The sequence below is a fragment of the Carya illinoinensis genome, chromosome 7, assembly GCF_018687715.1.
Source record: "Carya illinoinensis cultivar Pawnee chromosome 7, C.illinoinensisPawnee_v1, whole genome shotgun sequence".
Taxonomy (NCBI): domain Eukaryota; kingdom Viridiplantae; phylum Streptophyta; class Magnoliopsida; order Fagales; family Juglandaceae; genus Carya; species Carya illinoinensis.
The window spans coordinates 33,405,193-33,473,417 of record NC_056758.1 but is presented as its reverse complement, the minus strand read 5'-3'; the positions used below and the strand labels follow the sequence as shown (position 1 = coordinate 33,473,417).

Sequence of the window (68,225 nt, the reverse complement as noted above, 5' to 3'; positions counted from 1 at the left end):
CATGAAAAAATATGGGTGATGAATCGGAAAAAAAAAAAATAAAGAAAAATGTTAAAGCTCTCGAATTCGGAAGCTTTTATTTTTTTACTGAAATTTTTTTATTTAGTAATTAAGTAAAATTTTTTTAAATATAAAAAAAATTAAAAAAAAAAAAAAAAAACTTTATTCCGATGACTTTTTCGGACTACTTTCGGTAGTGTAGCCTTTAAACAAAGGAAATAGGCTCCGGTCTAATGAGCAGATGCGCTGTAATTATCAGCAAGAGCAATCGTGTATGTCCCCTTTATTCTTTCCTTCACGACATGAGTCAATGATGAGGATAAACGTCACGGTCTTCTCAACTTTTCATGAATGAATGAGAATGTCACTGTAATAAATAAATTAAATAAAAATAAGTTTTTAAATTAATATAATTTTATATTTTCTTATACTAAGTTAAATTATATCAGTTTATTAATTTATTTTTATATAATTTTTTATAATTAAAATACTTTCTCTTTATTGCTAACTTTTATTTATTCTAAATTGACTCAAAATACCCAATATCGTTATGAAAATGATTTGTGCGAAGATTTTAAAAAGATATATGAATATATGAAAATATTAAAAAACATAAATGAAAATATTAAAACCATATTCAAACATGAAGAAAATGTGATAAAAAAAAAAAACTATATTAAAACATATTCTTTGAAGCGTTACTAATGCGGTACTTAGATTCAATATTATTTAATAAATATATCTGACAAGAGCGACAAGAATTTAATATTCATATATCTTCATTCCAACTGTTAATACTTCAAATTATAGATCTGGTTTGGATAATAAGTTAATATCAGATAAATTGAGATAAAAATTAAAATTTAATAAAATATAAATAAAATATTATTTTTTTAATATTATTATTATTTTAAAATTTAAAAATATTAAATTATTTATTATATTTTTAGATGAGAGTTTAAAAAATTTATAATTATGAGATTGTATCCAAACGGAGCCAAAACTCTCAACCATCGGATCAGAAAATGAGAGGCTGAGGGTGATTCTTACAAAAATTTTGCTATATATAAATACAATCGCGTACTAATCTATATATCAATACTGATTTATTCATACTTAAAATTTAAATTAATATTATTTTTAATAAAATTTACTTTTTAACTAATCACATCATATTAATATATAAATTAATACACAATTATGCTTACAACTATATTTTTCCTTCTTACAAAATTGGAAGGCGACAGATACTGCTTGAGCAAGTGCTAACATATTCTCACGTGCAGTGCACGCTATCAAAGAATCGCTGAAACAGTGGAAATTCTCGCTAACGAATCTTACGAACGGCGGGTACCTCTCGGCCCAAAATTGTTGTTGCCATGTCAACCATGGTAGCGGAGTAGGGTGCGTCTCTTTTCCGAGAAAATTCCTATCTTTTATTTTGTCCCACGTGAAGCTCGACATCTGTTTGTCCTTCTGTTCCTATCCTTCTGGCCGCTTTTTCCTTCTACTCTTAACAGTGTTTAATACATGACTCTCATGTCGTTAATCCGAACATAACTCATATTTCTTTGCAGAGGGTGAGGTTGGTGATTGGTCCTCCGTTTATTCTTCTCAGGTAAGATTGTTTATCTGGGTCTTTATTTTCACCTCTATCGTTCTTCTTCCTTTTATTTTTCTGGGGATTATGCCTTGGTACTTGGCTCAATGGGTATTTTTTTTTTTTTCCAGTAATTTATTGGTTTTAGGCCTTGGTTCCAGGACGAGAATCCGATTCTTTCTTTTTTTCTTTTTTAAATAATAAGATGCTAGCTTTCTTTTATTGCTTGTTGTTTTTTTTTTTTTTTTCGTTGTATTGATTGGTGATGGAACTGAAGAAACGGGAATTTATAAGGGTCAGTTTGGTTCTAAATTTCAGATGGAAGCTAAATGAAAAGCCTTTGCCACCTAACCACGTATCAATGTAGCGCCTAGTTGAGTTGAGGTGTTTTGGGTCCCTAACGAGGATAGATATTATATTTAAAAAGAATTTAACATCGTTTTCCCCCTGCTGACTCCCGGAAAATCCATTTAAGCATCAATGTTGAATTAGCTAGCTAAGTTTTATTTGTTTTACTATATTCTGACTATATTCTGTCAGGACTGAGGTTTTGGTCTCTGGGTCTTTAATATGGTTTCTGCACACGTATGTTTTCTTTCTCAGATGGGAATCAATTATTTTGAGCCCTGATGGGTGATTCTTTGTTCTCAATTATGCACAACTCTGTGGCGGAAATTCTGCTTAAGATTGATCTTTGGGCAGTTGAAGAAAATTATCGTGCTTGATCAAAATGAATCTTATTTGGTTTATTTTGTCACTGTTTATCTATTCCGGGCTCCCATCTAGTTTTAGTAAGAATGTTTCTTCAAGACCAGCTATTGTGAATATTGGAGCTCTTTTTACATTTAACTCTACAATTGGAAGAGTCGCCAAGATTGCCATAGAGGAAGCTGTGAAAGATGTCAACTCTAATTCCAGCATTCTCCATGGCACAAAACTCGTTGTAACCATGCACGATTCCAATTGCAGTGGGTTTCTGGGCATGGTAGAAGGTACTTTATCTTACCTAGTTTCTTGCTTTATTTTTTTCTATTTTTATTATATGCACGTATTCAATTCTGAGAATAATCTAATAATCCTAATCAGATGTCCTGACTATTATGTTTGAATTACAGCTTTGCAATTTATGGAGACTGATATAGTGGCCATCATAGGCCCACAATCTTCTGTAGTTGCCCATATTATATCCCACATTACAAATGAACTCCGAGTTCCTCTATTATCATTTGGTGCCACAGATCCCACTCTTTCTTCCCTTCAGTTCCCCTTTTTCGTCAGAACAACACAGAGCGATTTGTACCAAATGACAGCAGTGGCTGAGGTTGTTAATCATTATGGCTGGAAGGACGTAATTGCCATTTTCATTGATGATGACTACGGACGGAGTGGGGTGTCAGCATTAGATGATAAATTAGCGGAGAGGCGCTGTAAAATCTCCTACAAGGCGGGAATTAGCCCTGTGTATGGAGTTAATCGGGGTGACATTATGGATCTTCTGATCAAGGTTGCATTAATGGAATCTCGGATTATTGTTCTGCATGTAAATCCTGATGCAGGATTCATGGTTTTGTCTGTAGCACAATATCTTGGCATGATGGGAAATGGTTATGTATGGATAGCTACGGACTGGCTCTCATCTGTTCTAGATTCTGCCGCTCCCCTTCCGTCAGATACCATGGATTCAATGCAAGGAGTTCTTGTCTTGCGCCAACATACAGCAGATTCAGATAGAAAAAAAGCCTTCTTGTCTAGGTGGAGAAAGTTAACTGGTGGTTCTTTGGGGTTGCATTCGTATGGGCTTTATGCTTATGATTCAGTTTGGCTGGTTGCTCATGCTATTGATGCATTTTTTAACAAGGGAGGGGTTATTTCATTTTCTAATGATTCTAGGCTGCAGTCTATGGGAAGTGATAATCTCCACCTTGATGCAATGAGCATTTTTGATGATGGAGCTCTCCTGTTGCAGAACATCTTGCAGAGTAACCTTGTTGGTTTGACAGGTCCTATTAAGTTTAACACAGATGGGTCTCTTATTCTTCCTGCATATGACATCATAAATGTGGTAGGATCTGGGTTTCGAAGGGTTGGTTACTGGTCAAACTATTCTGGCTTATCAGTTGTGCCTCCTGAGATGCTCTATGCAAGGCCTCCTAATCGTTCAATTGCAAACCAGCAACTATACAGTGTTATCTGGCCAGGAGAGACATCATTGAAGCCCCGTGGGTGGGTTTTTCCTAATAATGGGAAGCAACTGAGAATTGGTGTACCTAATCGAGTTAGTTTCCGGGAGTTTGTATCAGAAGTGCGAGGGACTGATATCTTCCAGGGTTTCTGCATAGATGTATTTATAGCTGCTGTAAACTTGTTACCATATGCTGTTCCATATCGATTTATCTCTTTTGGAGATGGCCATGAAAACCCAAGCTACACAAAGCTTGTAAATTTGATCACAACTGGTGTGAGTATGATGTTACAAATATGAAATTATATAAACTTATTTTTTTCTTGCCCTGGCTGAATCTCATTTCCCCATTGCAGGATTTTGATGCTGCTGTTGGTGACATTACAATTGTCACAAATCGGACAAAGATTGTGGATTTTACACAGCCATTTGCTTCAACTGGACTTGTTGTTGTCGCCCCATTCAAAAAAAGGAACACTGGTGCGTGGGCTTTCCTGCGGCCATTTGGTCGAAATATGTGGCTTGTCACCGCTTGTTTCTTCCTTTTCATTGGCATTGTTGTGTGGATTCTGGAGCATAGAATAAATGATGATTTCAGGGGCCCTCCTAGAAAACAACTTATAACCATTCTATGGTAAGTTATTTTCAGTGCTATATTAATTAGATGTCCATAGAGATATATATAAATATATGTATATATTATTATATATACGTACATGCATAATTGCATATGCACATAAAAATACTAATTAATTAGGACAGTACAGCTCTTAATAGTGGTATATTGGGGGGAATAGTTGGTCATAAATATTTTATTTTTTTTTATCAGTAAACAAATTTTTATTGATCAAAAGGAGGCAAATGCCCAAGTATTGGCCGTAAATGTTATTTTAATGTTGCGCAATGCCATAACGACATCTATTCGGCATATCTGCTAGATAATACGTAGACATAAGACATCAATTGGGTGGATGGTCTGGGTGGCCACATTCTGCGGACACTGATTGTGCATTCACCTTACTAGATGTTAAAAGCTTCCTTTGCTATTTATTATATATAAATAAAAAATAAAAAAGAAGAAGAAGAAAAAACCTTGTCTGGCCATGTATATTGTGAATTTGTGAAAAATTGGTCTGTTTTCTGTAGATGTAGAGAAATGGGGAAGCTGAATTGTTCATTAGACGGAGAACTTTCAATTTCTGATACATAAAAAAGGCTCCAGTATAATGGAATTTCTTGTAGATGTCTTTGATGTTGGGAAGTGGGGTTTAGTGGATTTCTTTTCTTTACCCAGCCTCCTGCTGTACAGCTAAATTGCTAATCTTTTTCTCTCTTAATACCATTGAGGTGTATTAAGGGCCCTCTAAATTATGTCACACGATTTTATAGAATGTTTTAGATTAGTCACCTTCTAAAACCATAGAACATCATTGTAATCTAAATAATTTTTTCTGATCAATTTCTTGTTTACTAAACTTGCAGGTTTAGCCTCTCAACCCTGTTTTTTGCCCATAGTAAGTAGAAGTCAGGTCCTTGATTCTTTTCATAAACTTAGTGCACTGTTTTTATTGTATAATCTCTCTCTATCCCTTTTGCAGGAGAGAACACTGTGAGCACCCTTGGTCGAGGGGTGCTAATCATTTGGCTTTTTGTGGTTTTGATTATCAACTCAAGCTATACAGCTAGTCTGACATCAATCCTCACAGTGCAGCAGCTGTCTTCTCCTATTAAAGGGCTTGAAAGCTTGAAGAAGAGTAATGAGCCAATTGGGTTCCAAGTGGGTTCCTTTGCTGAACATTATTTGGAGGAACTTGGCATAGACAAATCTAGGCTTGTTGCCCTTGGATCACCTGAAGCATTTGCTTCAGCCCTTTTGCATGGTCCTAAGAAAGGTGGTGTTGCAGCAATTGTTGATGAACGTCCTTATGTAGAACTATTCCTCTCTAGCCAGTGCAAATTCAGGGTTGTAGGTCAAGAGTACACAAAAAGCGGCTGGGGTTTTGTGAGTATCTGTTCTGCAGAAGCATTCTATAAAAAGTTCAATAAATTTTCAATTAAAATAGTAACAGATATGTTGAAAAATGTTATTTACTTGTCTTTCTCGTAACAGGCATTTCCACGGGACTCTCCCTTAGCAATTGACATGTCAACTGCAATTCTACAACTGTCTGAGAATGGTGATCTCCAGCGTATACATGATAAGTGGCTGATGCGAAGCACTTGCAGTTTAGAGACTACTGAAATTGAATCAGACCAGCTTCAGCTTAAGAGCTTCTGGGGCCTCTTTCTTATTTGTGGAATAGCTTGTTTCTTTGCTCTATTAATCTATTTCTTGCAGATGATACAGCAGTTATGCCGAACTGCTCCCTCTGATTCCATTTCAGCTGGTTCAAGTAACTCAGTTTCTCGGCGTGTCCGGAGATTGTTATCGTTGATGGACGAGAAGGAAGACCCCTCAAATAGTGTAAGTAAAAGGAGGAAAGTGGAAATTAGATCAGTCCCCGCCAATGATAAGGGCACTGAGCTGGGAGGCAGTCTCAGGAGGCAAACAGAAATGACTGCTGGGACCAATATAAATAGCTCGAGGGATTGACTTTGTTTTTCATTACATGAGAGTGACTAAATTATTATTGTTTATGATCATGTGGTTGTATAACTTCTTTTTTTCTAGCACCAAAAAGGGTGCTTTACTTCATAGGAATATATATGTGCTGGAATCATTTTGCGTGCCACGATTTGGGTTCGAGGAATTTCGATATGCCAATGTAGAGCCGATTATAAAATACACTCCAGATTTCCAACTGTCGGTACTTCTGATCGATCTAAAGATACGTTACATTATTATAATGTCTTGCTAGGGTTCATAATGATTCATGAGCCATAGAACTATATATATATATGTATGTAAGTTGGAGTCAGCTGGCTTTAATTTCTTCGCGCGCGTTTCGATCGGGAAAAATTAGACATCCATCCTGTTTTGTTAACTTCTAAATAGCTGACCGACCGTTCGTTTAAGAACAGGCCTAGCTAGACTTGTAGATGTGAACAAGAACAAACAGATTCCAATCCGTAAAAAGAGCCACATCTTTTTCAAACAGAAAAGCCTTTGATTGTGGAGACATTTTTCCTCAACTTTAACCATGCGAATGATCCTTCTTTCTCTTCTCCCAATGAAAAGACTTTTTGATTAGCAGTACCCCATTCTTTTGTTTTTAGTTTTGACAAACAAACCAAACCAAATATTCAAAATCCCCCACAAGAAAGCGTATGTAGTCCGATTCTTTTGAAGTTTGGTAGTGATCACTAAATCAAGGCAATTGATATTCCTGCTGATCATTTAACATATTTCACATCTTTAACTGATAGTACCAGCAATCAAACAATAACAAAAGCTGTCAACCACATTAACACCTGTGTTATTCCTTGGCCTTTGAATCACTGTTGAGGATACCGGCATGTTCCATAACCTAACCATTGACAATAAAACAAACCGAAAGACAGTCAGTACATAATTAATCAGAATTAATATTTAAATGAAAATAAGAAAATGCTTTGTTTATTCATCTATAATGGCATAGCAGAAGAAAGTAGAACTGCAAGAAGCAGAAATATATTACTAATGTCGGATCTGGGTTGGGTTGGATCGATGATAAAAAATCTTGTGGTGGAACTAACTAAAAATAGACAAAAAAAAAAGTGATCATAAAAAGAAAATGTAGCTCGATCGATCTCATGTACTTACTTGGATCACTAAAGGTTACAAGCCCAGTGCCCTTGAAGTCACAGTTCCAGTAGTTCCTTCCATGCATCTGATAATAATTGTTCATGGCATATGACGCATGTGCAAGAAGCTTGTTAGGCTCAAAGCAATCTCCACTCTCATAAATCTCCCTGCAGTCCACACCACCAGGCCCACAGCAAAAATCCAGCACAGCTTGAAGTACCTTCTCATCAGCATGCGGCTTGGCAATGCACCAGACCGATGGACCTCTGGCTCCTCCACCAGAAACTTTCTCACCAAACCCAAATGTCCCTCCGTTGCTACAAAACTGGCAGCTCAGGTCCACTTCGTATACCTTAGATCCATCCCCATTAAAGATCCCAAAATTTCTCTCACTCACACTCCCTTCTTTTTTGTTCTCATTGAACAAAGCAAACACAAAGATCTCAATCTTGTCTTTAGGCTTCATGGGTGTCCCTCTATAAGATTGGGCACGTTCTATCAACCTAGTGTTGTAAGTCTTTGCATTTTGTGGTGTGGCCGCTATATCGCCGTGGTCACCCTTAGACGGCCACCCGGATTCCGATACCGTAATCTCAATCGTCCGGTTTCCAAACCCTAAAGCAGTGATGGCTGACCTAATAGCATCAATTTGTGCATCCAGCATGTTTCCGTAAACATAACCTTTAGGGTCACGGACGCCGTGGGTTGCGTTTCCTAGCAATGCATACTCCAAACTGATCGTTCCAGGGTTGTCCCGGTACGCGAAATATGGGTAAGCATTGACCATAAAGGGTGCACCCGTGTCAGCTAGGAAGCCAACTATGGAGGTCATCGTTGGCATGAGATTCAAGGCAAAAGTAGAACCAGAGGGAGGAAACGAAGAAGCAAGAACAGCCATGCTATGTGGGGTAGTGACCTTGATTTTGCGGTCCAGCCCCCTCGCCACTAGCACTGCATGCACGTTCTGCATGGCTTGGAACAACTTCTTAGGTTCGAGCTTCTCATCGTCCGTGGTTAAGTACTCGTTACCAACGCAAATGGCGACTATGGAAGTAGCCGGGATGAAGGGCACGACACGGGAGGCAAGCCACTCGTCTGCGGTGGACACGTCGGAGCTGATGTTAGCCACGTGGTAGTTCTCGACAGCAACGATGAGGTCGATGCCTGTGTTTGAAAAGGCTTGGAGGATCTCAGGGTTGGTGTCATAGATTTTGACCTTGTCAATGAGGGTAGATTGGAGGAGCTGGGCTACTTTCTTGGGTGAGGGGAGGTTGTTTCCGAGGGTACCGTAGTTTATACCGACACCATAAACGGTTATCAAAGGGTTGAGAAGGATCAGGAGGAAGAGGAAGAGAGGAAGCTGGAGGAGGAGGTACTGGGCTGCGGCCATGGCTTAGTTTGAGCAAGTGGTACTTGGCAGTAGTTTGGAATTTGGTTTGGGAAGGTCAGATATATCCTCTTAGGACACACGAGAAATTCTGATAATTACATATCTATAATATATATATATATATATATATAAATATCGATGATTCTTTTAAAAAAAAAAATCATTTATCTCATATGTTTTTGCTTGAATTCACACAGAATATAGTGGGAAAATTACATACATGTAACCTTTTTACTCACAATATTATTAAATTTTTTTTTCTTGTCTTGTACGATGATTAATTAATATTCAAGTCTATCCGTTAAAATTGTGGTACGTACTACGTGACAGGTTTTTGTCAATTTTAATAGAGATATATTTTATGATCCGTAGTTGTCAGTTAAAAAAACATAAAGAATTAAGGATGCATGAATTCACTCCCATGCACCGATCTCTCTCTCTCTCTCTCTCTCTCTAATTGTATTCTAATCTCGTATGAAATTGTAATTAATTAAAACATGGTACCCGGAACATGATGTACGTCCACTTTATACCAATTTCATATTGCTGGTTTTTATTATCCTGGCCCTGTTTTCTGGGCTATATTTTTAGGGAACAAAATGATGATAAAAGAGGGATGGATAGCCCTACATGACCTCTGCTTTGGCAGTGAGGTCACAGTAATTGAAAATTTTAATAATAATGTGGCATAATTAATAGGAAAGGACCCTACAGGTAAAGACTTCAAAGGAGAAACAGTGCGTGTCTAGCTCTGTCAGAGAAGGCACACTACTAAAATTCAAAGTCGAGATCAAAGGCAATCAATTTTACAGTGTAAATGATGCGGATGATCATGATGATGATTGCCTATATATTCTGTCTATCACTAAAAAGAGGACAAAAAATATATAAAAAAAATGCCATTTTTTGCAGCACTCTAATCCATCGCCAGCCTCCTTTTCTAAAGTTCCTGAAAACGCGTTTTCAGATTGTTCTGCATGTATGTGTAAGTTCTCGTAGCTATAATCCACCTACAATAACCTATATTTTAAATATTTTATTAAAAAAATAACACAAAAAGTATATCAAAATATATCACATTAATCGACTAAAAATAATAATAAAAAAAAAACTAAAATGCCATAGTATTTGAAGTTGGAGAGAGTCATGAGAAAAAAAAGGGAAGTAGGATTAACAGAAACAGTCAAAAGGAGGTACATTATATATGTCAGGAATCTTTTTGAGAACATAGCCTCTCCACTCCAAGTGCATGAGCCTTGACTGCTTCCCAATGTGTTTTGGTACACATTCATTGTTTTACTTCTATTGTTCATAGCATTTTACTCAATAAATCGTATAAATTATTTTAAAATTTTGAAATGATCATAAGATTTTAGTAAAAAAACAAACATTACTCTATATTTTTTACTTTCTTTATACCTGCCTTCAATTAATGCAGGCATAATTATTGAAAATATGGAAAGAAAGGTTTAGTAGATTTGAAAATAAATATACGTTTTGGGTCCTACCAAGCAAAAGTATGTCTGGAAATTTGAAGGGATTACAGTTCACATGCCACTGTCAGCTACTACCACTTGCCCTTTCGGTTCAAACTGCCAGCATTGAGCCATTGACAATCTGCACCCAATTCAGATGGAGAGGTTGCACTTAAATACCAAATAAATGTGTTATATATTCTTCTCCATACTACGTAATTATTTATATAAATATTCATTTTAAAAAATAATGTTACATACAATTTTAAAATGGCTAAATCTCATATACTCTATTTGAAAAAAAGTAAGATCAACCATGATTTTTTCATATAAATCTTAAATTTATCCACTTTTTTTAAAATATATATATATATATATACTTACACACTTTAAAACTATATTTAACATTTATTCTGCGAATAATATGATATCTTTAGTATCATAAGATGAGAGTAGCATGCGTATGTACATAATAAATGATAAATTTCTTTCAGTATTTTCTTTGATTTTAAGCAGGCGCCCGTTAAGCAATCAATGGAATGGAAATTCAAACAGATTCTACAGCATTTAAAGCTTCAACACCCCAAACAATGCAAAATTACAAAGGTGTGAGATATGATCGTATTTTATATTCACGACTGAGGAAAGTTGAAATCTAAACAATACAACAGATGAGGAAGGAACAACAGGCCATGGAGCAGTAGCAATTAAACTAAATAGCCATTGTACATTATATATTACATTCTGTTACATACAGTAATTTAAACTCTGTTTAGATTTTTAAACTCTATTTAAATTAGATTGCCGTTTATATATTTTCGAAAGAATTCCTCCTCTTTACAGTACCTGTACATCACATTATGAACCTCAATTAAGAGCCTTGGGAATCGGCTTGAAAAATAACTATCGAACCCTTGAGGTACTGGCCCCAAAATTTCCTGAATTTCTTGAGGAAGCTCCCTGTAATGATTTAATTTGTTCCTTATGACGCGCAATAAGTCGCGAACACTGTCATACTTGTATCGCCTGTAGCGCCCAATGTTATTGACAAATGCAGTTTCCATCTTTTCATCCCATTTCCCTTTCAATGCCGCTGCTGCAGTGCTTTCTAATGCATTCAAAAGCTCGGATTCATTCTCCCTGTCTTCCAATTCAACACGATCGCTAACATCTCGAAGAAAAGAGAGTCGCATCTCAGAATCCCAAAAGAAGGGATGATACAATACGTCCATAGCCCTTGGCCTACAAAATATTGCAGCCACAACATCATAAGCGGATTGAAAAATACCCTATTTCACGTTCCAATGACATCAATGATATTTTTGCGATTAGCAATTGGAACTATGCTACTAGTAGGTATTCAACCATTTCTACATCCATAATACAGACAGCATATCTGGGATCCCACAGTCATTGGTTCAATAAACTACCAAGATATTTCCTGCTGGTAAAAGATATGTACAAGTGAAATGCTTACATGAAGGCCTGCAGATAACATTGCTTTTTAGATTTCTCAGGTTAATGGCTAACGATAGCTCTCTCTAAAACTCCTGAATTTGGAAGTGTGAAGATAAAAGCCTTACCTCATATCTGGGATGGGATGCAAGAGATGAGAGAAAAGATCGACAGCTTCTGGTATATTCTCCACCAAGAATAAGTCTTTCCGGTTGTTCACAATATTGACATCGCGTTCAATACTGTCACCATAAGGGTGTTTACCCCCTGTGATGCAAAAAAAGAGAACACAGCCTAAGCTGAACAAATCCACAGCCCGTGTTTGGCGCCCATGGAGAAGTATTTCAGGTGCTTGCCAACCCGAACTCCCACAACCTATTGTAACCAACGGAGAAAATTAGACAACAACAATAGCAGGCTAAGCCTGCACGCACCTTTAGGAAATGCAGAAAACATAACAGGAAATTAAGAGGCTTGTTGCAATGCTTCGCCGATGACACAACGCTAATTCTGAAAGTTTGTAGAATCATCAAAAACTTCACTTTTTTCCTCAACTCACATCACTTACTAGTGACATTCAGCTAATTGTATTCCTAAACAACCATATCAACCATATGTATGTTTCAGGTGCTGACCAATTAAACTAGTTAAAAAGTTCTTACCAGTAGCATGCTGGGTTAAAGAAGACATGCCCCCACTAAGGCGTTTGCTAATGCCCATATCTGAAAGCTTTGCACACAAAGACCTCTCCTTTATTATAAGAACATTTTGAGGTTTTAGGTCTCGATGTATAATTCCAAGCTCATGCAAATGGCCAAGCCCAGAAACCACATCTCTGCAAAAACCACAATTGCGTCAAATTCTGAGCAGTTTATTTACTTTCCAGATTCTGAGCAATTCATGTAATTTATTCAACTCTGATTTCATTAAGGTAAGTAATTATAATAATAAAAAAATGTGACCTTAAAAATAAATAAATCAAGATGTTGTTATACAGTTCCCTAAGGTCACTTGTGGGTCTCCAAAAATTTTCAGGATCAGAACTAGCCAAGTTGACATTCTTTAAGAACTAATCAGTCCAGCAACTGCTAAAACAGTTCAACATTCCAATATCAGACCCAGTTGGCAATCTTCCCTCCAAATCCTCTAATTGGAGGAAAATGGTCATGAAACATAATCAGCACCACTATGGACTTTTTTTTTTTTTGAATAAGAGATAAATGTTATTGATCTGAATGAAATATGCATAGCTCACGTACACAGAAAGTATACATAGAACACCTAATACATCTTCCACACAACTACCACTTGATGACAACCTTGCATCTTCCTCCAACAACCCAACAAATCCACAACCCTTGCAGGCAAAATCCCAAGCAACTTCAACCTTGTGAAAGATCTCATCCAACAACTCCCTTGTTACCTCACAATGCAGTAAGAAGGTCCATAGATTCTCCATTTTTTTTTTTTTTTTTTTACATAAATAACATCAATCCATAACTACACAACCCCTCTTCCTCAGATTGTCCGTGGTTAAGATCTTCCCAAGAGTGGCGTTCCATACAAATAAGGCAACTTTGGAAGGCACACAAGTCCTCCAAATGTTCTTCCAAGGGAACTGAGGATGATCTTGTGTCGTCAAAATTTGATAGTACCCCCTAACAGTACATTTCTTGTGGTTATTAGACCTCCACTTCAATCAATCACACTGTGTCAAAGGAGTCCCCATGGAGTATAAGAGACTGAAAAAATCTACAAGAATAGATACTTCCCAGTCGTGGAAATGCCTATTAAAAAGAATATTCCACTCATGAGAACCATGAGAGAGTAATCGCATATCCGCTATTGAAGCCCCCCTATTAGCAGCAATAAGATAGAGAACCGGAAAGGCTCTTTCCAAGGCATACTCTCCACACCACACATCCCGCCAAAAACTGATTCGATTGCCCTCTCCGGCTACAAAACAAATATGTTTTTCAAAGCATGACCACTTCCTCCTTATAAACTTCCATAATCCCACACCATGCCCCCCTCTCACTTCGTTGGAGCACCAACCACCCCAAGCAGCTCCATATCTAGCATTCATAACTTCCTTCCACAATGATCCCCCCTCCAATTGATATCTCCATAGCCATTTACCTAGTAAAGCTTTATTAAAAGTTAAGTCACACTCCCAACCCCCATGTGCCACTGAAACACAAACTGTCTTCCATCTAACCAGGTGGAATTTCTTCTCCTCCCCCATGCCCCCCCATAAAAATGCCCTGAAGAGTTTCTCAATCCTGTTCCCCACCACTGCCGGCAAATGAAACAAAAATAAAAAATAAGTAGGAAGATTAGTAAGAGTGCTCTTAATAAGGGGGAGACAACCCCCTTTCGATAAATATACCCGTTTCCAACTAGCCAATCTTTTTTCTATCTATTCCACCACCCTGTCCCATATAACTCTAGCCTTAAAAGTTGCTCCAAACGGGAGACCCAAATACTTCAAAGGCAAAGAGGACACCTTACAATGCAATAGGTTTGCTAAACTGAGTATATTTGATATCGCACCCATTGGAACCATCTTGGACTTACCCAGATTCACCTTGAGCCCCAACACTGCTTCAAAGCAAAGTAACAATGCACGTAGAGTTTGAATTTGGCCACTATCCGCTTCACAAAACAATAAAGTATCATCTGCAAATAAAAGGTGTGAGAGGATAATCAAGCCGCCAAAACCATTACCCACCTGAAAATCAGATATGAGCCCTCCACACACCGTAGCCTGCACCATCCGGCTAAAAGCCTCCATAACTATAACCAAAAAAAAAAAAAGAGGAGATAGAGGACCTCCTTGCCACAAACCCTGAGAACTATCAAAAAAACCAGCAGGTGTACCATTGACTAGAACTGAAAACCGGGCGGTAGAAATACAATGACGCATCCAAGCAATCCATCTATCACCAAAACCGCACCTCCTAAGTAGATATAAGAGGAATTCCCAGTTCACAAGATCATATGCCTTCTCAAACTTGCAAAGAATACCTGATCTTCCCTCCCTCAATCTATGGTCCAAACACTCATTTGCAATGAGTAGCGAGTCAAGAATTTGTCTCCCATGAAATGAATGCATTCTGAGCCTTGGAAATAATATGTTCCAACATAAGACTTAACCGGTTGGCTAGCACCTTCGAAATAATTTTGTAAACACCACTAACCAAGCTTATAGGGCGAAAATCCTCTATGATCGAAGCCCCGTGTTTCTTGGGAATGAGAGCAATAAACGTTGCATTAAGGGATTTTTCAAACTTTTAACCTTGTAGATTTATCCTTAGTCATACCAGAGATGACCTTGTAGATTTCGTCTTCCTCAAAAGGTCTCTCCAAAATACATGCACTCTGCGAATCAATTGCCTCAAAGGATAAGCCATCTAGCTTTGGCCTCCAACCAGCCGGTTTCGTGAGAAAAGTCTCATAATAATCCATAATGTGATTTTCTAGTTTAGCAGGAGAGGATAGCACCCGAGAACCTAAATGTAGGACCTCAATAGCGTTACTGCGCCGATGTGAATTAACCACTTTATGAAAGAACTTCATACACTTATCTCCTTCTTTCAACCAAAGGGCCCTGTATTTTTTACGTCAAGAAATCTCCTCCGACAACAAGACTCTCTCCAAATCTGCCATAACCGTGCCCTTCCTCACACGCACCTCCTCCGAGGTATCTCCCAATAATTCCCTTCCCTCTAACTTTTGCAATTCCTCTAAAAGGGTATTCTTCTGATTGTCAATGTGGCCATAAACTTCCAAGTTCCACTTCTTCAGATCTAATTTCAAAACTTTCAACTTACCTACAAGAATAAAACTTGGAGCGCCAATGAACTGATACGATGACCACCAAGCACGCACCATCTCTACAAACCCCTTTGCAGCAAGCCACATGTTTTCAAACTTGAAGTACCAGCGCCCGTTGTGAATGGCCCCACAATCTTGAAGTACCACTATGGACTTAATGGAGACACTTAGCCTTTACAAACCTTTTCTATTCACATGTACGGCAAAGACACAGAAGAAAACGAATTTATCATCACACTCTAGTTCCTTCCCCTTCCACCAAGATAAAAAAGGAAAGAAAATCAAAGAAGAGAATAAACTCCAGGTTCTGCCACTGCTTGTTGCAAAACTACTACATAGTCAGTAAAGCAATTGAGGAAAATTTGAGACTGCTTTCATCAGGGACTTGTTAATCTTCATTTCTAAGTAACACTTTATAAGATCCCACAATGAGTTCATTGCACATGTTAAAAAGCAGCATTTCTTTCTTCAAATCACTCTCAACCACAACCAAAAATACCTCATATCATTTATAATAAGGGAATAGAGCAAGTGGGGCCATCTAACTCAAAGTTAGATGTTTGAGATGTTGAATGCAGGGTTATACATGAATCAGAAAACATTAATGGAGCAGTTAATTCAATCTGAATATCATGCAAAAGTTCAATGTTGTCACCATTTTCTTCTGAGGTTGGTTTTTAACCATGAATAGGAAAAAGGGGGTCATTGCAAAAATTGTTGGAACCTTCACACTGGTAAGAGAACTGATATTGCACACCAATTGTTGTAGAAACATGTGAAAAAAACTTGAAGTACCATATGTAATGATAACATCTTCAGTAAGGTATGTATTTCCTACTCTATTTAGTTGCTATTTATGTTTTGATAAGATGTTTTTCATTTTTAAAGGGTAGGGATGTAGTCAACACGAGCTGAAGACTCACGTTTACTTGGAGTTTAGTTGCTATTTATTGAAAAGCACTACAGAAAATTTAAAAAAATTTAAGAGTGATACTATACACCACGCTCCCACCCCACTTTCATCCCACTATGTATGACGTGACACAATTATCACCATTGGATGATAAAGAATCATTCAATAAAGGATCATTCAATGGTAATAAATGTGTCACATCTTACATAGCGGGATGAAAGTGGAATGGTAGTGTGTTGTATAGAATTTTCCAAAGCTCAGAAACTTTGATAGAAGAAAAAGGAGCAGGTATGGCAGGCATTAAACTAACCTCATTAATTTCAGCAACTGGGGTGTAGGGTATCCGTTCTTCTTCCACAATTCAATATCCTTTTTATTTTCCTTCAGTGACTGTAATTGGATGTCAAACTCATTGAAGTTGGAATCCTGATCCTTCATCATAATTACTTGACTTTGAAAAGATTCAGAGCATGAGAAAATCAAATCATTTAAGCTACAAGTACAACGCTCCAAAGAGAGGTAGACAAAATCTTGGTCATACTCCACTCCATACCAACGGACAATATTCGGATGATGGTCGGAAGCAATAAGATTCTGAATCTCTTTTGAAGCCACATCATGATGGGTTTGCACAAGGCGTTTAACAGCTACTGGACGACGATCATAAATTCCCTCAAGTACAACGGTACCATTGCTTCCCTTAGCAATTTCTTTGTTCGAAACTACTAACTTACCAATCCTACGTCCCTCTACATGACCATCTACGATATCATTAATCGTTAGCAGTGACTTCCATTCACTTCCTTCAATGTGTGGAACTCCTTTAGTCTCTCCAACATTATTGATGTATGACATGTCTTTTGGCATTTCCTGATTCACGGCAAGTTTTTTATTGTTCCCCAATCTCCTACTTCTTCTTTTTTTGGGAGCCCCTGCTTGTACTTTGAGTTCCTCCCCATGCTTATTTGAGTTAAGCTGCTCTCCAGAGGCTACATATCGATAAAACACAAAGCCCATAAGGGATATAAGAGCCAGAAGAAAGTATATAATATACCTCATATGAGAACTAGACATAATTTCAGCAGGTTTTCTCGAGATATTAAATTCATTGGCATCTCCATCTTGCACAACCATCATCACAGAGTTCTTATTTTCAGGAGTGGGCAAAGTGAGCATTTGTATGCCTTCATTTTCGTGAGGAGGCAGCTGTAATCGGTCAATTACCCTTGAGGGAGAATTGTGACCAGGAGCAGGCAGAGGGAGTGGTCTGCCTCCAGAATTGTCATTTAGTCTATCAAATACAGAAAGAGATTCTGTTAATCTATGATCGCGAATTCGAAAGACAACTGGTGCTAACTGATAAAGCATTTGCAAATTGACATCACCCCCATACTCTTCACTAAGCTCTTTCCCTGTTTTAGGAGAAATCCCACCATAAGAACTCTCAATTTTTGGATACCGAAAAGCAGCATCAAATTCAGAAAATGCCAAATTCCACAAAATTTTGCCATTGCGTGGAGAATAATGCTGCAATACATAATCTGTCCTCTTGATATAAAGCGGCTGCTCAACAGTTTCCAAGTTCAAAGCACCAGACCGCACCAATTCCTCAGCATCTTCATCCAATAAAACAGGGTTTTCTTTCGCACCTCGAACCCCTGATGTGGAAGGAGAATCATTCAACTTAAATGTATAAACTACTTTTCCGGACTTGAAATCAACAAGGAACACAGTGGTTTTCTTTGTTCCTAATGTGACTCCTCCATCCTCCGATACATATGGAGCATTTCTGACGTATTCTTCAGCACTGAATGCAAGCTTCTGGAATGCAAAAGACAATGATTGTACATCATTAATTCAATCACACCAGAACAAAAGGCGTAATTTCACGTTCACGCAAATGGAAGCACCTCTAGGCGGGCTTCTCATTCAAGATTTTCTACGATATCTTTCAAATGAAAACATGACAACTGAGAAGTTTGACAAATCCCCGATATTCAAAACGGGAACTTCTATGCACCATCAAACAAGAAACATCATGCAGAAAAAGCGTAATTTGCGTACCACTTTCCCAAAGCTCTTGCTATGCAGATAGAGTGCCCAATCATCGTCGCAGTCAATGTAGAAGTCATCGTTTGGGTCAGAAACATTACTTTTACCATCTTCATCCTCGAGAAATGCCTGATATGAAGAGTAAGTCGGCCGGCCCGACGCAAACGACCACAGAATTTTCCTTGAATCAGGGTCCAAACAATATATTGTTCCATCCAAATCCGCCACTATTGCTACCTCGAGTTTGCTACAATCAAAGACCAAACACCCAACACATCAATTAGAATAATCAGGAGACACATATATACCTAAACCCTTTATACTCTGAACTATACTAAGTACATATCCATGCATGCGTATGTAAATCCCCGATCTTTGCATGTACTTTAGTGAATGTAAAACACGAATCTATATAAAATGATAGGTACTCACGGCAAGGGTGGCAAAAGAGGGTTGAGGACGTTGAAACCCTTGAGAGATGGGCTGGTGATGGCCGAGCTGCAGAGAACGCCAATTGAAGATAAATATATCCCCGCCAATAACAGAAGAAGTACCAGAGCGCGTCTCATTCCTAAGATTCTCAATTTGGACATAAGAATCTAAGATCATGTATCGAAATGTCTCAGGGTTCCAAATTCCGAGAATGGACAGGAAATTGCGGATTACTTACGGGAAGGCGTGTTTATATTGTGGACCCTTTACAGTTAGAGAAATGATATTTTTGCAGTGTATTTGTGTAAATGTGGCATAATTTTTTTTAAAAAAGTGAATTAATATTAGATTTATAAGAAAAGAAAAAATTAACTTTTTAATCGATCCGATTGTACGATATTTGCATAATATTATTCCTATAATTAAGACATTCCGCCTCACTTACAATTTAATAATTAATTAATTATAAAAATTACTAATTTGTCCCAAAAGTGTCGCATTTATTTTATAATTAATATTATGTATAGTTATAGACTGTATAAATTGCGTATAATCATTTTAAAAAATAGTGAGATATATAATTAAAAAATTAATTTTTTTTTTATGTGAATTTTATATTTATTTATTTTTTAAATAATTATACGGCACTTGCGCATCCACGATTGTAAGTTAGTAACTATTATTTCTCTTATTTTATTTATTTTTGTTAAAATCAACTCAATTCAGCTTAAACTAATTAATGATCGAATCCACTACTTTTTTAACTTCTTATAAAAATTTAAATTTATCTCAGTTTATTTTATAAGTTTGAACGTATATCTCAATCTATTTACATTTAAATAGATATCAATGATATCTACAAAATACTATTATTTATAAATCAACTCAAAACATCTAAGATCACTCTAAAGTCCAAACGCAACCTAAATTTAAAAATATTACTACTTATATATTTTTTTGTTAAACATTAAAAAACAAATAAGATGTATTAGAGGCACTTTGAGGGCACTTCTGAGTTTTGAGGGGTAACCTAGTATCGCCCATTATTTATTAATCATTTAAGAAAAACGAAAGAAGAATATTAAATTTGTGCAATTTGTTTTTCCTTTAAAAGAAGAGAAAGAAGAATTGCACAATTTAATTCTATTGTCCAATTCTTTAAGAATTTTGATCCTTACGCTTATATTTTGTATTCTCTAGTCTTTATTACATGTATATCTTCTCTTTGCGTATAAAATGAGATATACATAACTATATTAATCAGCTCTCCTGAGGGCATGAGAAACACCACTATCAAAATTCAAAACCATGCCAAGAACAAAAACTCTTCATGCTTGTATGCATGCCTTGGAGAATATCTCTTAGTTCAGCTTTTATATTAGTACCCATAAAAGGTAGAAAAAGCCACCCCTTTGGGTTTCAAATTATACTCCCTCCACAAGAGCCTTTGGTTCCCAAGTGGTTTGTCATCTACATTTAACTCCATCCAACCATCCATGAGTCGAATCCTTTTGAGCACATGGAAATCTCTCCCTACAAGAAATGTGAGAGGTGCCAAGCTGACGACATGAAACTTTGACGATTTAATCATTATTCATGATTTGCGTATTATATATTGTCCCAAGAATTTCTATAAATTCATATTTTTTTCTCCCCACCAAAGGTATGAGCCCTTGGAGGTTGAATGTCAACGGAAAGTAAAGTGATTGCGTGCGTTTTAAATGGTCATAGAACAACACGATACACATGGATTATTGGTACTACTGAGTTAGCATTTCACACAACTCATCATTGACAATCATTCGTTTTGAAAGATTATTACAGAGTGGGAGAACTGGCTTGATATTTTACTGTTCGATGACTTTGTTCCTCTCCCTCGACTTTCATTACAACATAATTGGAAAAGAAAAAAGAACGATGAAACCTCAGCCCAAGGCCAAAAAGATGCAGCATTGCAGCTACTCATCTAATTTTCATAGACTTTGCATTCCTCATCAGCCGGGTTTGTCTCGCAGAAGTCCTCTAATGGGTCTCCGCTTCCTGCTACAGTTGCACCTGGCCACTTGCTTGCTACCAGATGAGCCAAATCAACAACCCTTTGGCTGTAAAACAACAGAATCAAAGTTACCAAACAAAATTTCATCCTCGAATTCTTCATCTTCCATACATAAATGAATTCGACATCAATATCATAAATGAATTCGACATCAATATACAGCAAGCTAAGTTGTGAGTACGAGTCCATGTGATTGAGTATCCCCACCTGTATCCCCATTCATTGTCGTACCAGGCAACCACCTTAACCATATCATCACCCATGACCATGGTCAATGAAGAGTCAATGGTGCAAGAATCATCAGAGCACCGGAAGTCTACTGAAACAAGAGGGACATCACACACAGCCAATATGCCCTTCAATGGTCCCTCGGCTGCTTTTCTGAAGGCTGCATTGACATCTTCTGCTGAAATGCCCTTCTTCGCAACGTTCACTACAAGGTCAACAACTGACACGTTGGGCGTAGGCACACGGAGTGCAATGCCGTTGAGCTTGCCCTTCAGCTGGGGTAGCACCAAAGATACGGCCTTGGCTGCACCAGTGCTTGTTGGGACTATGTTCAGAGCTGCAGCCCTGGCTCGCCTCAAGTCCCGGTGTGAAGCATCTAAGAGCCTCTGAAGATACACAATGTAGTTGAAATGAATATGATACTTGGAACTTGATAGGATTTGTTACAGAAGTAAAGGGTTTCATGTTTGATTGCATACCTGGTCTCCGGTGTAAGAATGAGTGGTTGTCATGGTTCCCTTGACAATGCCTGAAACATAAGGCAGCATTAAAGATGCATTTTTACATGATGGAGTATAACGTGCAACAGAGGTTTTGTTGATAAGGGTTTTATTAGATTTATGAATCCTAATTGTATGAACCCTTACCAAGTTCTTCATCCATGACCTTCACAAAAGGAGCCAGACAGTTTGTGGTGCAAGAAGCATTGCTGCAAAAGGAAAAAAAAAGGTTAAACACTGTTTGGAGTATACCATTACAAGAGAGAACATAAGAAATCAACTAGCTGAAGCTAAATCACAATTGTTTCCATACCCTCATAGGACTATACATGAATACTGACCTTACAATATTAGCAACCTCATGGGAGTAATCCTTTTCATTTACCCCAACAACATAGGTTGGAATGTCAGCACCTTTAGCTGGAGCAGTGATGATGACTTTCTTAGCACCAGCTTGGATGTGTTTCCCAGCACCAGGGCCATCTACAAATACTCCTGTTCCCTGTAGGGCAAATTATTAAATAAACTTATAAGGTCCGTCCAAAGTAGAGCCAACTTGAAAAATACTCCACTTGAGTTACAAAAGTATTGTATACTGGACTTAAGAAGACTCTGATAGTTGAGATTTGAATGTGACTTACCTCAATGACAATGTCGATGCCAAGCTCAGCCCAGGGCAGCTTGAGAGGGTCCCTGTTAGAGACAACCTTGATGGGCTTACCATCAACGGTGATGGTTTCATTGTCCTGTATTTTCACATCTGCTTTGAAAGTCCCCAGCATAGAATCATATTTTAGCAGGTGTGAAGCCTGCATTTACAATGACAAATTATGCTCATTAATACTAACCAAGTTTATTCCCCAAAAGCATGGCAATAAAGGCATCCAAAATTTGTAAATAAAGTATCGTACATTCTTGACACCACCGCTGTCGTTGACAACAATAACATCAAGAGGTGAGTTTTTACGGCCATGCCAGCATCGGAGAAAGTTCCTGCCAATGCGTCCAAATCCGTTGATTGCCACCTTCAGCTTTGCCACTGTTTCTCCTCTGACTGGAGCTGATCCAGTTTTCTGATTTCAAGAATATGTTGAAAGCATTAATTATTAGTCAATTGTGAAAAAGGTTGATTTTACTTATCACAAGGTGGGACTAAGGTTGTAAAACGAACCAAGCCACTTGAACTTGGCACAAAATAGTTTCGATCATAAGTGGCTAGTCAAGCAGCCTATACTTTGGTATGGTTCTTTACCCTTTGAAAAGCTCAAATAAAGCTTACGCAAGTTTGAGGATTAACTCTTCAATTAAGCCAAGAATAAACCATTTTTTGGGGCTTATAACATGTTAAACAAAGCATTTTTGGGGCCTACAACAGGATAGGCGTGAAGTAATACCAGAAAGAATCAGATTTATGAATGGATCATTAACTCAAAACAACAATCTAATCAGGTCTAATCTTTAAACATACAAATATCGAAGGAGTAATATTATGTAAGAGAACCTTGGGAGTAAGTTGGGCAGCCACAACATCGAAGAAGGATGCATCCCTACCACTATTAGCGTAGGTCATACATGTACTGGCTCTAAGGCCAGAGTACTCAGCGACTTCAAGCCTCTGCACAACCAAGATGAATTGAGAATCCTAACAAAACCATAAAGAAACAAATAAAAGAAAAGAAAAAAAGTTCTCTAGCATGAATTCTATGCACTAGAGAGAGATCAAGAGTAACCTTGGAGAAGCATTGGGTGGGGACAGAGTGGGAATTCTTGGAGGGCAGCCTTGTGTTTGTAGGTACTCTTGAATAAGCTAGAGTTGCGTGGCTGGCCATGTCTGCAACTAAAGCTGATTGATACAATTTCATTCTATTTATACAGTAGAATCATTTTTTTTTAGTTAATAAATTGAATTTCATGCACAGAGTCATTGTTAAGTTAATTATTAATCACAAAAAAAAGGAAAATAAAAAGAAAATTTATGATCGAAAGCGAGTTGAAGGAACGTGTGGTTAGAACGGTACATGAAGATATGTTAGATAAGGTACTGTTTGAGTCTGCAACTTCATAATCTGAGCCACAGATTGATCACCCTTTAGTTTCTTCCAGCAATGCCCTTGCATTTCTCAGAGGGTACAACATTCATGGCCGGTCGTGGACAACCAACGTTCAACTCAACGGATTATATCCGTGTCATTCAATCTACGAAGCAACAGATTGGTAGTATAACCCACCGGATTGACATTTCTTGGAAAATATAGTTGCAAGTATAATTATGTATTAATTTGTGCATCAATGTAATGTGATTAGTTAAAAAATAGATTTAATTAAAAATAGTGTTAATTTAAATTTTAAATATGAATAAATCAATATTGGTACACAGATTAGCGCGCAACTGTGCTTGTATGTAGCAAAATTCTTTTCTTTTTACTTTTTTGTTCTTATTTTGAAATTCGGATAAATTTAGAAAAAGAGAAATGATAGTTGTAGTTGTGAGTGTGCAGAGGTCGTGCAATCACTTTAAAAATAAGTAAATAAATACAGGATCTACTTGGAAAAAAAATTACTTTTTTAATAATAGATTTTATTTTTTTTCAAAATAACTGCACGACTCTTGTATACTACAGGACTATATATAATATTACTCAATAAAAAATATTAAATATTATAGGACCCATTTTAGAGGTCGAAAAATCTTTTATCCATTGGAATTCGTTAATTTATTTCCCTTTCATAAGCTAACGTTTACACCATCATATTTTCAATTAATAAGCTGTCCCAAACCTCGTCCTTTAAAGGTAATGTTGCTGGGAGTGTATCAGAAATAATGAAATTATTATGATCTTCTCACAAAAGAAAAGGGGGAAAGACCCATCTGGGCCATCTCTTGTCATTTTGTTGATGCTGCTGGAGATGCCATTAAAAATACCACGTGAAAGTTTGTGAAGTGAACTCTACAAGGTCTCTCAACCACATGAGCCAACTATTTATTGTAAGAAAAGCAACATTTCAAACATCGATGATGCTTAGCCACATTCGAGATATCAAGCTAAAGAAATAACACCACCACAATGCACAGATCTCCAAAGTCATTTTCAAGATTTACATTTCCCCGTCTAATAGGTTGCAATTAGTAAAAATATATTGCAGAATTAGTATAGTATGTAATTTGTTAATAATCTCTGCTTGTTTTGATAAACATAACTTAAAATAAAAAAAAATAAAATAAAAATAAAAAAATAAAAATAAATAAAAAAAGAAAAAAAAAAAGAAGACAACATGAACCACCCAATTATAAGGTTCCGTTTGGGTACTATTCATTATTTTAATTACTTTTTACTATTTTTTATTACTATTCATTACTATTAATACTTTTTCACTACTATTTATAAAATACTTAAGATCATCTCACTATCCAAACGCAATCTAAATTATGCAATTTACAAGTTGGTAGGTAAATATTCCACATGTTGGAGGGACAATTCTATTTATAAAAAAGTGAAAACACCAATACATTTTAGAGCACTAGGAGTGAGATAGCTAAAGTTAAATTTTACCCAAAAAATAACTAAAGTGTTAAATAAAATGCAGTAGTGGGTTTAACAAATTAATAGTATTTTTAATTTTAAATCATATGACTTGACAAATTTGTTGAGCTGAAGGAGCTGGTAAAATATTATTTTTGGACTTAAAAATGATGTTCCCGTTGAGTTCTTTCATGGGGTGCTCATTCAAGATCTGTTTTCTGTCTTTTGGCCACAAAATTTTATTGTTGTTGAAAACATCTCTTCCATTTTAGTTTCTTGTTCAATGTATAAATTTGTTTTTTATTGGATTTTGATGTTCGCATGGTCATTGGTAATTCTTATACTTCTGCTGGTGAAGTATGCAACTGTTTTTAAATGATTTTCAAGTTTTCGGGTCGCAATCTATTGTTATGTGAAAATGATTCGATTCATTCACATAATTTCAAAATTCCATTTTTCTCACCAGGATTCAATTTTATGTGAAAATAAATTTTTAGAATTAAAATAATAAAAAGTTATAAATTAATATTTTAATAGAAGAATGAAAGATTTATTGAGTCTATTATTTAGTGTTGTAAAAAGTAGCTAGCTAAAATTTGTAAAAATGAATTTTCTAACTAAATTTTAGCTAAAATTTATTGAGACCACTACTAGTGCTCTTATATGCTAACTGATTCAGAAGACTTCCACATTATTCGTGTGCTGTATATGTTGGTAAAAAGGCTCAAACATAGGTTCTTCCCCATTGATTTTCTCTCTAGGTTCTTTGCCTTTGGAATTTCGAACCATCAACAACATGAAAAATGGGTTTATCTGTTTATGACCTAAAGGCTAGGATATACCATCTTATAGAATCTACTCACGGGGTAGATATCAGCAAACCCGGGTCCCTTGAGAGTTAAGACTACAACAAAACACAATTAACCGGCGAAGGGTTTAACTTGGAAGAGTTGCAAAAAATAAAAAAGATATAAATTTGAAGCAGCCTATATCATGGACATATCAAATAGCAGCTAATACACATTATTGGAACACACGTTTAGAATCATATTTGTTTTCGAGTGGACCCAAATACCTAACAATTTTACCAGAATCGTACTTGAGAAAATATATATACCAACTAAAAGCCACCATGTTTGAAGAAACAACTTAACGAAATTAAACTATTATTTATTAATCTGTAAGTTACTGGCAGAGAAGGCCATTTACACCAAAATGTAAAAGATAATTATATGGAAGCCTCAACTTCATCTGAGTTCATTTCAACACCATTTGGTTCTTTTTCTGATCGGAGCTGAGTAGAGACATCATCTATAGCAGAGTTCAGCTGTGCGATTTTCTCGGCCAATACTTTCCTCGTTTTCTGCAAAAAGAAGGGCTATTCATAATCAGTTTGGGGCTGATAACCAAGGTTTCAGAAAAGAGACAAAAGCAGTTTACATAATTTTAGAGACAAAACAATTTAACATATGAAAATTGAGCATAGGGAAAACATGTCAGCAGAACAGACTAAAATTACCAAAGTGAAAAGAAATATGAGCAAAGCGGCAAACAATGATGTTAACTGATTATCCATTAAGAACAAGTAAAGCAAAGGCTTTTAAAGGATTTATCCTGATAATTGATCATAGACAAAGAGCAAATAGAGTTCAGAGCAATTTTTCACCTCCAAAGCTTTCTCTTCATCATATATGAATTTGGGCAGTTTCCTCATTAGATCCTTCCGGTCAGCTCCAGTAAGTGTTTTGCTTATCTATTAGAGATAAATAAACACCACAAACATGGTGAAAAAAAACCCCCGCATTCAACTGGCAAAAAGAGAAGCATAAGGATCCACTACTAATAATAATTTCTTCCATTTGCAAGTGAAGTTACGGGTAAATAAGCACCAGACCTGAGGTGCATATACACAGCCAAGTGTCCCAACTACCAGTCCTCCCAAAATGAAGCCACCTACAAAGATGCTTGCACTGCTTGGCTTTCCATGATCACTGAAATTACACAATATAAGCATGATGTTGGCTTTAAGAATTTCATTTATACAAAAAATGAAAAAAAAAAAACTAAACATATACATTCAAAACCAATAATAACATAGAATGAAGCAACTCACTTCAAACTAACAATCAAAAGTATTGTGCACTTTTGCGCCATAAGTAGCATATTAGGATCCTGTAGAAATGGAAAATATATTACCTGTACCCAGCTTGAACTATAATTGATCTTTTGGATGTATAAAGTTGTAATTTCCCTGTACGATTGGTTTTAAGTGAAAAGTTGGCGGGGGCAACATTTCCAAGAAACTGGTTTATTGGCTTTAAAGAAAATCCTAGAAAAGAGAACACAGGAAGAGATGAGTAACAACATTTTAAAACCAAACATGATAGCTGAACAGAAATCATGCTCAACAGTGCAGGAACCATTACTTCAAGGCCAGAGACAATGGACCAAGAGGGACATATAATCCCAAAAAGAAACATCCAAAACAAAGTAAAACCTTCTTACATCAGTTTGAATTGATTTATTCCCTAGTGAAATGAACCTCCAACGACTGTCAAGTATGACAGCCATCTATATTCAAGAACCATTGCTTCCCATTGGGACAAGACATGAAAAGGTTAAAAAAAGAAGAAGCAATAACATATTCAACTATCTCTGAAATAGCAAGATCATGACAATATTTGATGTAAAAGTGTGTTTATACGTGGTATCATAAGATTGAGGCCGGAGGGGGCGATGCCAGCATGTTAGATGGAAAAGACAGGTAAAAATAAACTTCCCAACCAACTATAAGGTTTACGCAAGAGATTGTCGTAATGCTCACACTTACATTCTCATTACAACTGATCAATATATAATACAGGGCTATAGCTAAATAAGGAATGTAAAGCTATAAACAGAAACTATAAACAGAATGATTACAAATCAATTTACATAAAGGAAAATCCGGAAGAACCATGAATCAAGGGATAGATGTGAATCATACGGATTCCCTTATACCAACTACCCTAGGCAGACCCTGAAGAACCTCAGCAGCCTGAAAGAAAACTGAACTACATTTCTGAAACTCAAGGTGCAAATGCCAAAATCACCATCTCCAGCAAAGAATCTGCTATAACGATGAAACTTTACCAAGGGCTCGATACACTTGAGACCCAGTTTTGCTTTCTGATGAAAAGCTAAATTCAGACGTTTTCTATTCTAGTGGGACTTTCTAAGACGAGCAAAGTCATTATCCGACACAACAACGGTACGACATACAAATCACTCACACTAAATTTCTAAGCACGCAAAATACCCATTTAAGAAATTGAACTTGCAGATTTCCAGCTCAAAGTCATTAAGACGTACAAAGACTTAATGATTAGGACTACAGCTGAGAGAAGTAAACACCAGCAAATTCGATAAAATAGAATGATCGCTCTAATAAAACCTTTCCCCTCGATTGAAGATCATTCGGACAGAATTATTAAATTCAATAACACCAGCAAAGAACGAGATAGGGAAAGATAAAACGAAACAGAATGAAGCAACTGGTGCATAATAATCTGAAGGAACACGTACAATGTTAAATATGCAGTCGACGAAAGAAAGAAATGGGATAGAAAAGCTTACCAGGAGAAAACTGGGTTCGAGGATCTCTAATCGAAATCAATGAATTCGAAATAGCAGCCATCTTTAGAAAACAAAAACACGCACCGAGAGAGAGAGAGAAGAGAGAGAGAGTGCGGGAGTGGAACCGAGACGGTTTCGGTTAGTGTGAAAGGAAATGAATTTGAGCTCTTTCTGGCCTCTGGATTCGATGATTACTAAGCTTTGAGGCGGAAACTTCTATAAATGGGTGATGAAATATAAACTTTATTTTAGCACGCAGAAGTTTTGTGTAATTTTTTCTTTTCTTTTTGTCTTTTAGAATAATGCTATCTATAGTCTTGAGGAGATAAATACCTTATTGTAAAAAAAAGTGAGTTATACTATTTATTCATATAGATAGATTTTGTATTTGTTCACTTTTAAAATATTTAAACGATGTTTACACATTTACGATTCTCTAATTATAATTTAAGTGATTCTATTATTAAAAAATGATTATTTTTATATAAATGAAATATATATTAAATAAAATATGCAAGAGTTTTGCATATTTTAAAATTATAAATATTATTTCATTTTTATTTAATTGAGTTATTTTATTATCATTAGAGCGTATACTAATATTCGATTCAATTTGATTTGTAAAATTTAAATTTTAAAATTTATTTTTTAAATTAATTTATATTATATAAATATTTTATTATATGTATACATATGCTTTTATAGAACAACAGCAGAAGCTATTTTTATCCGTACGGATAACAATGGACTTAAGCACGTTGCAGATCTTAATATTAGTAGGATTCCTTAGTTACAATCTTTAGATCTTTGAGGTTAAGCTTTTATCAGCATCTCTTGTTCTATGTTTTGGTATTGTGTTACATCAGAGTTTTTGATCTCAAGTTAAAGAAATTCACAAAATAAATTTATATTTAGTGTACAAGATAATAAGTAAAATTTTTATATTATAAATAAAAATAATGGTTATGTTTAGTTATTAAAATTATGTCAATCTATCACAAATCAATCATTAATGAGACTTATTACTTTTCTATTTTTTATAAAAAAAATTAAATATATTTCAATCTAATTCATAAATTCAAATATATATCTCAACTTATTTATATTTAAATACATCTCAACGAGATTTATAATATATTATTATTCATAAATTAACTAAAATCATCTCGAAATCTAAACGCAACCTTAACAATGTCAAGAGACTCCAACAATAATACATGTTCTAAAACTTTTCTTGTGTGTTATAATGTTTTTAATTTTTTACACTGTGTACTACTGTTAATTTGGTTTGCCTAATGATGACCGAGTGCCTTCTTACAAAGAACATTGAGCTAGCTGCAGATCTATCATTATTTTCTTCCACCTATGTTTATCTGCATTAACGAATTTCACCGGGATTGGGCCCATATATTGAATTGGAAACTTAAACCAATGGGCCTTGGTTTTGCTTCTTTACTTTAGACCCAACAATATATATGGTTGCTCACCAAACATCCTTTTTTAAGCATAAAGTATTCTTGATATTTTGGAACCGTTTGAATAATAAATTCAAATGAAATGAATAAAAATAAAAATTAAATAAAATATTATTTTATAATATTATTATTATTATTTTAAAATTTTAAAAAATTATAATGATAAAATCAAATAAATCACTTTTGTATCTAAATCAGGACTTAGAGTATGTTTGTGAATGGAATAAAAAATCTAATCATCATCTATTTTTTCATAAGTCTCTCGTCATCTTATGATGTGGTATTATATAATAAATTTATAAGTAAAATATAATAAATAATCTCCAATCATCTAATATCACATTATGGGATGATGAGTAGCATTATTCACTATTTATTATTATTTACAGATTATCTAAAATTATCTTAATATCTGAACATAGTCTTAGGTTGTATTTGGGTAGTGAGGTGATCTTAAATACTCTATGAATAGTAATGAAAATGATAATGAAAAAATATTGAATAGTAGTACAAAATAATAAAAGGTAAATAAAAAGTAATGATAAAATAATAAATAGTGATGAAGTATTCTCTTCACCAATATTCACCCAACCCAACCCTTACTCTCTTGAAATCAGATTGTAACAACACCAATATCAGCTATCATGAATTGAATTATCATTCCTATGATTATTTTCCCTTTTGTAAGCATCATCTATGGATTACCCAAAGTTAAATAACATTTTTGATGAATATGAAATGAATTAGACTTTTGACTATTCCATTCACATAAATCTCCACATTGGAATAATTATTTTTTCTTTATATAATAATAAAATAATATAAGACAAATTTATTTTTTATTATTCCAATCAAATTCCCATATTAGATTATCCATTCATTTATTATATAGTAATAAGTAATTAATAATTAAAAAAATATTTAATTTTTGTAATTATTGATTTATTTAATTTTATCATATTTTACCATTCTATTTATTATATGTTAATTAGTAATCATATTCTAATTTATTCAATTGGTTAATGGACTTATACCATATAATTCATCTAAATATGGGCACTTGATGCAAGATAGCATGCACAAATCAACTCAGAAGATTTAATGCATAGTGTAATGGAAGTATCCAGAAGAAAAAGTTATAAAAGAAATAATAAAATAAAGATTTGACGGTATTATTATATACATCAAATTTGGTTTTAGTTTTATAATTACTAGCTACAGTAGCTACATTCTGTCTAATACAATGTGGACAATTTTGTTATCCTAATAATTAAAAAGCATAATTTTTTTACATTTAGATAATCCGATAAGAGTGCTTTAAGGGTAAAAACGTGCCCAAATTTTGAGAAGTTGTGTTTGGTTATATAATTACCGTTAAACCAACAAGTAGTACGTCCATTTCATAGTACCAAATCTTAATTAATTGGTAAAAAATAGGGATCCCGTTTGGAGTTATTGTTTTTTTTTAATATATATTTAAAAGTGTTAAAAAATAATATAAAATAAAATAAAATACCTAACGGAAACTCCCAGCATTGGGCATAGACCCACCCTAATTAATTTATCTTTACTTTTTTTTAATCATTGTATATAAGGTGACCACGTCTTAAAAAAAACAGACGATTCTTAGTTATTTTAGTTTGTTATTAAACTCAACGAGTCCAAATTATAAGCTAATCAACCCGGCCTTTATATATGCGGATCGGTTCAACTTGGTTCTCAACGGTTTTTTTTTTTTTTTGGGTTGGGGGGGGGGGTGGGGGGCCTGATTCACCGTATTAGCTACTTCCAAAGCTTTCATAAAATAATTATTATTGTACCCACCCACTTTTTTGAGTCTTTCAAAGACTCCAAATGGAGTGAACTCATATCTATATATCTATCTATAATAATAAGCGCCTATCGCGCTTCTATAGAAATGAACAGTGAATTATTGCGTTCCATTTTTTCCTTCCGTTTTTATTGCATAGTTACTTTTTTAACCTTTTATTTTCTTCCTTTGTGTCCGTTTATATAAGGATTTTTTGGTCTTTAGTAACTGTGTCAGAAGGTTGGCTGCTTTATATTTTTCTTCCTACTTTTCTATTTTTCTCGATTCTTCTTCTCTTTGTCTCTCTCTTCTCTCATATCTCTCTCTCTCTCTCTCTGAAGCTCACGAACCCAGCTCTCTGCCAAAGCTTCAAGATCCACTCCACCCCACCGGTTTTGGTCGGCAAGAGGTAAGGGAAGAAGCTGTGAAGAGATGGTGGCCGGAGGTGGTGCGACGGCGTCGAAATCGGTGAAAAACCGTATGGCTTGGAGGAGCTCGTGGTGGCTAACAGTGGCTCGGATGGAGGTGAAACTTGGTGGGGATCTTCACCGGTGAGAGGGGAAGAAAACTGGGTGGGTGGTGTAGGCCACGCCGCCGGAGAGCGGCGGTTCTGGGCTGCGAAAGCAACCGGCGACAGGGGAGAAAAAACAGGCAGGTGCCGTGACTTCTAGGGGCTCGTGGCGGCTAACGGCTGGTCCGATGGCTCTGAAAATTGGTGGGGATGATCTCTGGTAGGAGGGGAAGAGAATGGTGGGGGTGGTGTATACCACAGCCTCCGAACGGCAGCAATTCTGGACTGTGAAAGCAACCGGCGACAGGGGAGAAAAAACAGACAGGTGCCGTGACTTCCAGGGGCTCGTGGCGGCTAACGGCTGGTCCGATGGCTCTAAAAATTGGTGGGGATGATCTCTGGTAGGATGGGAAGAGAATGGTGGGGGTGGTGTATAACACAGCCTCCGGACGGCGGCGGTTCTGGGCTGCGAAAGTAACCGGCGACATGGGAGAAAAAACAGGCAGGTGTCGTGACTTCCAGGGGCTCGTGGCGGCTAACGGCTAGTCCGATGGCTCTGAAAATTGGTGGGGATAATCTTTGGTAGGAGGGGAAGAGAATGGTAGGGGTGGTGTATAACACAGCCTCCGGAAGGCGGCGTACCGGGCGGTCAAAGGGGCGACGATGAAATGGAAAGGAGAAAAAACAGGCAGGTGCCGTGACTTCCAGGGGCTCGTGGCGGCTAACGGCTAGTCCGATGGCTCTGAAAATTGGTGGGGATGATCTATGGTAGGATGGGAAGAGAATGGTGGGGGTGGTGTATAACACAGCCTCCGGACGGCGGCGGTTCTGGGCTGCGAAAGCAACCGGCGACAGGGGAGAAAAAACAGGCAGGTGCCGTGACTTCCAGGGGCTCGTGGCGGCTAACGGCTGGTCCGATGGCTCTGAAAATTGGTGGGGATGATCTCTACTAGGAGGGGAAGAGAATGGTGGGGGTGGTGTATAACACAGCCTCCGGACGGCGGCGTACCGGGCGGTCAAAGGGGCGATGATGAAATGGAAAGGAGAGTTGTGTGTGTGTGTTTAACCCGTATCATGTGCATTAAAGCCTTGAACGTTTTTCACCTTCATCCTTATATATTATTGTGATGATCTATAGAAATACAATAATGATTTGAAGACCCACTACCGGGGTTAGTATTGAACAGTATTAGAACTTTATATGCAATTCCTCCTCCTTGTATATTTATATATAGTTAGTTAGGTTCTCCTAATTTTCTTTTCTCATTTTCTAAAAGATGTAAATTATATTTTATTCTCTCAAATAAGGCTGATCTTTATTTTAAGATATTTGAGGTAGAAGACTGACATGATTTTTTAGGCTAAGCAAGTACAGTTAGGGATTATTTTTATGAGCAATGATGCAAGTATAAATTTTTTTATAATTCTTTATATATTATTTTAAATTGAAAGTATTTTTATAAAAAGCGATGCTATTTTTATTGGTTATTTTATAAAATCATATCTTATTTAAAATAGAATTACATAAAAAAACATTTTGAAAAAAATTATGTGTATCATTTTTTTTTAATAAGATCCCAAGAATGATTAAGATTTAGATGTAGTGGTGAAGTTGTTGGTGATTTTAACAAAAGATTATCGAGATGATTAGGAGTAAACAGTGGTTGTGAGAGCTTAAGTTTTTTAAAATAATGCATGTTGACGTTCTATTATTTTAAAATCTTTTTATAAATAAATAATTTTTTTTTAAAAAATAGAAGAGATAATAGAACGTCAACATGCATTATTTTAAAAAACTGGAAAATAATGCACCTCTTTAACTTTTTCTTCTGAAGATAAGGTTGGCGGCAGGATTAGTTTCATGCTTTATATTTTGTCGGGAGATCTTTTGATAACTTTATTTAATGTAGAGATTATCTTTGGTGGATTGCAAAGATAATACATGGTTATTAATCGAAACGAATAACTTATAAAAAGAGGATCCATTAATTAATTCTATTTGATGAAAAAGAACCGAAAGAAAGAATCTTATAAAATTAATCAAGATTGTAAGGTGATCGAATTTAATAAAAACACATCAGTCAAATGATATTATTTGGCACCGATGATAATTATCAAATATTATAAACACATACATAAGAAGACGTTAGATGAGAGCGAAAGAGGTGGGTGCAATGTAATTCCCAATTTCAACTAATACGCCCACCATATTTAGACTTTCCACATTTAAAGTCTCCATTTGATAGCGCCACCTGTTCCATTGATTGATGTCTGATAGGAAGACGGCCAGGGGGCAGTGTGGACGGGAGAAATCCAATGATCCCTACCATACGCGTTTTAATTAAAACAGCATTGGGATCAACAACCTGACACTGACATATCTCATATTCCACACCACATTAACTGGAGTTTATAATATAGAAAAAATTTAATTGTAAACGTAAGTATGTATTAACATGTATATTAATTTAATATGATTAGTTAAAAAATAAATTTTATTAAAAATAATATTAATTTAAAATTTAAATATAAAAAAATTAATATTAATATATAAATTAGTACATAATTTTATTTATACTCGCTTCTTTAATTATTAAATAAAATAAAAATTAAAAAAAATTAAATATTAAAAAAGTAATAAATAGATTGTAGTGAAGTAATAATTCTATTATTTTCTATATTATAATGCCACCTCTACCCTTCTTTCTATCTATCACGTAGGTAAGAAAAGATGTTTCCTGGACCCCTTCCAGCGCATTCATATGGAGCACTTGTGCTGCCCAACTAACACTGGATCTGAGATTATCAAAGATTGCATTCGAAGGGGAATGTTTGCAAGCTACAAAGACCTTATAAGAAGAAAATTAAGCTTGGAATAGTACCCATATCACTATAAGAAAAATAGATTTTTAAAATTAATTTATTATAACAAAAAGATTACTTATAATTAATTTTAATTGTGAATAATTTTTTTATTATAATAAATTAGTCACAAAAATCTATTTATTTATTTATTTTTTTTTATAGTATATGTTCATGTATGGCCCAAGATCTTGTCTTAAATATTTTGTAAAGTGAGATATTTCTCAGGGACAGTAACACAATTACTCACTTACTTGTAAAAGATATTTTTACCATTTCTAAACTCATCGTAATCACGGAGGATTCACCTCATTGTATTTCTTGGTTATTATAATGAAATGGCGGTATTATCTTTTCTAATAATAAAAAAATATATCTATGACGTAGATCATGTCTCGAAGGCCACTTCTCTATTATATTATTACCCATTGTCCACCAAATTTTGGGAATTAACATAATTTGGGAAACAAATCTAATGCAAGATCTCTCATTTTTGTCATTTAATGCAACATCACTATGACCAAAATCATTCTTTAATGTTAGTTGATTGCTACGTACTATATCGAAAGTTATAATCTATTACTGTATACCTTTAGTCTATGATTAAATTTCAAACCATGTGACAATGAAACTATTCTGGAGTTGATGCCATGTGAAGATGTTTGTTCGGTTGCCGAGTTTAATCGCATCTTCTCATTTATTTTATTTTATTTGATGACAGAGAGCATCAATAGCTGGCACACACCCATGTATTTTAAATTATTGAATTAAGTTTTAATATATCAAGTTTTAATATATCGAAAGTTATAATCTATTACTTTAATATAATATTATTTGATCTCGAAAACGGGCGGTTGATTCTACAATGTAACTGCTGGCCTTGCCACGTGACAAGACAAAGAGCTTATATATATCGATCGTTTCGTTTTGATCTTATCATCATCATGTATAGCTAATATATATACATCTATATAATATAAATTAACTTAGTTGTTGATATTAGATATCGACTTCTTGAAATAAATTATTGAACTAAGTTTTAATATATCAATTTACAGACTTTATCAAGAGATCTAAATATATAAAAGACTTTCTACTTAAATAAAAATATATATATTTATTTTTTAAATTTTTTTATTAATATATATAATAAATCCTAAACTTGGTAAATGGGGGGTACGTGGTATATAAATCCTATGTATATATAGCCCCATGGTCGGGAGCTGCACGTAATTTTTCAAACCAATCATTACTCATATCAATCTTGTATATATATATATATATGCTTACATTTATTTAATATCATGCTTCTAATCCACGTGACATAGATTTCAATTCACTATTTTTTTTAGTCTATCTTTATTAAAGTGAGTTTTGTGCCAGAATTAAAGTGAGTTTTGTCCTCCTCCAGTAAAGTGAGTTTTGTGCCAGAATTAAAAATTTTATGTGTATCTAATGAACAGGATGAAATTATATCTCATTTGGAGCTAGGTCGCCTACCATCCATAGTGGATCCAGATGCAATGCAGCTGTCTGACATGGGGAAAAAGTTACCACAGCGCCCAATCCGAATCAGTGCATGGAAACTTGCTAAACTGGATTCTAATGAGGCAATTAAAGCAGCTGCAAAAGCTAGAGCATCATCATCTGTCCTTCGTCCGGTTAGTTCTCGACATCATCCATACGATGCTGATCATTTGTCCAGTACTACTGTGAGTGGAAGAACCAGTCCAGTCAGCACCGATCAAGAGTTTCACAGTAGAAATGCTAGAACTGGGGCATCGAGGTTATCTCCTCCTAAGAGCTCATATCCACCTAGTCGTGCCAGCAAGGAAGATATTGAAACATGCAATCAAAGCATTAGCAACCTTAGCAGTCCTCAACTCTCCAACATCACGCCTTCGCTGCTGGACCGGCAAACTGTACACGGAGATCACTTCAATCCTATTTATCAATCATCAGCAGATCAATCTCTTTGCTCAACAAAACAAAGTGAGCATAACAAAAATGCAGTTTGTGAGAATGTAGCACAAATCCCTTTGAGAAATAACAACTTGGGTCTTTTAGAAAACTCAAGATCATCAGTCTTCTGGGATCAAGATGCCGGCCGTTTTGTTTCCTCATCTTCCAGAGGTCTTGGAACAGAGCTGTCGTACACAGGTCAATCCATTTTCTTTGGTGGTCCTGTTGTGAATGAACAACCAATCAGAGGGACAAGAAATTTGAGCTCAGTGGCTGCTGGTCTGGATAGAGGTTCTACATCAAGTTATTATCAGCAGAGATCACATAGGGGCGGCCAGCTTCCTGTATTTGTTCCGAGTGATTCCCGTCAAAATCAATTCTCTTCCAAATTGCCATGAGGAAGCCAAGGATTTCTTTTACCCCGATATATAGATCTAGAAACTGTTTTATTTATTTTTTTGGTAGTTTTTTTTTAGAACTTGATTTTGGTTTTACCATTTTGTGCAGCTCTTTAATTCATATGCCATGTTCACTGATTCATTCTGAGGTTTGACTTATGAGGATTTTAATTCCCATGCTCACAATGTTTTCACTCTATTGTTACTAGCCAGATGGTAGCTCTTTTTCTCTGACGGCGGTGCTCTCCTCATAATAATAAGACATTTTAATCCAGTTTATAGGTTGTCTGTCATAGTTTCTACCTTGATACTAAATGTCAGGTCTAACCATGGCATGGATATTTATTTGTCTAAACTTTTAATCATTATATCATAAGAAACCATGTGCATTATGTTATGTTTGTCATGCTATATGTAGGATTTGGAATTAGATAGCCAAAGCGAGGTAAATTAGATACCAAAGAAGAACCTATTTTGAAACTATGTCATTCATAGCCATGATTTATTCTGCTTTTCATTGGATTACTGAAAATCTCAAAATCAACTATGCTTATATGGGTTAATTATACTGGAAACAGTTAAATTTATAATCATGGCACATAGGAAGGAGATCTGGTGTGCCAAACTTTACATGGAAATAGAAGTTTCAGTGTTGTAAATAGTTATTGCCGTCGTTGCTCACATAATGTAAAACTTTGCATAGAAATTTTTTGGAACTTTGGTTGGAGACTTTTGTAATCCATGTTTGTTTATAATATTATATTTTTATGTTTAAGTGAGAGGTTAATAAAATTGGAATACCGTCTCCTTTTAAAATAAAAGAATTGCACCGTTATTCTTTGCAGATGGAAACAACCAATTTAGAAGAAAATAAACGATACTATGGCGTACATAAATCAGGATTCAGGGTGCTAGGGTTCTAGAGATTATTAATTATATATAAAAAGTTGGGACCCTTAATCACCAAGTCGTTGTAGTATAGTGGTGAGTATTCCCGCCTGTCACGCGGGTGACCCGGGTTCGATCCCCGGCAACGGCGTTATTTTTTTATTTTTAATTTTTTTTAGTTTCAACTTTCAAACTCTTTACAGGTTTCCTATTTCAGTACGTATGATGCGGGAGAGAGCATGTTTTGGAAACCGAAAAATAAAATTTTATAGCCTCATTCCACTTTTAGATTACCCTTCTGATCATCAAATTTATATCGGACAGTACTGCATATTTCGAACCGAAAATTTATACTCATCATGAGACGTTGGGACTTCCTTCTTCTCCGGTACCATGCATTTTTTTTTTTTTTAACAAAACAATCAATGGGCAATATCCATAATAAAAGCAGCCAAATTAATTATAAAAAAAAAAAAAAAAAAAAAAAAAAAAAGGCTTCCAGGAGTTAATTGAACAATTAACACATGAGCCGGTAATTAAGGAGTTAATTAGGGATACATAAAATCAAGAGCTAAAAAGAAAAATTCAAACGTACGTATTTTTATATATAAGCAACGGTAATTGTTAGCAACGGTACGTAATTGTTTCTATTAGTAATGATATTAAAAAAAGAAGGTTAATTACTAATAAATACTAATATTTATTAACAAAATACAAACAATAATTAATCATCTGCAACAGTACGACCAGAAGGCTGCATGCAAACACAAGATTCAAAGCCAGTTGTTAGTAATGGGATGAAGCACTTCAGGCTACGTACGTAACGACATGTATGCATGCACTGTGGTACGTACGTACGAGGATTGGCAATTACTGAGCTTGTATTCTCAAACCTTTTGTAACCTCCGTATATATACAATATAATTTGATTTAAAAAATAAATTTTAAAATTGAAATTTTATAAATTAAATAAATTTATTATTTAAATGATATATATGAATGATGTACTCTATATACTCATTTTGGAATAAAAGAGCTCATGTATTATTTTATGGACAATGCTAATATGCCTACCAGATGTGCATACTTGTGAATTTTTTTTTTTCTTTAAGCATTTTCTAAACATTCTTAACAATTAAGAAAAATAATATATATATATATATATTCATGAATAGTCACTTACTTAACCAAAATAAGTAAATAAAAGATTAATGCTATATTCTATATTTTTATTTTATTTTCATCTCATTATGTAAGATGTGACATATTTATCATTATTGAATGATAAATAATTATCCAATAAAAAATTATCATCTAATGGTGATAAATTTGTTATATTTTATATAGTAAGATGAGAGTAGAATGATAGTATGATGTATAAAATTTTTCTAAACAAAAATATATTAGCGGATATAATTGATCGACATATTTGATAGTTATAGTATTATTTTCTTTATTTTGTATATGGTAAGTTTTTTCCTTATCGAACTGAATATAAACATATTTGATACCGACACAACTATCAAGTCGTTGTAGTATAGTGGTGAGTATTCCCGCCTGTCACGCGGGTGACCCGGGTTCGATCCCCGGCAACGGCGCAATTTTTTGATTTTTTTCTCAGACGTTTTGGCCTCTGTTCCTCCCCCTTGGTGTCTTAAAAGGGGAAATATTCATATCTAAAGAAAATAAAATAAAATTCCGAGCCTTCGTCTCTACATTCGGAGAATTTGTTTGGCTGAAACAATCCCTGATGGCGTTTTGGTTGAGGTTTTGTTCTAAGCTTTTGTGACCGTGCATTAGCCTCAATTTTAGGTGAAAATCCCTACTCTCCCTCTCTCGCCAATTAAGTCTGGTTCATGCAATGGCAAGCTCGAAAATATATTTGACGGTGATGGCTCATCTCCAACGAATCCCAACCGTCATTCTTTTCTCTCCGTACGTTCCCGGTTCAATACCGTTAAAGTTGAAACCAAGAAATCACAAACCTTCCTCCCACACAATGCTATGCAAATATTGGATTCTCTCTAGGCGTCGCAGCCCACATACACCTTTTTTTCCCCTCAGCTTTCTGGAGATATTACGATGAACGTGTTCCATATTCGGCATAGGGAGTAAATAGATGACTTGTCGCTTTTCACTGTCCGGAATAGTATTGTTTTTGAAGCTCATAAGTTCTAAGCGCTAGTTTGTTGGTTGAAATGGCCGGAGGCGGAGGTATCACTCCTGCAAGGGAGCTCGATCAGACTCCCACTTGGGCCGTCGCAGTAGTTTGCGCAGTTATCATTTTGATTTCAATAATTTTGGAGAAAGTTCTTCATATGGTTGGAGAGGTAATAACAAGGCTGATGCATGAGAAAAAAAATAAGGTTCAATCCTTCGAATTTATGTTTTTGTTTTGTAATCTGTATATTTACTTCAAAAAACCTTTCTGGGCAATTTGATCTCGTTGGGTGTAAAAAAAATTATTTGTCTAGGGAGCTGGATCTTCTATGATCTGTAAGGGTATGCAATTATGATTTTCGTGTTTCAGTTTTCTAAATAGATAAATTTAGGAGAACTTTTCAGTTTCATACGATAGTTGTAAATTTAATTGCACTGCATAAGTCACAGTTTTTAGCAACATTTTATGAAATCGTCGTTTGCTGCGTTCCATAAACTGTCACGACCGCTCTTACAGATTGTAGTTTGAAATTATAACTGCGGTAATGGGCAGTCACACGGCAGTTTAGAGATTGGAAATGTTTAGGTTGGCTTGTGTATTTAAGGTTTCTTACTATGTTGAGTTGTGTTGTGTGATAATCTTGTTATTGATCCTTAAGATAATGGGATTGGTTTGAATGTTGAATTGATCCTTAAGAAAATTCGCATGGCTGCATATTGGTCTAGCATTATGTAACTTGCTTCCTTGTAACTTCCTAATATTAAAACCCATTAACACGCGGCCATGTTCATTTTTTTCAAGTTTTATATGTATTTATGTCTCTCTATAAATAACCTTTCTGAACAGTTAACCTGTCCCTTTTGTCTCAGTGGTTTCAAGAAAGAAAAAAGAAAGCTTTGTTTGAAGCTCTCGAGAAAATAAAAGGCGGTAAAAGCATTGATCCTATTTGTTAGTGTTTCTTTATTGATTTTATATATTTCTATAAGTTTGGTTTATGAAATATTGACCAATGATATTTCTTGGGTTTCCTAGTGATCAAGATCTCTCTTCCTGTTTATTTTTTTGCAGAGCTTATGGTTTTAGGATTTATATCTTTACTCTTGACATTCGGGCAAAGCTTCATTTCCAGCATGTGTATTCCCATGAAGTTTGCAGATACAATGTTACCTTGCCCCCTGAGAGGAGGGGGTGACCATCAGAAACCAAAACCTGAGCCTGCAAAGGGAGAAGGGGAACATCATCGCAGGCTTCTATGGCATGAGCGTAGACATCTAGCTGGTGGGGGTGCAGGTCCAGCTTGCAAACTGGTAAGTATATCAGTTTGAGAATGTAATTGAGCATTGAATTTGGTCATGGTCAGGTAGGTTTCATTTAACATTCAGTTACAAATTAATATGCTAGCAGATGCATAATCTGTTATCCACTATAAGAAAAAGCTACATCCTTGATTTTTTATTATGGACTTCACATTCCTTGTTTGCAGGGTTAGTTCTTTATCAATCCATTGCTTTAATGAATTGTTATGGTGGAGTTAATTCCACGAACCTGCACTTTGGATAACTATATGTTTAGTACTGACAAGACACAATTAAAGAGCATGTTTGGCTTATCAATTATATTGTGATAGGAAATGATTTTTCTGTTGATCTAATTGTAAATTGATGAAGTGTATATTTCCATCAGTGCATGGGTTAGATATGACCATCCCATTATAAACTAGCTAAGAGGAATTTCACCATATGAATTAGTGAGGCTAAAAATGTTCCAAAGACCAGAAGGTTGGGCTTTAGAAATCAATGTGTACAATAATATAGAAGGCAACTTTACAGTTAAAAATTACTGGGATTGAATCAGAGAGGTACTAGGGAAAGATAATATCAGATAAAAAATGCAGTTCAGGAAGCTGAAGGTTAGATAAAGTTGAATTGGAAAAGATATACTGATCTAGGATCTTCTACCCTTAGTGGCATGGCTTTCTACATGCCAATATGTGGAACAGGACTTCCGTTGACCCTAACTTGGCACATGTTAACTCAAAGCATATGAGTATCTGTTGAACATATACATTTGATGTTTCATTTGCAGTATACGGGCATGGATTTGATTCAAATACAATCAAATCATATATACCTCTGACTTTTATTGTTTCAAACCATAATCTTTATTTTATATGTAAATTGTTGAAGGGTATATAATACACAGCATGACTTCATATTGTTGTCAATCTTTACATTTTAAAATTAATCTTACACTAGCAGGTAGATTGATAAACCTCTCCAGCCTTTATCTTTTCAATCCAATGACTGATGTAATTGTGAACAATCATTCTTAAATTCCCGCAATCATTCCTTTCCTGGTCATAGGGACTGACGTAATTCTTAATTTTCCATAATGTAGGGGCACGTGCCACTTATATCTGTGAATGGTTTACATCAGTTACACATCTTCATATTCTTTTTAGCAGCCTTCCATGTGATATACAGTGCCATAACAATGCTGCTGGGAAGATTAAAGGTGGGTTCACATTCAAATTTTCCCATAATTGTTTTGTAATTCCTAAATTTGTCATATAATTAACACCCGGAAACAAGAGGCACAAGGGCCTTTGGATCAGGGAGGACAGTATTCTCTGGGGATAAACTTGTAATATTAGTGCTCTTCCAGTTCATGGGGATGGTGTTACACTTTTCAAAAGCCATAGGTGCTAATCAATTTATAAAGGTGGTTCCAACATAAACCTAGTTGATTACTTACAGTTCTCTATTTTTTCAGATTCGTGGGTGGAAGGACTGGGAACGGGAGAGTACTCATGACCCTGAATACATGAATGGTATATTAGTGAATGATGAAAATATTGTCTGCTGTTTGTTGCTATCAAATTTCATAGTTTATACTCAGTCAGCATGGAGAATCTAGTCTGTTAAAGTGTTGTGTTTACTTATTTCTAACCGCTGTCTTGGTGTGTGCTGATTGTTCAGATCCCACAAGATTCAGGCTTACTCATGAGACATCATTCGTAAAGGATCATACTAGTTTCTGGACTAAATCACCGTTCTCCTTCTACTTTGTAAGAAATGTGTCTTCTAATCAATGATGTCATTTACATTTTACCTATAAAAAAAAATGATGTCATTGACTTTCAAGATTGAATTGAATTCAATATCATGCTACTGTAATTTCTAGGCATATTTATTTTTGGTGAGCATGAAAATGATTCAGTCAAGTTTGAAGCAAGACCTAAAAAAGACAAAACAAAGAACTTGTCACGGTCTTCTAAATTTTCCATACTGGTTACGGTTCTTTTTACATTATTTTTTGTAAGTGTTTTTACATTATTTTTAAACCTGTAATTGTTGATGCAATGCTTGAATGTTCCAATCTTTCAGGTCTGCTTCTTTAGACAATTCTTCAGGTCTGTTCGTAGGGCTGACTACTTGACTTTGCGACATGGATTTATTACTGTGAGTTTCTTCAGATGCCGGAATCTTAAGGTCATCTTTATATGGTAACTGTTCATAAAGTAATTCATTTCCTCCTTATAGGTTCATTTAGCACCTGGAAGTAAGTTTGACTTTCAAAAATATATAAAGAGGTCATTAGAAGATGATTTTAAGGTAGTCGTGGGAATCAGGTAAAGTGCCAAATTTTGTTAGCATTCTGTTGGTAATCAGCGATTTGCCTTACTGGCATTGAGATTAAGTACATGAGAATAATCTTTTCTTTATCTTGTCCGTATTTCCTACCCATTTTTTTCTGACCTTTTCCTTCATGCTCCTTGCAGTCCACTATTATGGGCTTCCATGTTGTTCTTTATGCTAGTTAATGTTAATGGTTAGTCTTACTTCTTACAACTTCTGTTCTAATTTTGGCAATGGAGTTTTTTTCTTGAACGATATAAAAAAATTGTCATTTTCACACTCAAAATTAACATTGATATAATTGATCTGATCTTATCCTTTTCAGGATCGTATGCTATGGTTTGGGTGTCAATACTTCCTCTAGTTGTAAGAAACTTGTCATAAAATTATATGAATATGTGTTTATATTCCATGACTAATGATTGGGTGGTTTAAAGATGGTATTATCAGTTGGGACAAAGCTTCAAGCTATAATAACAGAAATGGCTCTTGAAATCATAGAAAGGCATGCTGTAGTCCAAGGAATACCGCTTGTACAAGTTTCTGACAAGCATTTTTGGTTCAGTTGGCCTCAATTAATTCTTTATCTCATCCATTTTGTCTTGTTCCAGGTACTAACTAGTTGCCTTCTATTCTTTTTGCATGACATATTCTACGTAACCATATGTGTTACAGCTTTGTAAATTCCAGCTGGGTGTAGAATTAGAGCACATGCTTACTGTTTTCTGAGTGACATTAAACCTTTGTTTTTTTTTTTTTTTTGTTCAGAAATTGCATACTTTTCAATTTTCATGTTAAGATTTATGAAGATTTTCTAACAATCTGATTCTTGTCCAGAATGCATTCGAGATAACCTATTTCCTTTGGATATGGGTAACAAACTTCTCTCCTTCACCTTCCTCAAATTATTTCTATTATTCCCTGTTGGAATTCTGACTGATCAATCTTGGTGCAGTACGAGTTTGGCTTGAGATCTTGTTTTCATGAGAATTTTGATCTTATTATTCTAAGAGTTGTCCTTGGGTAAGCAATGCCTCTTAGATATCATTCTTCCTAGAAGGTTCCTTCACGGAAGGATAATTAACATTGGACTGCCCAAATTAGTTAATGAAATTACCAACTTGACAGGGTGGGAGTCCAATTTATGTGCAGTTACATCACTCTTCCTCTGTATGCCCTTGTTACTCAGGTACGCTCTTTACATCAAATACATGCTGAAATTTAAGAGTAGCAACTTGCAGAATGAAGAAATTTTCGGAAAGTTAGGAATATGTTCTAGTTTTGGTAAACTATAATTGAGCTAATCTTCCTTTACGCTGCGTTCACCCATTACTATTTCTATCCATCCATCCACATGCTAGCTAGGAACTGCCAGTAAAACTTTTTAACATATTTTCAAAGTGGTGATGAACGGATCCTTACTTTTTCGTGGGGCATATTTAGATGGGATCAACCATGAAGAGATCAATTTTTGATGAACAAACTTCCAAGGCCCTAAAGCAGTGGCATAAAAATGCTGTAAAGAAGAAGAATGACGGGAAAGGATCATCTCCACCTCAGACTTTGGGTGGAACCCCTCGCGACTCGCCTTTGTCCTCCCCAAATCATGCGCATCCTGGCAACCAATTTTCTGATGTGGAAGCAGACGGGCCTCCTTCTAAGAAAACAGCAGACATCATGGCAAGCGTAGACCTTTCTAGGGAACAGAAATCCACCAATAATGATGGCTTCGGTGACCTATTAAGTGGACCATGATCGATGTTAGTGATTGTGATGGTCAGTGTGATGAGAAAAATGTGAGAATATTAACGGTATTTTAATGGCGTGCTATGGGGCCTTTACTGGAACGAAACAATAGGCGGCGGCAAATGTTCTGCAACACCAGGGCCAGATGGCCATGGCCCATATTGGCATGACTGATTTAGCATAGCTCAACGTAGCCAAAACTCCATGCTTCCTACTGTGTAGAATTCTTCTTCTTTCTCAACCTTCTGTATACATGTAGACTATAGCCTTACTGGATTAATGTCACAACCTAGAAGTGTCAATTCTCCCATGTTTGATGGCTAATAACACTCGCAATGAAATGCTCATAATTTCATACTTGTTTTCTATCTCATTTATGCTCTGTTGGTGTATCTAGCAATTCCACACCCAATGACACGTGGATCGCTCACCAACATATCAACTACGTGTATATCAATGATTTGGTATATAAAAATGAATATTTTTTTAAGTTATTCTATTATCAAATGAGTTTTGTTACATACAAGCGAATTCGCATATCAATTTGTGTACTAATTATGTTGTTTTTATTTTCAAAATTCAAATTGACACAATTTTTATTAAGGAAAAATCTAGTTGCAAGCATAACTGTACATTAATATATGTACTAATATAATGTAATTGGTCAAATAATAAATTTTATCTAAAATAATATTAATTTAAATTTTAAATATAAATAAATCAGTATTAGTATGCAGATTAATATGCGACTTTGCTTGTACATAACAAAACTTGATAAGTCTGACTTTCTGACCAATCATATTGGATGAGTGCGCATATTAGTATATAAAATTGTTTATAACCAAAATTTTCCTTAATTAAAGAGTAGTAAGATTAGTGTGCAGAGTATACCATTCATATTATTTAAATAATAAAATTTAATTTATAAAATTTAAATTTAATGAAATTATGTAATGTATAACAATAATTTGTTGGAGGGAACGGGATAGGGATATATAGGCATTGGGCGGTTTATAACCTTCGGCCTGTGTGTCTCACCGTCTCGACTCTCAATGGCCATGGCTTCCATTAGGAGCTTGGACGAGTATACCGTTACTCATCTTCTTCAACTCTGTGCAAAACCCATCAGCAACCAAGCACAGTTCCCAAAGCAAGCTTTTCTTCCATTACCCATTTCGAGAAGGTCCGCGATTCTGATTTCCTCGCTGCCTTTCGGCCTCCTCGTTTCACACTCTCCACCTTCAGAGGCCAGAGAGCGTCGAAACAAGAAGACCATCCCTCTTGAGGACTACCTCACTAGCCGTTAGTTACTCATCTTTTCTCTCTATCAATCTTTGACGTGTTGTTGTGTATGTGGGTCTTCCGTCTTCTTGTGCTGCTTTCGTTTCTGGTAGCAGTTCTGAAGTTATTCAAATGCTGGTGATGCAGTATGACGTGATTAGTCGTATTTGATTAACATTTTTAAGTCTGATTTATGTCGTGATTGTGAAAATTAATTTAATCTAAAAGTAATAGGCAATTGAGCTGTAACTGTGAGTACATTTGGGTGTTTTACAGAGAATTTTGTAGCATGCTAGGATTCGTTTCTTCAAAAAGTTTAATTAGCAAAGGGTTTGTAAATCTCTTTATAATTTTATAAGAGGATCTTAGGGTTCAAGGGGTTTTCCGTTGTGAGGTTTCGCTTTTGTCTCAATTTGTATACACCTTTACTTTTGAAATGTTTCATAACTTTCGTCATTTAAATATTCAACAGTTAAAAAAGAGTTCTAAAAACATAAGGGGCAAGGATAAGAACATTGGGGTTAGAATGTCCTTGATGACAACGAAGATTGTAGGATTGATGGTGGCGGAGGGCCATCTCTTTGTACTAAATGTTTTATTTCAAGTGAAACAAAAAATGCTTTCCTCTCATGCCTGGGATATTAATCACATGAGTTTTCATGAGTTAATGTGCTAATAGCTGCAATAATTATGGGAAGGAGCAGTTGTGAGCATTCCTAGTTACATTTGAACTTATTGTGTTTGTGCTTTTCTGTTTCCTTTGAAGCAGCTGAGGGATTAAAGTACTATGATGTGGTTGAGGGGAAGGGTCCAATAGCTGCAAAGGGATCAACAGTTCAGGTTTGGTTATGATGTAAGTTGAAGGTGTTTAGTCTTCATGTATATTGGAATAGAGATATGACGTCTTGGCTTATACTTCACAGGTGCACTTTGACTGCATGTACCGTGGGATTACAGCTGTGTCAAGTAGAGAATCGAAACTCTTAGCTGGAAACCGTATTATTTCCCAGGTTCTCATCTTTGCCTTGGTGTGGCATAAATATGAGAGAGAGAGAGAGAGAGAGAGAGAGAGAGAGAGAGAGAATCAGAGCACAGCTTTTCCTAATCAAACAGCCAGAATCACTAATGCAAAGTTCCTTGTGCTTTAATTAGCCATATGAGTTCAAAGTTGGAGCTCCTCCTGGCAAAGAAAGGAAGCGTGAATTTACAGACAACCCAAATGGTCTATTTTCTGCACAGGCTGCACCGAAACCCCCACCGGCTATGTACTCGATAACTGAGGGAATGAAAGTAGGGGGAAAGGTGATAACATCCTCCCATTTTCCTTTTTGTATAACCATAAGATCTCTGAAGCCAGCAATTTTAAATTTAGATTCTTGTCGTCTTTAGCACTGCTAAACTTACGACCCTTTGTTTTCCTTCTTCAAAACCATCTCGTATTGCAGCGAACTGTGATTGTTCCTCCAGAGACTGGGTATGGACAAAAGGGGATGAATGAGATCCCAGTAAGCTCTTTAATTGATTTCCTTACCCTTTCTATCCTCTTAGGCATATACTATAGCTAGCAGCCTAGCATTATTCTCTTATACTGTTAGTGTTTTTCTGCTGTCGATGGCTTTAATTTATCTTCTACTCTAATTTTTTGTCTCATAATTTTGGACATCCAAAATTATGAGACAAAAAAGGCTAATTACTGGAACACGGGCATGGTTTCTATCATTACAGAAATTGTCCTCATTGTGTATTAAGATGGGAAGTTTGGCAGTGAAATAAAAAAAATTGTCGTTTCATAAGGTTTAGCATTGCTGCATAAGGTTAACTAAAGCAAAATGCTAGCTCACTAGCCAATTTAAAGTGGCATCCTGCACCGCCTCAAGCTCTTTACTTAAGTACTTAAAGACGTACACCCAAGTAAAATAGTACCAAAGTGCTCGTGGCATCTACACCTCATTGCCCACTTCAGAACCACCTCACCATATTATTTTGAAATTTTGAGTATTTCCAATATTATTTTCATGTTTATTCTTATATTATACACACATTCTTTCTTATAGTCTAGCCGAGAAAAATCCATGATTATGACTAGGGCTCCCTAAACTTATATTGTGAACTTTTGCAGCCTGGAGCCACATTTGAACTAAATGTTGAGCTTTTGCAAGTATTACAGCCTGAAGGAAAGTGAGCCGATTTTGTGTATGTAGAGATCATGGTAATTGAGTTTCTCATCATTTTTGTTGGAAATGGTTATAGTTTCAGCTAATGATTCTTTTCTATGAGGAAGCATTGTTTCGCCACCAGTTCAGCTCACCTACAATTTCTATTTTCAGTTGATATAACTGTTTTAATGTGCCATAGCTGTAACCGCATAAGGTTTTGATTGAGGCTCCATGTTAATATTGTTAACATTAATCGATTATTACCACGATCACTTAGAGGTTATGAACTTCTTTCTCATGCATTATACCAAGGTTAAATGTTCACTTTCCTTTTTTGACTGTTACGATTAGGTGCTTCTTTAATCCTTTAGTTTCTCCATATTTGCTTAGAGTTTTTCGCAGTGCTGCTGTGTCCACAACCCTGCAACTGCACTCTCCATAGGTGGGTTGGGAATCTCTTTGATCTCCAGCCTCATAAATCATGTATCCAGGCTATTTTGAACAACAAACTCCTCACTTGTCTAAGAAGTGTCAATTTGTTACAAAGCCATAGCTTCAGAAAGAGGATGAATTACCGAGCAACTTAAATTTGCCTAAGCTGCATGCATGCATAAGCTTCAGAAAGAGGATGAATTACCGAGCAACTTTAGCTTTGTGTCATTTTTGGCGCAGGGAAAAATGTGTGGAGCAGCTGCATGCATAAGCTGCCTGAGTGTACGCAACAATAGAAGTGTTATCACATCCATCGCAAATAGAATATATTATTCACATTACCTCTTCCATTTTTCATGTCTGGTTCTATTGGCGGATTATTTGTTAGCATCCCAACATTATTGACTTAGGTCTGGTTTGGTTTCACAAATATTTAAAACCATCTCATCCCATCCCATCTTAACATCCAAACATCAATTTTTAACTTTTTAACTTTTTCATCTAATCATTATAATTTATCTAAACTTTCAAATAAAACACAAAAAATAATTTAACTTTTACAAATCTCAAAATAAAAATAATATTAAAAAAATTATATTCTAACCCTATTTTAACTTTATAATTTTTTGTTTAACTTTTTTTCTCTCATTTCTCAAAACCTCGTAAAAGTCTTAACTTAAATAATTTCATTATTATTCACAAATTATCTCACTACTATTCATAGATTTTTCATCTCATCTGTGTAACCAAATGAGAAATTTAAGATGTGCAAGAATCACTTTTGGCAAGAAAATGAGTGATAGTAACGGAACGGAAAATGTTAGTATGCCCCAAGAATTTGTTCCCTCATTTTGATTGCTTATGTATTTAAAATTTTTATTATTATTATTTTTTATTTAATGATTAAGAAAGTGATGAGTAATGCTATATTCCATACTCTTATCCTATTTTCATTATATCATATAAGATGTGACATATTTATCATTATTGGATGATAAATAATTATTTATTAAATGATTATTTAATGATGATAAATGTGTCATATCTTACATAATAGGATGAGAGTGGGATAGTAGTGTGGTGTATAGAATTTTCCTTTTGACTGTACATGCAAAAGCTTCTTTTAAACTTGTTTAATATTTTCCTAAAAAGTGATTTTAGAAAGAAAAAAAAAATCAAATTCACGAACTAATTAAAAAATTAAGTTTGGATGAAATTGATATTTTAATTACCGATATTAGGGTTGTAATTGAAATGGGTTGTTGGTGAATTGCTTGAACTTCACTCATAAACTTAACAAGAGTGTTGTTTGTTTGATAAACAAATTAAATTTGAAAAATAGTAATGTTAGATTCAGTCGTAGGGTTTTAAACATTGTGCACTCCATTTGAAAAATATTAAGGTCTACCATTAAAAAGTATATTTTTTCATATAGATCCTGGATTGGATTTATCTTCTAAATAATAAGGTATACTTTTTTCAAAATTTGTATTGTACCAATCATTTCACATGAATAAAAAGTTAGACATTCGCAATAGATAATGATATATATAAATTCCAAATATACAGATTGCGCATAGGTCTCTGGACTCGTCCCTAACATTATTTTTTGTTAAATAAGAGGTGGTTCGGATTGAGAAACACTTTTGACTTATTTTATCTCATTTCATTATTACAACTTTCTCAAATTTTCATACAAAATATAATAAACCATTTAACTTTTTAAATCACAATTCAACTATTTTAAATCTCACAATAATAATATTTTAATAATATTTTATTCAACTTTCATATAAAACTATTTCATTTCATCTAACTGTCCAAACAACCTCGTCAAACTGGTATATATTTGGCTTGGATAAGGGGAAATATATTTAAAATCAATATAAGTTTAGACATATATACGTACGAAAATTGTTAATTGTACCTAAACAACTTTATAAAAAGTTTAATTTTTCATGCGTTAATTGTTAATATGTTAAAAATTATTTAGCAAAAAAAAAATAAGTTATGAATTATGAAACCCGAAATTTAAAAGAAAATTGACAAAATGAATTTTATAAGTAAAATTATAAGTATGACTGTATATTAAAAACTCAAAATTGATTTATAGAAACTTGTAAATAAAGGAAAAATAGTGTATTTTATGATAATGAAAAATCTAGTTGGAAGTATGAATGTGTATTAATATATGAGAGTCTCTTCTGAACGGTTATGTCATTCTCGCTCACTTAATAGAAACAAATAATAAATGGACACGTTAGTCATCTATATCTAAATTTTATGAATCACATTACACACGATAGAAAAATAAAATACCCAATTACCACTTGAGCGAAACCATCGAATACACTTGCACTCTTCTGCGCCACACCTCCCTTGCACTCCACACCGCCACACATCCCAAGCCCGTCGCAGCCTGTCGAAACTCCCCTGTCTATCGCAGCCCTCCTGCCCCGCGAAACTCCAGCTCGTCTGATATATTGTTTGCGAGTGATCAAAAACTGCATATTCCTTCTTTATTTCAGTTCCACTTTACTCTCAAAACTCCAAACAGGCAACTCCATTTTTTATTTTTTAATCAAATCTCGTCAATCTTTACAATCTCTCCCACCCCTCCTCATTTTTCTTTTTATTTGTGAGTTATGGTAGTCGATGTTTCTACATTTTAATCATGCCGTTGTGCTCAATATTTTTTAGACTTTACTCACCTTCATCGTGTTTTCCTACGGTTGATAATTTTTTTATAGTTTGTGCTTTTGTTGTGTATTGAATTCGCAATTCTTTAATTTTGGGCTAGAATTTGGAATTTATTTGATTTGTTGTCTAATGGAGAAGTGGATTTTTAGCGTATAGAGCTTACGATCTGTTATCTGTAAGTGAGTTTTAAGATGAGGGGAGATAACTTAGAAAATGGATTTATTTTTGCTATCATGTCAAATGGTGCTGATGGAGGGAGTGAGAGAGAGGGAGGGAGAAACTAGAGCTCGAAGTGAGGGAGGGAATGAGAGAGAGATGAAAAACTGATTGTTACTCTGTAGTGCAGTCATAGGGTTGGAAAATAAAATGTCTACCTGGCACATTACAATTGGATGCTATTTTTAAAGGGGAAAGATTATGCTTGTTGGAAGATTTTTTTTAATATATCTATTAATCTAATATGTTGGTTAAAAAGTAAATTTTATTAAAAATAATATTAATTTAAATTTTAAATATAAAAAATTAATATTAATATATTGTTATGAAATCATTGAAAAGAGAGAGCCATAACGTGTTATAAAACTTTCAAAAGGAGAGAGAAAGAGATAGAGCTCAGAGAGGTTATGAAACTTATGAATTCCTTAAAGGATACAACGATATATATAGGAGTACAAAAGAGATTATGCTTTTGACGACAGCACTATGCATTTGACGACTAGCACTATGCATTTGACGGCTAGCTAAATGTGGTCATACAATTCAAGATAGTTTATAACACTTCCCCTTTGGATGACCATATTTAAAAAATATGCCTCGTTAAAACCTTACCAAGGAAAAACTCTGTGAGAAAAAAACTAATGGCGAAGGAAAAAGAGTACAATATTCATGTGAACCGCCAAGTGCTTTAGGATTGCCTTATTAAAACCTTGCAAAAGAAAACCTAATGGGATAAAACCTTAACAAAGGAAAAAGAGTACAATCAACACAAGTCTTCAAGATATTACTTCCCCTGAAAAGTGTATGATAACAGGTCTTCAAACCTCTGCATTCCAATGTTCTGCATAATCTTCTTAAATGTTGCAGTTGGTAATGCTTGACATCAATTTTAACTTTCTTCTCATGAATTGCAATAATCTTCTTGTGTGGATCTGAAAGATAATCCACATCTATACATCCAACTAACTGTGGACTTGATCCATGTTGATAAAATAATCACAACTGGATCTTTCTGCTCATCACTACTCTTCTGGAGTTGTACTCTTCTGGAGTTCTTATAAATAACACAGTTAGTAGAGAATTCATCAACATCAAGCCGCTAACCTTCTTTTTCAATAAAAACGGTGGCCAGCTTTTTAGATCAGACAAGCACCGCAGATTTTCAACTCTTCTGTAGGTGTCAGGCGTCGCAGAGCTATGAAGCTATATTCATCTCTTTTCTCTTGCTTCACGAGAGATGCTGTATCATAATTTTCTCTATAAAAGAGATATTCAGCTCATCTTCATTCGCATCTCATCTTCTTCAATTTTCTGTAACCATACTGCATTTTTACTCTGCAATATCTTTCTGCATTCTTATCCTGCAATCTCTCTCTATATTCTTACTCTGTAATGGCCCAACGATCTTCTCATGGCCAATATATGAGGTACTCTGCACCTCGTTCATCAGTTGTTCCTGCTTCTACCACAGGTGTTATCATGCAATATAATGATCTGACTCATAGATCTATGAGCTTGTGAGTCTCGGTACCCGATACTCATCATCCATTATCGCATTTTCTCAACGACTGCAATCCAAAACTTGTGGAGTTGACAAATTCCACGAGAATATTGCTATACTTCAGCGACTTCTTCTGGAGTCCAATATGAAGATAGAATCAATAAAGTAAGAAAATAGAAATTTAAAATCCTTGCTTAAATCTTCTTTTCGATTGCCCACCCCTTTAGATAGGAATGTCATGTAGATTCTTGAAAAATAAGAGCGTTTGAAGAATGAGGCAAAGTGTCTCAAATTTCTGTAATTTTTATTTCAAGATAATAAAATAATATTTCACAAATATTCATATTTGTGTTTCTATCTTTTGGTAGATGTTCTGTGTGCTCCCTTTTATTTCTTCTTTAATAATGCACACTTCATATCAAATCCATAATATGAATCTGAAATACTAATTGTATTAAAAGATGGTATTTCATAACTAATAACATCATCTATCTTCCCCTTGAAGCTGCAAGGGTTTCAGATCTATATTTCAAATATGTGCAGTTTTCATGAGCTCTTCTGGAGCCTCAATGATATTTAAATCATATATATAAACTGCAATAATAACTTGTTTCCATTTGCGTTTGGATTGCTTTAAATCATATAAGGATCTTTGAAACTTGATAGAATACATATTTCCAGATGTATTTATATTAGAAGCTTTAGACATTTTCTATCCTTCAGGGATTTTCATATATATATCATGATCCAATGATCCATATAAATATGCAGTTAATCATGCATATCCAAACTCTCGGTAACTTTCAAGCTAATAAAAATCTCAATATGATTTCAACCACTTTAAAATCATATCAATATTATTTCTTTGAGAAACTAACTTGTGATTTCTATATTACATTTTCATATTAAAAGTTTCAGGCTTTTTATATCATGTATATAAATATCCATTGATATTTAACAAAAATCATCTCTTTAAGTGTTTGGACTTCAAGTCCATATTTATCACATTTTACTTAGTGAAATCAATTCTGCAGGAATTGAGAAACTGACTCGTGATTTATATATCACATTTTTATTTCATTTCCATAAATACCCACTGACATTCAACAAGCATCACCTCTTTAGGTGTTTAGACTATAAGTCCCGATGCATCATATTTTACTAGTGAATCAATTCTGCAAGAATTGTTTCTTTCAAATTTGGCCAATATTTTACGTCGTATTTTTCGACGATTCTTGATTCACTTTCATCATTACTTCTAGTAATGTCAATTGCCATCTTATATGGAAATACGTTGTTGACAACGATTTTATTTCTATCCATAATTTCTCCATTATTCATGAAATGTAACGAGATCTCGTTATTTTCAGGTACCTGTCCCTCTTTAAGGAAATACATTTTCATGAAAAACCTCTTCAGGAGGGACTCATCAGGAGATTTATACTCTTCAAGAGTTTGGAGAATTTTATACTGAAAATTTGGATGGACTTTATTGCTTGTTCTGTGGGTATGGCCTCTTCAGGAGCACCAAATTATTTGTACCTTTCTCTTTTGAGATACTCTATCTTTTGTATCGATAAGTCTCACATGCCTTTAGACATGTCTTTAGACTGCTGAATTTCTTAATTGTCCTACAGGGACTTCAATCCTCTCTGAGATTTTAGCAGCTAGAATATGAGACATTTTTATCTTATTGCATCTAAAATTTAATTATCATCTGAACTTCTAGTTCACATATGATAATCAAGATAACGTCGAATAATTTCATCTTATTTGCTTCAAGTAAATTTTTCTTTCCACTTCTGGTGGTAAGACTTTATAATAAAAGAATCTTCTGGTTCTTTTATGGACGTCCATATGAAAATCATTCGACTTATTGTAATTGATTTTGGATGATCAAGATAACCATAAATGATACAAATATTTTGAATCATATCACCTTTTTGATGCATCATAATATTTGATTCAATAATTGTATAATACCATTTCAAAGAGAAAGCTTATAGCTTTTCCAATACGAGCTTCTGGCCCGAAATCATATCATGTCTAATCTCTTAGTTTCTTTGAATAAAACGCATCATTCTTTTCATTTCAGGGAATAGAATGATATAAATTCATTATCATTCACTTCAGGGAATGATGTAGATCTAGTAAGACGTGAATAATGATTCTTATCAAAAGCTCATTATTTTGCTCAGTCACTGAAAGACCTGATACAAATTTAGAATATATTGTGAACGTTTGCATTTCATATTGCTACTTCAGGAGCATACTCGATATTGCCATTTCAGGAACACATTCGAGACGTTCATTCAAATATATATTCTTTCCACAATTTCAATTATGCAACTTCAGGTGCATAAATCATAATGAGCTTTTGGTACAAGTATCACTCATATGAGATACTCAATAAAATTATTGATTTAGGGCGATCCTTCAGGGATGCTCCATTTCCATTCTCAGATAAATCATATCATCAATAATTTATAACAAGTATAAAAGAATAAATAAAACTTTTATTATTACAAAACATTGCAAAATATAAAAATATTTTATAATAAGATAAAGGAAATACATTAATTAAAAATGAACATTTCCATGATCAACTCTACCACTAGAATCCTCAAAAAAATCAGAAATATCAAGGCTTGTAATATCTTCTCCATCTATAGAATCTAAAGCATATGATGGTTCAGAAAAATTTGTTTCAAATTTTTTTGTTTTTTCTTTTATAGAAGATTGGTATAAGTCAACCAAGTGCTTATTTGTACGACAGACACGAGCCCAATGTCCAGTCATACCACATCTATGGCATTCATCTTCATCTTTCTTTAAAAATTTATTTTGAGAACCTTTACCCTTCTCTGGGTTGAATCATTTCTGGTGGTACGGTGTATATCTATTATTGTCCCTTTTAGTGTGGTCACTTCTAGGACCTCCACTTCTATAGTTTTTCCTACCACGTCCACGCCCTCATTTTCTTTGAAAAGATGCACTATTCGCTTCTGAAAATGATGTAAATCTAATACAATTCACTTCAGAGAATGATATAGAACCAGTAAGACGTGACTGGTGATTTCTTAACAAAAGCTCATTATTTTGCTCAGCTAATAGAAGACAAGATATAAGTTCAGAATATTTTTTGAACTTTCGTTCTCGATACTACTGCTGCAGGAGCACATTCGAGGCATGAAAAGTAATATATGTTTTCTCTAACAAGTCATCATCAGTGACTTTTTCACCACATAATTTCAATAGCGAGCTAATTTTAAAGAGTGCAGAGTTATACTCACTAACACTCTTGAAGTCTTGCAACCTCAGGTGCATCCAATCATGACGAGCTTTTGGGAGGATTACAGTTTTCTGGTGTTCATATCTCTCCCTTAAATTATTCCACAAAATAAGTGGATCTTTCATCGTTAGATACTCAGTTTTTAATTTTTCATGAAGATGGTGTCGAAGGAAAATCATTGCCTTAGCACGGTCCTGCAGGGACCCTTGATTTCCTTCTTTAATTGTATCTCCCAGATTCATCGCATGCAGATGGATCTCAGTATCAAGGATTCAAGATAAACAATTCTTCCCAGAAATGTCAAGAGCAACGAATTCCAATTTTGTAAGATTTGACATTTTTTACATATATAAATCAGGAACATAAGTATGTTTAACATTCACAAAATCAATAAAATAAGTATAGAGTTTTCATCAAGTAATAATAAGTAATGTAACATTTCATGTTCATTTTGAAAATTATAAAAATATATTGAAAAACTTACTTGAAGTAGAGGACTACTAGCTTCAAAATCGTCAGAATTTTCTTGCTGATAACGTGTTATGAAATCATTGAAAAGAGAGAGTCATAACGTGTTATAAAACTTTCAAAATGAGAGAGAAAGATATAGAGTTCAGAGAGATTATGAAACTTATGAATTCCTTAAAGGATACAACGATATATATATAGGAGTACAAAAGAGACTATGCATTTAACGACTAGTACTATACATTTAACGATTAGTACTATATATTTGACGACTAATACTATACATTTGACGACTAACTAAATGTAATCATATAATTCAAAATAGTTTATAACATATATAAATTAATACGTGATTTTAAGTTGACAAAACTCGAATGATAAAAAGCTGTAAATGGTTAATTAATTCAAAACTTGAATGGTGGTTTTTAAGAAAATTTATGCGACGAAACTTTATTTTTTTCGTAGGAATTGAAAATCCACGAAAGTAGTAGCAGCCGAACGACTGCGAATCGTAGCTCCCAAATTTAGCTCTAGAACCCATACGGGAAGGCGAAGACGAACATGGGGCTTAGGTTCGATCTGCTTCTGTTTACGATCGCGTTACTATCAGTCCCCGTGCTATCAGATCTGATCCTGTCCAGGGTTGACAGACGCGTAAGTCATTCGCGCCGCGATCTTATTTCAATATTTTGTTTTCATTTGGTAGTTTTCAGGGGTTTAGGGTTTTGTCTTCTTTTATTCGATTTAGGGTCTTTTTCTAGGGGGTTTGAATTGTGGAATCAGAAGTTAAAGATTGAAATGCCGGTTCGTGTACGAGGCTGTGTTTAGAAGGTTACGTGACATTTTAAGATCGGCGCAAAAATTTGATGGATGGCATTGAATCTTTTTTCTTTTTTAAAAAAACTTATATTTATTTCTTATCTTCTTGCCAATGATGACTTTTGTTTAAGATTTTTGTTTCAAATTGATATAGAGATTTACTAGTTGGGCTCCTTAAGTTTTAAGGACAACCAAACTGGCCATTGGTGGATGAGATTCCAAAAAAAGCCTGCTGTGGCACCGTCGCAAACTTGTTATTTAGTTCTTTAACTTTAGTTTCGCTAATGCGATTCCAAAAAAATTGGTATGTTCATCGAGAGGTTTCTATGTTCTGACGTAGTTACATAGATTTGCATCAAGTTCGTTTGCTCAAAGAGTACTTTAGGTTTTTTAGGTCATGAAGGTAGTTCTCAGAGGTACAATTCGATGTATGTCAGTTAGCAGTCTGTTTTCCTTTTTTTTCGTTGTTTTTTAAATATCCATATATCCAGCTTGTCTTCCTAGGCTGTGCAAAAATTAATCTCCGTAATAACTTAGTACTCATGCCTTGCCGAGGACTGCAAGTTATATATCCTTATTAGTTTATTTCTGTGATTTTTTTTTCCCGGTATCAAATATTGACACCCACTATTGAGAATATGTTTCTTGCTTGTCCGTCTGTGTACTTGGCTTCACCTTTTTAATAAAATTCTTATTTATTGATAAAAAAAAAAAATGTTTGTTTCTTGTTTGCAGATTGATTTGACATCGCAAGTTGTGCGTACTACTTCAACATTAAAGGTACCAGATATGCCCCTTTTCTTCATTGTATTTTTCCTTGATATAATCACGAGCAAAAGAATCAAAGTTTACTCTTTTTTCTCTTCACTTTCTTTCTGTCTAGCAATGTTTTAGAGATTGGCGGTATATGTTTCTGAAATATCACGATATTGCCTTGCAAAAAATAGACAAAATCCTGTAAAAAAAAGGGGTGTCCTAAGATAACCTGGACGTATGTGGGATTAAAAAAATAAACATAAAAATAAAAAAATGTTTGTCTGTACAAGTGATTTTATAAATTTGACTTTTTTCCCCCTCCTTCCGTGTTTTACAGGTGGAGAATGCAGGGAGTGATTTGGTTTCTGAGGTTTTATTGGCCTTTCCTGATAGCCAGGCAAAACATTTGGCCTATTTGTCAGCATCATCTACTGAAGGGAAAGGAAAAGCAAAAGGGTCTGCTGTAAGCTTCCCTGTTGAAATTGTCCACCCCAAAGGGATGCCTCCTGCCTTGACTTTCTACTCAGTATCTTTACCTAAGGGTCTGGGTAAGGGAGACAGCTTAACTTTGGATGTCTTGGTGGTTTTTAAGGGTGCATTGCAACCATTTCCTGAGAAAATTACTCAGGCTGATATACAGCTCGTTGTTTTCTATGAGACTGCATACTATCTCTCTCCTTATGCGGTTAAGGTCCAATCACTCAGTGTAAAACTGCCTGATGCAAGAATTGAATCTTTCACAAAAATAGAAAACACAAAGATCCATGGTTCTGAGATTAAGTACGGTCCTTATGAGAATCTTCCACCCTTTTCTTACTCACCTATAGTTGTTCATTTTGAGGCAAATCAACCATTTGCAATTGCTCAGGAGTTGGTACGGGAGATAGAGATTTCCCACTGGGGCAATGTGCAGGTGACAGAGCATTACAATCTTGTCCATGGCGGTGCTCAAAGCAAGGGGGAGTTTTCTAGGTATGGCTGCATTTTCTTTCTACGTTTGTATGCTTTCTTCCAATTCTTATGTTAGTTAGAAGTTTGATTGTGGGTTATTTTCTGCTGCAGGCTTGACTTTCAGGCCAGGCCCCATGTAAGAGGTGCATCAGCCATTAGGCACCTTGTTGCAAAATTGCCTCCAAGAGTTCATTCTATTTATTATAGGGATGAAATTGGCAATATTTCAACCTCTAATTTATGGGGTGACCATAAGAAGGTTGAAATTTCCACTCATGTTGATTGATCATATGAATAGTATACTTGGGCTATGCCTATCTGTATATCAATGAAATATCTTATTACTTATAAAAAAAAAGATCATATGAATAGTATTTAGGAACCTGATGTATACTTCCTGTATACACGGGCCATGCCTGTTATCTTCTAATCAATAATATTTATCCTTTACTTATAAAAAAAAAAAAATCATATGAATATTTTTTTTTGATGTTGACTGTAATTATCTCTCTAATTGCAGACAGAAATGGTAATTGAACCTAGGTATCCAATGTTTGGTGGTTGGAGAACGGCTTTTACCATTGGATACAGCTTGCCACTTCAGGACTTCTTATTTCAGTCAGACGGAAAGCGCTACGTTAACATCTCTTTTGGTTCCCCTGTGAATGAGGTGGTCATTGACACTCTCATTGTGAAGGTAAGTTATAAAATAATGCTTTGGGATTTATTTGTGACCCCTTTATCACATTTTTCCTTTCGGTTTAGGAAGAGCATGGGGCGAGTATGGCAATCAGCTTAGAAAAGTTACTATCTTATAAAGCTAGCATGAACTCAAACAATGTGGGTACATGATGGGCAACTGAAACAAGTGGAGTAGGGTTAGTAGAGTTTCTTGGGAGGCTGCCTTAAGAATCAAGTTTCTTTCATGCCTCTCTTATAATCAATAAAATCTTGTGTATTGAAAAAAAAAAAAAAAAGAATCAAGTATCTCGCAACTATAATGTACATTAACGACCGATAAAAAAAAACTATAAAGTACATTAACCCTTTTTTTTAATAAGTAAGAGATAAATATTATTGATTTGAATGCTATAGGCATGTGAACACAGGAAGTATACATAAGAAGACCTAAATACAAGTACATTAACCCTAAACATGGAGTATACTGCTATTTTGTTATCTATTGATAAATTGAGTTACATAGATTTTTCATGCAATGGCCTTGTGGGTGGTAGGGTTGAGTTTTGCTTTTCCAAGAATGGAACAATAGATTTACTTGTAAAAACACATGCACAGAGAGAGAGAGAGAGAGAGAGAGAGAGAGAGAGAGAGAGAGAGAGAGAGAGAGAGAGAGAGAGAGAGAGAGATAGTATGCTGGATCCTCTCCCTTCCCCTGAGTGCATTGTGAACTTGTCTGCAGCGCCACAAATTTTGGGGGCTGGTGTCATCCCACTTCGCTTTCTCTGTAATCTCATGCCGTTTTCATATGTTTGTCATTTTGGTATTCCATTTAATTTTACTTATTGCATATGGTGATTTTAAGCTGCCATCACTGTTCCCTCCAACACCTCCCCTTTCGATCTTTTTTTTGAAGTCTTTTTTAAGCTGCTCATGAACTACAGGTTGTTTTGCCTGAGGGTTCTGCAGATATCTCAGTATCTGCTCCATTTCCTGTGAAACAAGGCCAGGAGGTATAATAAGATTTAAGTTCTGGTTATGCCAGCATTTTTTATTCCTTGTTTCTAAGTTTACTATGTTTTTCTTTTTAAATTATCCGTTCATATGATCCATCACAGACAAAATTTTCCCACTTGGATCTTGTTGGTAGACCAGTTGTTGTGCTGGAGAAGACCAATGTTGTGCCAGAGCATAATCAGCATTTCCAGGTATTACTGTCACCTAATTAAAAGGAACATGAAATGGCTAAAATGCTAGTATTTGAAACAAAGCCTCTATGCCATTGTAAGGTTACTATTTATTTGCTTATATAAGAAGGTTAGATAGAATATTGAAAATGTGATAATTTTATCCTTATCGAAACATTAGATGCGTACCATTCGAAATCAAGTAGTGTATATTATACATTGTTTTGAGTTTTCACTATTGGCATATTGCTTCAAAAATCAATATTCTTATTGTTTTCTATGATATTGAGTTAACATAGATTGTAAGACAGTGGTAGTGTTCCCTAATGCAACTAATACTTAGATATAATAGTAGTTTAACCAAGGGTGTACTCCTTAGAAACATAACTTGTTACTTTTGCCTAATAGCGTTTATGCAATACCGCTCATTTGTGCAAAGCAGCTTGTGTTTTTTAAGGATGAAATTCCTATTTGACATAGGATGGCCTTTGTATTATTCAGTTTATTATCATGTTTCATGATAATAGATAGTGGATTATGATTTTAGAGAACTGAATGCTGGGATTTATATATATATATAAGTAAATGCTGGAATATTTCTGGCAGCAACGATTACAGATTTGAAGCTAGGTTTGGAAGGGTTAGTTACAGTCCAAAAATTGAGAAAAATCTAGGTTTATGGATTTCGAAAATTATGAGAGAAGGGATATGATTTAGGAAATGACAGGAAGAAAACACAGAATAACTGGTGGCTGTTAAGCTGTATGAACAATTATGTGAATGGGACTGAACTGCGAGATGTTAGGAAAAGACTGAAAGGAGAAAATAAAGAAATGCCTTTCCTAAACCCAAACATTGAAATTTTTTTGCTCAACTCTCAGTTATTTTTTGATAAGTTGTAAAATATGTAACATATTTAGATCTTAGTATTTCCTGATAGGATTAGAAACTCCTAATTTTTCTAATAAACAAACTTCTAATTGGATTGGACGAAAGCCCATGCATAAAAGCCTAAAACTACCTAGACATTAATAATTTCCTTTTTTATAAGACACCTGTTAATGTGTTGTAGGCTTGGGTTATAATTATTATTTAACCACCCCAGCACCCATGTATATGCTGTGTGCCCTTTTTTTAAATTTCAAATAAATTCTCTGATCGTTCCAAATTGTTATTGGTTAATTTGCAGGTCTATTATAAGTTCAGCAGTCTCTCCATGCTTACGGAGCCACTGATGTTGATTTCTGGATTTTTTTTCCTTTTTGTTACCTGCATTGTGTACATGCATGCGGATTTGTCAATCTCCAAGTCTTCTCCATCTTATTTGGCAAAGTTGCAGTGGGATGAGGTAAGTAAGTGGTAGCATCTTATGTAATATACTTACAATCAGAAAGAAGTTTAATATATATATATGTGGATATATAGACACACACAATGTTATATTTACACATGTCTTGCCATTATTTCAGGTGCAAGCAGCCGTTCAGCAGGTCCGAAATATCATCAACCGATGCTTAATGATACATGATAAGCTGGAGGCATCATTACGTGATCTTTCAAGGACGGGAGATGTCCAAGCTTGTAAATCTGCTCGGAAAGCATTTGATGGTTTGTTGAAAGATCTCTCAAAAGATTTGAAGCCCTTACTGGCATCTTTGCAAACTTCACCGCAGGCTGCTCAGATCTTACCCAAGGTTTGCTGTTTATATGTTGCTGTTGTATATTTTCAAAAGTGAAATTTAGTATAACAATTTTCCTGCACTAAAATATTGGTCCAGTGCTCAACTTGTTGGACGTTGGAATGCTCTAACAACTCAAAAAGCGGTTCCATCTTTTAGTACCCTAGCATGGAGAGCTGGAAAGCTTCCATATTTTTGGATCTGTTGGAACAAACCCTGATATGCATGGCTGCATGGCACCTTTACATTTTTTGTTTTACTGTTGTTAGTTACGAAGTTTTTGGCTGTTTATATAGGTGGAGGAGCTGGTTGGCAAGGAGAGAGATTTGCAAGAGAGGATGATGGCGAAACATTCGACCGTGGTAGACAGCTATGAGAAGAAGTCTAGTGGACGGGAAATAGAGAATCGAGTTGCTTTGCAGCAGCAGAAAATTACAGCCTTGAGGCAGGAGGTCGATGATCTTCTTGATCTCATTGACGAGATATGACAAAAATTAAAATGGGGGCATATCATTGTACGAGTTTGAAGTGTTTACTGGGCATTTTGTATTTTGGCAGACAGATACGACCAAGAGAAATACCCGATTGGAAAATGTTATAATGGTCAGGATTTTGTCGTGGTCACTTGATTTAAGTTCTTTTAGTTGGTTTGCTAAACAAATTTTATGTAGGTATACAGTTTACTGTGTTATATTTATGTAATCGGCCATGGATTTTAAGCTTCACACCCATGTGATGGAAGCCTCACTTGGTCTTAAGTGTTTACGGTCGTATTGGATGGATGGATTGAGGGTTATTTCAGGGTAATACTAAGTTTCGAATTAGTTGGAGTATGAAAATTAAGACTAATTCGGATTTGCACTCAATTTTTGTCAATAAGTGTTTAAATTTTTATTGAAAAATAGCATAATGAAAATACAATACAAAACCAAAATAAATAAAGTTATGATTTGGCTAGCCCTCCTCCTCCAATCTATATCTCAATTCAAAATAATTCAAACTTTTAAATAATGTTTTGAATAATGTACCGGATGTCGTATCGGTCAAGACACTAAAATTAAATATTTTAATATCGGTACCGTTTCGTGTGCCGTTTTAGGATAGTTAATATATAAATAAATTATATGTATAAATATATATAAATTATATTCTAAAATAATAGTTTATATATGAATAATTTATACATAAATATATATATAAATTATAAATAGTATGGTATAAATTGGGGGTCAAAAAATAAGCTTGTAATTTGAAAAAATGAAAAAAAAAATGAAGGTCGAAATACCAGTTGGTATGTAGGTCGGAATTCAGATCGGTACAAAACAGGTACAATACTTGTACCGAACCAGTGGCCGGTATGGAATATTTCGACCATACCGGTCGATACGGTACGATATTTAAAACCATGCTTTTAAATCTAAAGGAAACAATCCCTAAAATTAATGAAATAAATTTATTAATTAACAAATTAGTAAAATTCTTAATTTTTAGAAGTAATAACTCTATCACTTTCTCAAACCCGTCTCATCCTTAAAATCAAAAGATTTATTTCATCCCCTACAATCAAGGGATTTGACTCATCCTTTATAATCAAAGAATTTGCCAACAAGACTCGTCTCTAAAATTAAGAGATTTGCCAACAACTCAATCAACCTCTAGGTGGTAAGGTGTTGATCCTTCTACCATTTCCATCAATCCTTCCCATTTCAACACCGACTTTGTTCTCAAGGTCAAACTCCAAAAATTGCTCATTGATCTTCTTTCCCTAAGTCTCCCTCCTCTTTTAACTCTATCTCAATGAGAAAAATTTGCTTCACTTAGGGGTGTAAAAAAAAATAAGGTGAATCAGTAAACCGGATCGAATCGGACCAAACCAATGGGATCGGTCTGGTCTGGTACCAGTTTTATTTTTCTTAAAACCAGTCAAAATCGGTTCGGTTCTCATTTTTCTTTTTATAAAATTAGACTGAATCGGTTCATATATATTTTAATTTTTTCTATTGTATATAATTTTTATATATAATATATAATTATATATAAAATTATTTTGTATTATATGATAAATTATTAATTAATATAATATTAAAATTTAAAATCTTATATCATTTTGTTTATTGTATTAATAATTATACTAATATTATATAGTGCATATTAATAGTTATATTAATATTATATCACTATATATTATATATTATAATATATCATCATTGTATTATAATATACTATAATATATTATCACTATAATATTATATACTATTATAATCGGTTTTGAAAAATACAAATTGGTGCTTACCAGTTCGGTCCTAAATTTTGTCCAAAACCAAACCGATTACACCCTAGCTTCACCTTGCATTTGTTGCCCGTTGTGAATCTCCTGTTGTAATTGAAACAAAACTTATTTTCTCTTCGTTGTTGCATATCTTCCTATGATAGCCTTTTCAACCTCGCAGGTAGTGGTTTGACTCCATTTGATGCACCTTCACTAGGGCGTATCGGTGAAAAGTATTTGCTAAAAGTTTGGTTTGCACCAAACTTGAAAATCATTGGGGTTGGTTTCCTTACCTCGAAGCGACAATTTTTCCTCAAATCTTGGAGTTGATCATCCTTCATCCGTGCAACCTCCAAGGCTTACATTAAGGTTTTCGGCTTATTAAGTTTTATCTCCATCGCCAATTCACTCTTCCAGATTTCCACAAAAGTTTCAATGAGGGCTTTTTCTGACCACCCGTGTACCCTTCTAGACAAGTATTCGAACTCATTTTGATAATCCCTCAAAGATCTGGTTTGCATGATCTTTGAGAGAGTCTCATGGTAGTCTATATATTTGGTTGGTCTAAACCTCCCTAAGAGCTCATTGACAAATTTCTGCCATTTCAATTCCCTCATTTGAGTTCTATTGGTATTCCTTATCCATTGTCACCATTGGTTAGCCCCCCCTCAAGAAAGTAGGTGGCATATGACACTTTAGCATGACCCTCTATGTGATTATGTTCAAAGTATTGCTCGACTTTATTTATCTAAGTGCTCGGGTCATTACCATTGAATTTGGAAAAGTCATCTTAGACTTCCCCCCTTGGCCATCCATTATGAAAACCTCTTCTCTTACTTCGATTTTCTTCTTTCTTTTCACTTTCCTCGGTTGATTTCTCATTGAAGTTTAAGGAATCTTTATTAGATGAATCTGAATCCTCCACTCTTTCATCGTGTTGGCTTCTTCTAGACCCAATGGAACCCTCGGGACTGGTGTCTCTCGGGCCTTGGCCCTTCTTCTATGGCACCTTCCATCTCCATTATCGGGTAGCTTCATTTGATTCTCTAATTAGTGGAGCACATTTTCTATTCTTCCAAATCGTTCATTGGTGATGGTTTGTTGTGCCTCCAAGGTGGCTTCAAGGTTCTCAATCCGCTCACTATGCGTTGGTTGCCAATCGGCCATGATCCCCCTCATTTGCTTCCTCTCCATGGGTTGAACGCCTCTCAACGAGAGCATTAATGATGGAAGCCTCACTTGGTCTTAGGTGTTTATGGTCGTATTGGATGGATGAATCGAGGGTTACCTCAGGACAATACCAAGATCTGAATTGGTCGAAGTATGAAAATCAAGACTAATTCGCACTAACACCAAATTCTCGTCAATAAATGTTTAAACTTTTATTGAAAAATAGTATAATGAAAATA

General features: G+C 35.0%; 9 protein-coding genes and 2 non-coding genes across 23 annotated transcripts; 7 read left to right on the top strand and 4 right to left on the bottom strand.

Annotated features, from left to right (window-relative positions):
• The first annotated feature begins 1,297 nt into the window (after positions 1-1,297).
• LOC122314704 (glutamate receptor 3.3-like) lies at positions 1,298-6,514 on the top strand. Of its 3 annotated transcripts, XM_043130240.1 has the most exons (8): positions 1,298-1,404; positions 1,578-1,618; positions 2,204-2,592; positions 2,716-4,058; positions 4,139-4,416; positions 5,265-5,296; positions 5,381-5,784; positions 5,893-6,514. In XM_043130240.1, exons 3-8 carry the CDS (start codon positions 2,331-2,333, stop codon positions 6,373-6,375), a joined length of 2,802 nt encoding a protein of 933 aa, XP_042986174.1. In that variant the 5' UTR covers positions 1,298-1,404; positions 1,578-1,618; positions 2,204-2,330; the 3' UTR covers positions 6,376-6,514. The 3 variants fall into 3 exon arrangements, with proteins under 3 accessions (XP_042986174.1, XP_042986175.1, XP_042986173.1); XM_043130241.1 differs by lacking the exon at positions 1,298-1,404 and having other exon boundaries at positions 1,411-1,585; XM_043130239.1 differs by lacking the exon at positions 1,298-1,404 and having other exon boundaries at positions 1,411-1,618.
• Positions 6,515-7,079: 565 nt separating this feature from the next.
• On the bottom strand, positions 7,080-8,987 carry LOC122314707 (glucan endo-1,3-beta-glucosidase 12-like). The gene is made up of 2 exons (XM_043130247.1): positions 7,525-8,987; positions 7,080-7,249 (listed from the first exon to the last, which is right to left on the bottom strand). The coding sequence occupies exons 1-2, from the start codon at positions 8,894-8,896 to the stop codon at positions 7,218-7,220; spliced, it is 1,404 nt and encodes a 467-aa protein (XP_042986181.1). The 5' UTR covers positions 8,897-8,987; the 3' UTR covers positions 7,080-7,217.
• Positions 8,988-10,980: 1,993 nt separating this feature from the next.
• On the bottom strand, positions 10,981-19,326 carry LOC122316030 (serine/threonine-protein kinase/endoribonuclease IRE1b-like). Of its 2 annotated transcripts, none has more exons than XM_043132462.1 (6): positions 19,061-19,325; positions 18,641-18,875; positions 16,887-18,397; positions 12,489-12,661; positions 11,955-12,201; positions 10,981-11,613 (listed from the first exon to the last, which is right to left on the bottom strand). In XM_043132462.1, exons 1-6 carry the CDS (start codon positions 19,219-19,221, stop codon positions 11,163-11,165), a joined length of 2,778 nt encoding a protein of 925 aa, XP_042988396.1. In that variant the 5' UTR covers positions 19,222-19,325; the 3' UTR covers positions 10,981-11,162. The 2 variants fall into 2 exon arrangements, with proteins under 2 accessions (XP_042988396.1, XP_042988397.1); XM_043132463.1 differs by lacking the exon at positions 10,981-11,613 and adding an exon at positions 11,631-11,856 and having other exon boundaries at positions 19,061-19,326.
• A 1,485-nt stretch (positions 19,327-20,811) lies between these two features.
• On the bottom strand, positions 20,812-23,765 carry LOC122317351 (glyceraldehyde-3-phosphate dehydrogenase B, chloroplastic-like). 2 transcript variants are annotated; one of them, XM_043134386.1, is made up of 9 exons: positions 23,575-23,765; positions 23,346-23,486; positions 22,756-22,917; positions 22,486-22,653; positions 22,186-22,346; positions 21,992-22,053; positions 21,824-21,873; positions 21,324-21,730; positions 20,812-21,162 (listed from the first exon to the last, which is right to left on the bottom strand). In XM_043134386.1, exons 1-9 carry the CDS (start codon positions 23,704-23,706, stop codon positions 21,027-21,029), a joined length of 1,419 nt encoding a protein of 472 aa, XP_042990320.1. In that variant the 5' UTR covers positions 23,707-23,765; the 3' UTR covers positions 20,812-21,026. The 2 variants fall into 2 exon arrangements, with proteins under 2 accessions (XP_042990320.1, XP_042990321.1); XM_043134387.1 differs by having other exon boundaries at positions 23,346-23,459; positions 23,575-23,760.
• Positions 23,766-26,514: 2,749 nt separating this feature from the next.
• On the bottom strand, positions 26,515-29,203 carry LOC122314844. 2 transcript variants are annotated; one of them, XM_043130467.1, is made up of 5 exons: positions 28,981-29,203; positions 27,562-27,694; positions 27,260-27,356; positions 27,032-27,118; positions 26,515-26,743 (listed from the first exon to the last, which is right to left on the bottom strand). In XM_043130467.1, exons 1-5 carry the CDS (start codon positions 29,039-29,041, stop codon positions 26,594-26,596), a joined length of 528 nt encoding a protein of 175 aa, XP_042986401.1. In that variant the 5' UTR covers positions 29,042-29,203; the 3' UTR covers positions 26,515-26,593. The 2 variants fall into 2 exon arrangements, with proteins under 2 accessions (XP_042986401.1, XP_042986402.1); XM_043130468.1 differs by having other exon boundaries at positions 26,515-26,728; positions 28,981-29,196.
• Positions 29,204-37,161: 7,958 nt separating this feature from the next.
• LOC122316342 (probable protein S-acyltransferase 19) lies at positions 37,162-37,998 on the top strand. The gene has a single exon (XM_043132871.1). The coding sequence runs from the start codon at positions 37,162-37,164 to the stop codon at positions 37,996-37,998; it is 837 nt and encodes a 278-aa protein (XP_042988805.1).
• Positions 37,999-38,965: 967 nt separating this feature from the next.
• TRNAD-GUC lies at positions 38,966-39,037 on the top strand. The gene has a single exon. It is a non-coding gene; the product is annotated as a tRNA-Asp (tRNA).
• Positions 39,038-40,412: 1,375 nt separating this feature from the next.
• On the top strand, positions 40,413-40,484 carry TRNAD-GUC. Its single transcript has one exon. It is a non-coding gene; the product is annotated as a tRNA-Asp (tRNA).
• A 72-nt stretch (positions 40,485-40,556) lies between these two features.
• On the top strand, positions 40,557-46,788 carry LOC122317556 (MLO-like protein 9). Of its 2 annotated transcripts, none has more exons than XM_043134698.1 (15): positions 40,557-41,216; positions 41,917-41,974; positions 42,116-42,354; positions 43,445-43,561; positions 43,820-43,877; positions 44,026-44,114; positions 44,434-44,508; positions 44,590-44,678; positions 44,829-44,878; positions 45,011-45,051; positions 45,123-45,296; positions 45,523-45,558; positions 45,641-45,708; positions 45,814-45,874; positions 46,129-46,788. In XM_043134698.1, exons 1-15 carry the CDS (start codon positions 41,085-41,087, stop codon positions 46,438-46,440), a joined length of 1,599 nt encoding a protein of 532 aa, XP_042990632.1. In that variant the 5' UTR covers positions 40,557-41,084; the 3' UTR covers positions 46,441-46,788. The 2 variants fall into 2 exon arrangements, with proteins under 2 accessions (XP_042990632.1, XP_042990633.1); XM_043134699.1 differs by having other exon boundaries at positions 41,153-41,216; positions 41,917-41,995.
• A 637-nt stretch (positions 46,789-47,425) lies between these two features.
• On the top strand, positions 47,426-50,650 carry LOC122314928 (peptidyl-prolyl cis-trans isomerase FKBP18, chloroplastic). Of its 7 annotated transcripts, none has more exons than XM_043130581.1 (7): positions 47,428-47,733; positions 48,482-48,552; positions 48,636-48,722; positions 48,865-49,014; positions 49,158-49,217; positions 49,832-49,921; positions 50,259-50,525. In XM_043130581.1, the coding sequence occupies exons 1-6, from the start codon at positions 47,484-47,486 to the stop codon at positions 49,892-49,894; spliced, it is 681 nt and encodes a 226-aa protein (XP_042986515.1). In that variant the 5' UTR covers positions 47,428-47,483; the 3' UTR covers positions 49,895-49,921; positions 50,259-50,525. The 7 variants fall into 7 exon arrangements, with proteins under 7 accessions (XP_042986517.1, XP_042986518.1, XP_042986516.1 ...); XM_043130580.1 differs by having other exon boundaries at positions 50,271-50,524; XM_043130579.1 differs by lacking the exon at positions 50,259-50,525 and adding an exon at positions 50,541-50,650 and having other exon boundaries at positions 47,429-47,733.
• Positions 50,651-58,898: 8,248 nt separating this feature from the next.
• LOC122316522 (dolichyl-diphosphooligosaccharide--protein glycosyltransferase subunit 1A) lies at positions 58,899-65,272 on the top strand. The gene is made up of 10 exons (XM_043133118.1): positions 58,899-59,131; positions 60,032-60,076; positions 60,390-61,024; positions 61,115-61,262; positions 61,524-61,700; positions 62,626-62,694; positions 62,800-62,889; positions 64,058-64,216; positions 64,338-64,562; positions 64,844-65,272. The coding sequence occupies exons 1-10, from the start codon at positions 59,039-59,041 to the stop codon at positions 65,033-65,035; spliced, it is 1,833 nt and encodes a 610-aa protein (XP_042989052.1). The 5' UTR covers positions 58,899-59,038; the 3' UTR covers positions 65,036-65,272.
• The last annotated feature ends 2,953 nt before the right edge of the window (positions 65,273-68,225 follow it).

What these genes read in the sequence shown, in the direction of transcription:
- LOC122316030 (XM_043132462.1), bottom strand. Translation starts at nt 19,221, where the DNA reads ATGTCCAAATTGAGAATCTTAGGAATGAGACGCGCTCTGGTACTTCTT. An exon ending in TTTAACCCAGCATGCTACTG is followed by an intron (nt 12,202 to 12,488) that starts GTAAGAACTTTT and finishes TGGTTACAATAG; the next exon opens with GTTGTGGGAGTTCGGGTTGG. An exon ending in CATCCCATCCCAGATATGAG is followed by an intron (nt 11,614 to 11,954) that starts GTAAGGCTTTTA and finishes AATATTTTGTAG; the next exon opens with GCCAAGGGCTATGGACGTAT.
- LOC122314707 (XM_043130247.1), bottom strand. Translation starts at nt 8,896, where the DNA reads ATGGCCGCAGCCCAGTACCTCCTCCTCCAGCTTCCTCTCTTCCTCTTC. An exon ending in TGTAACCTTTAGTGATCCAA is followed by an intron (nt 7,250 to 7,524) that starts GTAAGTACATGA and finishes GTCAATGGTTAG; the next exon opens with GTTATGGAACATGCCGGTAT.
- LOC122314844 (XM_043130467.1), bottom strand. Translation starts at nt 29,041, where the DNA reads ATGGCTGCTATTTCGAATTCATTGATTTCGATTAGAGATCCTCGAACC. An exon ending in TCGAACCCAGTTTTCTCCTG is followed by an intron (nt 27,695 to 28,980) that starts GTAAGCTTTTCT and finishes TCTCTTTTCTAG; the next exon opens with GATTTTCTTTAAAGCCAATA. An exon ending in GCTGTGTATATGCACCTCAG is followed by an intron (nt 27,119 to 27,259) that starts GTCTGGTGCTTA and finishes TATCTCTAATAG; the next exon opens with ATAAGCAAAACACTTACTGG.
- LOC122317351 (XM_043134386.1), bottom strand. Translation starts at nt 23,706, where the DNA reads ATGAAATTGTATCAATCAGCTTTAGTTGCAGACATGGCCAGCCACGCA. An exon ending in CCACCCAATGCTTCTCCAAG is followed by an intron (nt 23,487 to 23,574) that starts GTTACTCTTGAT and finishes TGGTTTTGTTAG; the next exon opens with GATTCTCAATTCATCTTGGT. An exon ending in CTGCCCAACTTACTCCCAAG is followed by an intron (nt 22,918 to 23,345) that starts GTTCTCTTACAT and finishes TCTTGAAATCAG; the next exon opens with AAAACTGGATCAGCTCCAGT.
- LOC122316522 (XM_043133118.1), top strand. Translation starts at nt 59,039, where the DNA reads ATGGGGCTTAGGTTCGATCTGCTTCTGTTTACGATCGCGTTACTATCA. An exon ending in AGCATAATCAGCATTTCCAG is followed by an intron (nt 62,890 to 64,057) that starts GTATTACTGTCA and finishes GTTAATTTGCAG; the next exon opens with GTCTATTATAAGTTCAGCAG. An exon ending in CAAAGTTGCAGTGGGATGAG is followed by an intron (nt 64,217 to 64,337) that starts GTAAGTAAGTGG and finishes CCATTATTTCAG; the next exon opens with GTGCAAGCAGCCGTTCAGCA.
- LOC122316342 (XM_043132871.1), top strand. Translation starts at nt 37,162, where the DNA reads ATGCAGCTGTCTGACATGGGGAAAAAGTTACCACAGCGCCCAATCCGA.
- LOC122314704 (XM_043130240.1), top strand. Translation starts at nt 2,331, where the DNA reads ATGAATCTTATTTGGTTTATTTTGTCACTGTTTATCTATTCCGGGCTC. An exon ending in GTTTCTGGGCATGGTAGAAG is followed by an intron (nt 2,593 to 2,715) that starts GTACTTTATCTT and finishes TTTGAATTACAG; the next exon opens with CTTTGCAATTTATGGAGACT. An exon ending in CAAAAAGCGGCTGGGGTTTT is followed by an intron (nt 5,785 to 5,892) that starts GTGAGTATCTGT and finishes TTCTCGTAACAG; the next exon opens with GCATTTCCACGGGACTCTCC.
- LOC122314928 (XM_043130579.1), top strand. Translation starts at nt 47,484, where the DNA reads ATGGCCATGGCTTCCATTAGGAGCTTGGACGAGTATACCGTTACTCAT. An exon ending in CAAAGGGATCAACAGTTCAG is followed by an intron (nt 48,553 to 48,635) that starts GTTTGGTTATGA and finishes TATACTTCACAG; the next exon opens with GTGCACTTTGACTGCATGTA. An exon ending in GAAACCGTATTATTTCCCAG is followed by an intron (nt 48,723 to 48,864) that starts GTTCTCATCTTT and finishes TGCTTTAATTAG; the next exon opens with CCATATGAGTTCAAAGTTGG.
- LOC122317556 (XM_043134698.1), top strand. Translation starts at nt 41,085, where the DNA reads ATGGCCGGAGGCGGAGGTATCACTCCTGCAAGGGAGCTCGATCAGACT. An exon ending in TCTCGAGAAAATAAAAGGCG is followed by an intron (nt 41,975 to 42,115) that starts GTAAAAGCATTG and finishes ATTTTTTTGCAG; the next exon opens with AGCTTATGGTTTTAGGATTT. An exon ending in TCCATTTTGTCTTGTTCCAG is followed by an intron (nt 45,297 to 45,522) that starts GTACTAACTAGT and finishes ATTCTTGTCCAG; the next exon opens with AATGCATTCGAGATAACCTA.